General features: G+C 42.2%; 1 protein-coding gene and 1 long non-coding RNA gene across 2 annotated transcripts; both read right to left on the bottom strand.

Moving 5' to 3' along the window:
* Positions 1-20010: 20010 nt before the first annotated feature.
* On the bottom strand, positions 20011-51737 carry LOC137447234 (uncharacterized). The gene is made up of 4 exons (XR_010988830.1): positions 51406-51737; positions 28694-28833; positions 27824-27922; positions 20011-21284 (listed from the first exon to the last, which is right to left on the bottom strand). It is a non-coding gene; the product is annotated as an uncharacterized lncRNA (long non-coding RNA).
* A 3598-nt stretch (positions 51738-55335) lies between these two features.
* On the bottom strand, positions 55336-58210 carry CBLN1 (cerebellin 1 precursor). Its single transcript, XM_068150567.1, has 3 exons — positions 57769-58210; positions 57433-57552; positions 55336-56258 (listed from the first exon to the last, which is right to left on the bottom strand). The coding sequence occupies exons 1-3, from the start codon at positions 58033-58035 to the stop codon at positions 56061-56063; spliced, it is 585 nt and encodes a 194-aa protein (XP_068006668.1). The 5' UTR covers positions 58036-58210; the 3' UTR covers positions 55336-56060.
* Positions 58211-72089: the final 13879 nt, after the last annotated feature.

Genomic DNA, 72089 nt, shown 5'->3' with positions numbered 1-72089 from the left:
GGATCCATACCTTTCTCTTGTAGCATCTCTCTTCTTGACCAGCTGGTCTCTGTCTTCTCTACTCTACTGCCCATTTCCAGAGTCTCTCAGTTCTGTCTTCAGTCTCTTTGCATCGGATTTTCCCAGTTTGTGTCCCTAGAAGCCTTTTTATCCCTCTCTAATCAAATGCAATACCTTGTTCTGTGTGCCTGGAAATGGCTGAACTGCTCTGAAATTTTTTCTATTTTTTTTTTTTTTTTTAAACCTCTAACACTGTTATGCCATTAATTCCCAATATGTGATTTCACCAAAATAGTCTGTTCTTGTTACCATGAAAATTAGTGACAATATCTCTGGCCGTCACTGCTAGCTATCTTTTGCTGTGCTTTAAATATGTTCACATATATCACTGATAACAAAATATGGAAGTACATCCCAGTTTAAACAAAGTTTTGTAGATAGAGAGGAGCAACAAAGCTGGTGAGGGGTTTGGAGCACAAGCCCTCTGAGGAGAGGCTGAGGGAGCTGGGGTTGCTTAGCCTGGAGGAGGCTCAGGGGAGACCTTACTGCTGTCTACAACTGCCTGAAGGGAGGTTGTAGCCAGTTGGGGGTTGGTCTCTTCTCCCAGGCAACCAGCACCAGAACAAGGCGACATAGTGTCAAGCTGCACCAGGGGAGGTTTAGGCTGGATGTTAGGAAGAAGTTCTTCATAGAAAGAGTTATTGGCCATTGGAATGTGCTGCCCAGGGAGATGGTGGAGTCACCGTCACTGGAGGTGTTTAGGAAGAGACTGGATAGGGTGCTTGGTGCCATGGTTTACTTGATTAGATAGTGTTGGAGGATAGGTTGGACTTGATCTCAAATGTCTTTTCCAACCTGGTTTATTCTATTCTATAATTCTATACATTGATAGTATAGGAAGAATGTATAAGTGGAGGGCTTTTTATTACTACCAATACACCTTTTTTTCTTCAAAAACAGGAGAGGAGAAGTAAGTTCTTTGATGGTTATTCTACTTTTAATCAATTTGTAGCATCATGAATTAATGTAAGTAGAGTGAAGACTGAAGTTTCACTTTGACACTGTACATTAAGATTTAATGGCCTAGACTTATTTACACCTAAATGAGATTTTTAATGGTCTAATTAACAAAATGTATCAGTTTGCCTCTTTAAACTGAGCCACTCTGAGGTAGTATCTTTTAGTAATTTCAAATGTTTAATAAAAGATGAAAGTCTTCCATTATTTTAAGTGAGAACAGTTCCAACAATGTTTCATCTTAACTGCCTCAAAAATGAATTTTATATTCAGAATAAATTACAATTAAGATTAATTGCATTCAAATTTGAATTCAGAGATATTTGAACATTTTGGGTAGGGAAAAAAGATAAATAAATATTTACATATTGATAAACTCCTGTATGAGAAATTCTAGCTCCCAGGAACTGCTGTTTTCAAAAGAAGATCCTGCTTGTCCTAATGAAGTACAAGAGGTCTAGTCTGTGAAATGAGACTCATGGTCTTCTCAATACTGAGAAAAATCAGCCCTCTGTTTCTCTCAGCTTCTGAGTCAAATTTGATCTGTGGCAGATTAAGATGAGTTCTATGGGGTTTGTTTTGTTAGGAAGTCTATTTATGAAATACTTTTCACAGATTTTTTAAAACATTCTTTTCAGCTGTGTTAGCTAGAATTCGATTTACATCAGAATGAGTCTAATATGTCAATTATCTGAATTATATTTTGTCTGAAGACTTCCAGGTACTTTGTACAGACAAATTTTACCCTTGGTTTTTCAAGAGCAGGAAGCGGGGATATAGAATGATTCAGGACTCCCACAAGATCACAGAGAATACTGAGTGACAGACCTTCATCTTAGCTAATTCATAATATTGTGGCATAAGCTAACATTTCTGACATGCAATAGTAACTTATATAAGTGGCAAACTTCAGGTACAAGAGGACCCCATTGGTTTCCATGGAGCTGCTTGTATGAATCAAATTCAGCACTCACATAAGGTATTTGCAGGATTATGGCTTTACATATGGTGGAGAAGTGAGCTTTATATAACCTTTAAATAGATTCCAAATCCTTTGTGCTTCCCATTGTCCTGTGTTGCCTCTCTCTTAAACAGGGCATATCAGACAGGCAAGAGAACTGAGCAGACGACTGGAAGGGAGAAGGCTGTCTCCTATGAATTAAAAAATCTAAAGGCTGACCCCCCAAATCATAGGCTTCAATTTCAATAACTTCCATGGCTTTGATATCAATCCTGTGATTCTATTTTGGTTCATCTTCTGATTTTTGAACTCCTGGGGTTGACTACACTGACATCATCTCTAAATTTGGTGAGGAGAGAAAAAGGCAAGCATTGTTAGGGTGAAGGAGCCTGAACAGCAGCAGCTGCTGATCTCCTCAGTCAACAGAGTCTGTTTTATTACATGGTTTGAGATCAAAGGTTTCTCAACTATATTTTTAGTGCATTAAATAAAAGCTTATTTGTTTTTTGACTGAGGTGATTATACCTTTGGTGAGGTGCTGCCACTTGTTTTGCAATATAATAAAGACTGTTAATCTTATGATAGACACAGGGGGGCAAAATGAGCGTCACTCAAACCTATGTTATATTGCATTCACAGTCAGGATGTTGAAAAAACAGACCCCCATCTCTGAAGTTGTGATTATCCCTGCTTTAATGTGCATTGCATCAGTTATGAAAGATAAAAAATAAGTTACCTGATTCTCCTGCTAGGTCTAGGGAGCTATGCAATTTAAATAAATAATAACATAGAGCATAACAAGATCACCAAGATCAGAACAGAGGATACATCTGTTTATGAGCTCTATCTCAGGAGTATTTTTAGTCTCTATCCCTTAGAGAAAGGATTTGTGACAACAAATAGGGACACATTAAGGGAATTCACTGTCACCTAAATAACCCCTGCACTGCAGTCCATGAAGTACTGTAGACTGTAACTAGTCCTTCAGTTTACCATCAGTAGTAGGTCAGCGTTTTTTGTGACAGACTGTTGAATCCAGGGAGCTTGTGAACCCACTAACTGCAACCTGTTCTGAGACAGTTCTATAGAAAAACCTCACCACTGCAACAAATCTGTGTCTGTATGGCACAGAATCAGAGAGTGATGGGGGTTGGAAGGGACCTCTGGAGATCATCCAGTCCAACCTCCCTGATAATGTAGAGAAGCCTAGATCAGGTTTTGAAAGACTCCACAAAAGGAGACTCCACAGTCTCCCTGGGTAGCTCTGTCTCTTCATCCAGGTCATTGATGAATATGTTGAACAAGACTGGACCCAGTACTTACCCCTGGGGAACACCACTAGCCATGGGCCTCCAACTAGACTCTGCACTGTTGATCACAGCCCTCTGTGCTCTGTCATTTAACAAGTTCTCAGTCCACCTCACTGGCTGCTCATCTAACCCACACTTCCTAAGGCTACATATGAGGATGTTATGACAGACAGTGTCAACAGCTTTGTTGAAGCTGAGGCAGACAACATCCACTGCTCTCCCCTTGTCTACCCAGCTGGTCACACCAGTATAGAAGACTATCACATTGGTCAAGCATGATTTCTCCTTCATGAATCCATATTGATTATTCCTGATGATCTTTTCCTCCATATGTCTAGAGATGACCTCCAGAATGAGTTGTTCCATCACCTTTCCAGGAATGCAGAGGAGGCTGACTGGCCTGTAGTTTTCTGTGCCTTTGCCTTTTTGAAGACTCAAGTGACATAGGCTTTCCTCTAGTCCTCAGGAACCTCACCTGTTCTTTGACCTGTCAAAAATTATGGAGATCAGCTTGGCAATAACCTTAGCCAGCTCCTTCAGCACTTGTGGGTGCATCCTATCGGGGCCCATGGATCTTAGGGTGTCCATCTTGTCTAGGTGATCTTTAACCCAATCCTCCTCAACTAAGGGAAAGTCTTCCTTCCTCAGTACTTTCTCTTTTATGCCCAGGGACTGAAAGATGGTGCTAGCAGTAAAGAATGAAGCAAAGGTGGCATTAAGTAACTCCATATTCTCTGCATTCTCTGTCACCAGGTCACTCACCTCATTGAGCAGTGGGTCCCCATTTTGCCTGGAGTTCCTTCTTCTGCTGCTGTATTTGAAGAAGCCCTGCAATATCACATAGCGGTGAGCAAGTGCTGAGTGAGTACTAGAAGTCACTGAGCAGCAATTAGCACAGTGCTCTGTTTGTGTTTCTTACTCTGATAGGGAGAAGATGTTAGTACTGCAATTCTACTAGTAGCACCATCAAAGTTGGAAATAACCACTGCCTAACCCTGCACTGTGCTATGGAGACATATACCTGCTGACATGGGAACAGAAAGGGGAAATCCTGGCTCTCATTGGAGTCAGTAGGAATTTTTGTGATATTTCAGTTGGTTCAGGATTGCACACATGGGTTTTTTACTGGCTCAGAGTTTCCCACCTACGTATGGGTTCATCCCACAGGTGGTATCATCACAGCCTGTTCAACATAATTCTTATTCTTCGTCCAAATTGTTTTGCATCTGTTATAAACTGAAGAAGAAAAGATAAATCTCTGGCAATGTCTTGCCTGTTTAGATGGAAAGGTCTTTAGGAACAAGGACTTCTTTTTTACTGTCTGTTGCTATAGTGCCTGGCATAATAGGGTTCTGGGTCTTGGTTAGAGTCAATGCAGAATTCTCATTGTAGTGATAAATGTTCCTGAGGAAGCAGAAAAATACAACAGCTACTCTAATGCACTCATGCACCATAATAGCACAAAAACATTAGATACACAGACAATTCACATTATGTGTGGGATCACACCTTGATATGAAAAAAACTTCTTAGGTACTAAAAATAAGCCTTCTTGTAGCACAAATGATCTTGCAGTAACTCAAATGATTTTATAGACTCAAAAGCTCTCTTTCACATATATACAGCTGCCATGCATTCTAATGTGGCACTGAACTCAGGGAATGCAGCTAAGCAGGGGGTGAAATGCAAAAAATATTTAACAGTACAAAAGCTGCAAGACAGAATGGGAGCTAACAAATTGCACTGTGTTAATGTTGTGAAGTGGATTTAAATAAGTATAAAATTATCTGCTGAGGTGGAATTTGGCAAGTAGACCAAACTTAACATTCCCTCGTGTCATCCAAAATATGTCATTTCCATCCTCTCAGATGAAAGTATGCAGGAACTTTCCAGTAAGCTTTAGGAAATGCTGAGTTACCAAACCCAAAAGTATTTCTTAAGAAATTCTCTGGGTCTTTGGGACTTGTTTGGGTTTCTTTTTGGTTGTGGGATTTTGGGGGTTTTGGGGTTTGGTTGGTTGGGTTTTGTTTGTGCAGGTGTTTTTGGGTGTGTTTGGTTTGTTGGTTTTTTTTTTTCTGTCTCCGTTATTTATTGCTACGCAGCAGACATTTGTGGCCTTGCTCTGATTCCAGGGCACCCACCAGGCTTCCTGCAGCTCAACTGAGAGCTGAACCTGAAGCTTACATATCTTCTAGGTGTCTTTGCTACAGCTGGAAACACCGAATTTCTGTGGACACTCCTGCAGCATTGATTTATCTCTTCACAACAAAGAACTTGCATACCTTAGCTATTGCCCCAACACCTGGCCTGGGAAGGTGGGAAGCTGGAAACCATAGGAAAGTTGGCCCAGTAGCGACTCATTCTTTTACACCCCCAGCACTGGGCACTGTAAACACCAAGAATGCTGGTTAATGTGTGGATGCTCATATTTCTGAGGTTGTTAAATGAGAAATTAACAACCCCAGGAGCCCTGAGGCTCTCAGATCTGCTTTCAGAATGGAATGTTTCCCAGGTTCATCCAGGTTTTGTTCAGTTGGACTCATATTTCAGACAAAATAGCACCAAACTAATTTTGATTCAATTGAAAATCCACTGGAATCCTCTTTTTTATTCTCATTCAATACAGAAACGTGGATCTGAATTCAAGTGAAATGCCTCCAAGCACTGCCTGAGGAATTACTCAGCGCTCAGTCTTTGCACCAAGTGCTTCACACTGAATCGGTAGCGTTACTCCGGACTCATCTGCTTGGTGAGTTGCCATCTGAGATTGTCCAAGTTAGTTGTTCTCAGCCTGTGAGATGTGGCATATCCAGAGTGAGAGGCTGATAATGTTTGTTGCTTAATACTTGGTTGTGTATCATTTACACTGCAGCCATTAAATGTTTCTAAAACCTTCAGACATTCTGGTTTCTAACCACAAGTTTTACATTGCCATTATGTGTTAAAGCATATGTACAGTATGCTTAGTCATGGTGCGTGCAGAGTTCAAAGCTTTGTGACTCTGTTACACAGAATCTCCCTGTGCCTTCACAGCTGTAATCTTTCCTCCTGACAGAAACTTAGAAAATAGCTGTGGATGTTAAAGATGCTCCCTGGTACCCATGATGATGGTTTCTTGCATCAGAGTTAATAGCTGTGGAAGGACTGAGCATAACTGACTGGTGCTAAGAAATGTCATTCTGTTTGCATTAAATGATATTTGTCTTGTGCCAACGTGGAAAGAAATTAACACCACTTTAACAGTCTCTAATGTGGATGTAATTAGAATGAAGTTTGCACATGGTGTGGTAAATAAGAACAATGACAGCTCTCAAAATACATTCAGTAAGTACTCAAGAGATGCAATAATTCACCAGTAATCAGTTGTGATCACATTTTATTAGCAATCAGGAGGTATTTAATGTTTTTATGTATGTATAAATAAAGGCAAGGGTGGCCAAAGCTGTAGGTTGGCACCTTGTCCTATTTATGTCCTTTCATGAGGACTAGGTACGCTTGTCATGCAAAAACTGCTCTTGCAGGTCATTTGTAGGAAAGCTTGTCTGGGAATCTTGTATCATAGCACATCTTCCTCTGCAGTACCTGAGAATGAAAATGAATTTGACACTCGCATAAAAGCACTGAGTATTGAATACATGACGCTAGTTCTCTGGCTGTCGTAGGACTGCTCCTAAGTGGCATAGTATTTGCAGGATCAGGATTGGAGAAAACTTTGGCTGGGGTTAGAAACTTTTAGTTTCCAGAACCAGAAAATTCAGGAAAGGATAGTGAAGGCCTTATTTAAGCCAGTGCAATGAAATTTCCTCACCGACTGCTTTACAAAAATTAATTAATAAACAGTTAATCTGGGAATTATTACATCAGACTGTGCACAGGTACATAACAAAAAAAATGTTTCTGGCACCATCTTACAAGTGAGATGTCAATATTATGTAGTGATATGAGCACACTAGTGCCTAACAAGAGAGGAAAGGTGTATGCTAAGGGAAAGACAGAGGGGAAAAAAGAAGTTTGACATGATATTTGTTTAAAGGAAGAAATTCATCATATGGCTTCTTTAAATGAGGATAAAACTGCTCTCTCCAGCTGCATACAAATGGGAGAGCATCTCACATATTAAAAGGGAACTGGGACTTTCAAGTACCTCACTCAATATGCAGAAAATTGTACTGGATGTTGGCAGCATTTCTCCACAAAGAAGACAGCTGTGGGGGTCCTTTTATTAGGCAGTATATGAAAAATCCTAAAGTGAAGTTTTCCCAAGTAAATAGGCAAATATTCAACAAAACAATCAAGTGCTGTTTTTATTTTGCTATTCAGTACAGAGATTGTTACAGAAAACAAATCTCTTTTTAGGACTGTGGGAAGTACTCACGTATAAAAAATGGTGATTGGTATATAGATGTGCTGAGATAGTAATGTCTGTGTTCTCCAGAGCCTTTGAATCATCTGACAGTGCCAGTGTGCTGTTGAAGTAGAACAATATTTTCCTTTTCCATTCTGGAACATCCTGAACTTTCCAGAACAAGGGAGCTTCCCTTATAATTAAATTTGATGCCCTGTGAAACCACAATCCCTGTCCTTTCTAAAATCTCTGTCTAGTTCCATGTGTGAACTCTAACACACTGTATGTGTGAACTGTACCTATTGCCCTTATAGATAAACCCCTAGCAGAGAGACAAATCCTAAAGTCAAACAAATTCATAGATGGGATCAGTCCTGGAGCCTAGCACTAAATATAAACTTGTTTGGTTTAGATGCAAAGTGACTGTGTGGAAGTAGTTTGGCTCAGGGGCTGCTTCCTTCATGTCCCTTTCAGCTGATGCTGAAAAAACATAGGTGAGGGAAAAAAAAAAAAAGGCATTCTAAAGTATTCTTCACAGATTTTCTTTGGGTCTGTTCCAAGAACAGAGGGAGATGTTGGGGGAAAGGATAGTTTATACTGTTGAAAGTAATGGTTACCTGTTTCACAAAATATTTACGACCCTTGCATGAGCATCCGGGACACAAGAGAGTTAATATGTAAACAACAGAGTTAACTGGGATATTACAGAACACCAGCAACATATACAGTATAAATCTGACAGGTGACAGACATAAAAATCAGCTGGCAGCTCTTAATTTCCTTTTCCCTTGAAAAGGAGACTTCCTAGAGATGAAGTATGGCTCCAAGGAGCATCTGCACTTTTCCCATGCTTTACTTTTCACAGATTCAAGAAGAAGAAGGAATATTTCTTCCCTGAAACCTCATGTATTACCTGTGTTGTTTTTTCTTCTCTTAGTCACTTTCAATCAATCCCGAAGTTTCTTTGTTGTGTCTTTCTGTTTGCTTGCAGAGCTAGTTAGACACCAGTTACAATGCGGATGCCATTCCTGTTTAACTCTCTTTTTCCAGCCTTGATAACACATCTTAATCATAACGACTGTTATCACATGTAAAGCCAAAAGCATCACACAGAGATGCTATTATAGAGTTTAAAATTGTTGTTGTTTAATTAAAGGACTGATGAAATAGATATACTGAGGTTTCTGTAAATCTCTGCAATACATTGCATAGTGAAATGTGAGTTGTGACTGCAGCTAGTTTTCATCTGAAAATCCTTATGTAGTTTTGAAAATTTATCCCATTTTATCACTTTAATATATATATTGTTCCTCACTTTCTACAGTGAGAGAGACAAGAGGCTGAAGTCATCTTGCTTTACAAGGTTAACAGTATTGTTATTCCACTGGCTTGTCCTTACCTCTTGTGAAAGACAAACATCTCTCTTTGCCAGAAAGATCCTTTGAAGCTTACCCTATTCTCCCTAACTGACCAACTTTTGTCTCTTACCTCCATCAGCACTTAGTCAAGGGTTATTTGCCGGCTTATTTAACCAATACTGCATTTTCTGTCACATCTACCCTAACCTCTTTTACCATGTCTACACAAGACCCAGACCCTCATAGCTCATCAAGGTGCAAACTACAGTTGCTCTTCCCTGACTCACCTTCCTCTATTTATCTTCTATATCCACCAAGCTAACCAAGGTGAGACAATTTATTTTGACTCTCTTGACCGTTGTGCTACACTTCTGTGGGGTTTTCAGTGCCACCTGGGGCTTCTCAGTGGTATGATATTATAAATGTTTCATAAAGTAAATATAGAGAAGGTAGGGGAGCAGGTAGGAGTCAGGTTGCCCACAAACATTGAATAATGTGACTGGAGGAGGTGCTGGAAGTCACTGTAAGCTGAAATCTTATATTAACATCTCTATTCTATAATTACATGGTACACTCAATGGTTGTTAGCTTTGGCAGGCATTGCACAGTAAAGATGCATTAGAGTAATTATATTTCAATGACAGAAGATCATGAGTTAAAGATATTATGGATCCTGTTAGTACACACATCTGAAATTGTTTGGAGCTGATGTAGGAGGTGTATCCACATGGATTTTGATAGCACTGGTATTGTAATTAAAGCTGAGGAGGAGGGGGTTTGTACTTATTTCCTACTGCTGCCTGTGAATATTAATAAACTCCTGTAATCACCTGACCCTAGCAATAATCAGCTCTGCTAGATAGAGCAGGAGGGAAAATGTGAATTGCCCACTAAAATTTATTAGGAAAGCTGAGATGAGTACAGCCCAGTTGTGATAGAGAATAGAGGCTCTTGGAAGCCCTTGAGCCTGATCCCAGTGGAAGAGCAGAGTCTTTCCTCTAGCTTCTGCTTCATAGAGGACAAGGACATTTTTGGCACCATACAGATGACAGAAACACAGCTGATTTGGCACACAAATGAGCAAGAGAATTGCAGGTCTGCAGAGAGCTCAGATTTCTGAAGATAGCTGATACTCTCCCCCCTCCTCCCCCACTTGCCTTCATGCCTGCATAGGCTGTAAGGAGGAGAGATGACTCCAGGAGGGCAGAAATGTAGATCTGAGTTGAAGAGCTTCTCTAAGTCTGCAGACCCTAGGCAAACATTTGTTATTCTTTCTGAGGACTTCAGCATCACCCTCAAAAAGAAGGGAAATTATTATTTCATCAATTGCAAAGGTGGGATGAAAAGTACATGGGGAGCCCCCACATCTCTTATAGGCAAAAGCCCCAAGAGTTAAACTAAATAAAATTAAACTTCTAGCCCTAAGTCTTAGGTTGCCTGGCAATTGTCTCTTGCTGGCAGAGCAATCCTTTTCACCATTCTCTCTAATAGTGTAGTGACAGCTTTTGACACACCCAGAAAATTGGGTTCAAGGTAGAAATCTGAATGTGTCCTTTTAAAGATGGCAAGTAAAAGCCACAAAGAAAATGAAGATGACTCTGTATCCGTAGCACAACTAGATACCTCTGTTTTTCTTCCCATTAGGTCCTGGTCTTGTTTGTAATAGCATCAGCCTTCCTAATAGTTTCCTGATAAGATTCATATAGAGATGATGTTTTTGTCCTTCTAACATCTCGTTCATCTCTCCCTATCATAGTCTCCTCCCCAGTCATGAGGATGTACAGTCTTTGGAGTCTGTATGAAGGAGGGACAGTGTTTGCTTAAAAATGGTGTCTTCCTAATTGCTTTAGGGTTGGAGAGGCACTAATTCTCAGAGAAGGTGACAGAGCACGATGTTGCTCTGCACTGGTGTCTGGTTGCTGCTCTGCTGGAGATCCCTGAGCAACAATAGCACCAGTAGTCCTCTTTCTTCTTTCCTGACAGCACCACAGTACCTGTATCTTAATCAGTCAGTGTGAGACAGTGTCACAGGTTCTGAATGTTCCTCTAAGGAAAGCACAGCACAAATACCTCCCTGCTGCTTGTAGCTTAGGTTACCATTAGTAGACTGAGCTGCCTGATGTAACACTTAAATGCTCCAGAAAGGCTGAAATCTTAGAAGTGTTGGCACCAACGTGTTCAGACCAAGACACTCCACAGCCCCAGGGCAGGCAGTTTCTGTGCTCTCATAACTCTATGGGAGTCTGTCACCACTGTTACCCTGCTTAGTAACAGCACAGACAGGAGGCAGAGCTGCTGCTGGAGAGAGGTGAAAAAAGGAAAGGATCATTGTGGTGGTCATTCATGTAATATTAGTCACATATGTTACAGAGAATGAGGAATGTATGTATATTCTATATTAAAATATTGCATGCCTCTTGGGCTATCTGATTTGTAACTTTAGTGACTCTCATTATTGAAATCAGGAAGGATGAAGAGGCCTGCCCAAAAGAAATGGCAATATAAACAAGAGTTTTAGAGGAAACAATGGAATAGCTGAGTATAGGGAATAATTGTAGCTCCATCAAAGTTCTAGTGGTTTACTGTTCTCAGCAGTGAGCCTAGCATCAAAGGGAATCCTAAACCTGAAACCCCTGGAAAGAAGTGGGTTATCAGCAGATACAAACTGATTCATGTAGAGAACAAAGAGAACATTTTGTGAGCGGGAAAAGCCTGACTTTTCCCAACTCAGTGACAGCACTTTCTTCCCTGAACGTGGGAGCGGTTAAGACTGGGATTTTAGGCTCTTCACATTTTCCTCAAGGCCCTGAACCTTCAAGGTATGAATAAATAAGGCTTTTCTTTTTAAAACATCGTGTAAGTTACATCTGTTCCTAGGATCCTGCTGGGAGTGTTTTCACAGTCCATAAGCAAGTTAACAGAGGGGTCTGGTGAACCCTGTTCACTCATGGGCATTGAATATTTACAGGAGCTTTATGAAAGTTTTGATGTTTACATGTTTTACAAAATAAGGCATAACAATGATAAATTTGACTTTCTGTTTGTCAGTTAACACTTTATAGGCACTCTTGAGTCTGTATAGGGTTTCATTGTGTGTGGAAGAGAAGTAATTTGGAGCTACCCTGCTAGTAACAAACAGCACAGACAGGAGCCAGATATGCTGCTGACAAAATATCATTGTTGTGGTGGGCGATACCATTTTAGTTGTTATGTTATAGAGAATGAAAAGACTAGACTTGATCAGTGTAGAAATGCAAAGGAGTGATGATGGCTTTACACTAGCTGCTACAATGTGTCTGGGTCTATCCTTCTCCAAAGAGAATCTTCATGTGCAGAGAAAAGTATTTGGGGTGTTACTTTTGTCTCAGTTTTTCATGGAGGGTATTCCTTCTGTCCTGCTTTTGAACCAAAGGCATTTCACCCCCTCAGCTTAGGAGCATGCCCCTGGGTAGAGGTGCATGTTCCGTAGCAAGGTCCAGTGCTCAGGCAGATGACCTGTGTCTTCCTCTAGAAAATATATGACAACTTCAAGATGTCTGCTGCAAAACGTGGTACGCAAATGGATGCAGAAATCAGCGGCACTTTTTTCACAAGTACGAGGCCGTTCACCCATTGGAGCCATTGCAGGATCGAGACCTTGTTCAGAACAAAGATATTCAGTAAAACAGTAGCTTACATTTTAAATGTTTTAAATCCTATACAGATTGTAAATATTTTGGCAACGAGAAAGAATACCAAAATACTCAAGTCCTGCATATTCAGAGGCCTCAGCTTTAGTAAAATGCTGTGATTTTGTGAGGCCACCCTGTAATTCATTTCAGCTGCTCCAGAAGTAAAATGACAGTGGTGTTTCAGGGGCTGATTGCAGAGGTCATAACCTTCTGCACACAATATATTGAACAATTCCATCATTCCTGCCTTCAAAGTGAATTTAGACTGACATAGCAGAATAGAAAAAAATGCTTAATAAACTAAGGATTTTATTGCACACACAGAGAGTCTCATAGGTATGCATTCAGCAGAGTGGGCATGACTCTGTAATAGATACACTAAAAAAAGCAACCTGTTTGTATTAATATCCCCTTTCACCACACTGAGTAAAAAAAAGCCCTCTCCAGTTACTTTATTCTTTATCTTCATCAGCTTAACATTTGTTTGACTGTAGTATTACCTTAAGAAAGAAACCTTATTTTGCAAAGTGATAAATATGAAATTCAAGAGAACTAATCTTTTATGCATAGCAGTAGATTCAGAGCACAGAGCCAAGCAAGGGATTCAGGAGACACTGCCCTGGTAAGCACTGGCCTGCGTGCATGTCCTCTGGCGAGGAGAGAAACTTTCCGTTGCACTGCCCCTTCAGCCTCTTCAAGAGCAGTGAAGGCAAATGCTTAGAGGGCCAACTCATCAGCCCAGGTGCTGAATCAGCCCAAGAATTTTTAACTACAGGAGAAAAAGGAACACACTGGAGGATTTTCTCCTTGAGGAGAACTTCGCCCTGTTCTAATCAGAGGTGGAACTTTCTGAGGTATTCTGCACTTCTATAACATGTATCAGCAGTTCAGTGCAATAAAAAATGGAAATCATGGTCATGCACTTTTCACCTCACACATAAACATTAGTTAACCCTTTGATGTGATAAGATTTGTAAGGAAAATCTCTCAGACTTTCATTGCCTTGAAAAGATCCAAAGCAAAAGCATTTGATAAATCATGCCCAGTCTTCAGTACCCTCTCCTTTACAGCACTCCCTACATAAAAGAGAAGCTTGGGTCCCTGATCTCCAGATGAGCTCTAGGAGACTTAAGCCAGATCCTCCAGGATCCTTAAAATACTTGAGACCCTAGGTCCAACCAACCCTCTGTAATCTGGGATGAATGATGGGAAGCAAAGCCTTAAATCCAAGACCTTCATGCCTTAAATGTTAATCATAAACACAGCACTATCCTTCTGCTGTAGCAAAGTTTTTCACTGTAAATAATTCTTCATTGCTGACACTTGTTTGCTGATTGCTAATTGCTTTTGCTTTGCAGTCTCAGTGTTGCACTATCATGTTGTACAGTCACTGGTACCTTACCTTACAGCCATAGGTTGTCAGTCATAGTTTTACTTCTTGTTGTTGTGTTACTGTCAGACTCTAAAACTGGTTATGAAACCCTTAAAATGTGAAATTTTGGTCTTGTTCAATTTTCAGATAACTCTGCTGCAGGAATGTACCAGAGATGTTTATTTAAAAACCAGTTGTGAATTACACTGAGGAATCTTCAGTAAACCATGACAATTAATAATGAGAGGATGTTTGCCTGGAGGACTTCTTCCTAATGAGGTTTGGTCTTAGGCAGTCATTCTGCTTGGAAGTCAGATACCTTGTTTCTTGAGATTTTTATTTTTCTCCCTATCTAAGCAGGGCTTTCTGTAAGATTTTGTTAATAACAAACCACAGTGTCACTAATGATTGCACATAACGGGAAAAAGCACGGCCGTGAACATACTCGGGGGGAAAAAAAGAATTTTATGTACAATTGCAATGACTAATATTTATTTATAAACAAAATATCTTAACAAGATAGCACAGTTGTTTTGGAAGTAGACATAAGCAAGTGCTTAAAAAGAGACTATGGGCAGCTCTTTAGTGGAAAATATGATGATCCACATCTCTTCAGAGAAGCGTTTCTGCTTTGAAGTGCATCTCTTTATAATGTTGCATTCTTGAGAAGGACCTGTTCTCAAATGACCTAAATGAACTCTCTCACTTTTTTATCTGTGACATTTGCATTACTTCACTCTCATAAACTCTTCCAACCCCTCTCATTCCATAATTCTGTGGTGATGCAATTTTCCAACATGCTATTTTGGACACTCTGTTATACAGAGTTGTATGTAATAGCAGTAGAGGTATTTGCATATATACCAGTGGAGGCATACAAGATGCATACAAAGAAGAAGAAAATATGTAAGGCATGATGATGTACAGCTTGTTGTGTTTGAGGAAAATGGTGTGGTCCTCCTAATGTTTGTTGAAAGCCCTGGCATCCTATTATCACAAGCCTGTATGCAAATTTCACATCTTTTAAGAGTGGTGTATGCAAAGAGTGGTCTGGAGAGTGACTTACTGAATGCTTCTTGGATTCTGCAATATCTGAGTCATGGGATAGGAAATTCACAACACTGTAGGATTCTGCTGTGGACAAATCCCCACTGATACAAAAAAGTAGCCAGAATGCACAAAACATATGCACCATGGTTTTGAATGACCATATTCAGGATGAAGTCTTCCTCTCTAGATGAGATAGTTCATTAGGTGTTCATTCCCACACTGGGCAGAACTCTCCTTAAAGTAACACAAAAAGGAAGAATAATATTGTCAGACCCCTAAATTAGTAAAGCTCTCCCCTTAACTAAAGGTGCCCCAACCCCTTACTGCAGCAAGCAGAATGTCTTCAAGTTATAGAGATGCACAATGGGAAAATCTGTCCCTTTGCCTCAGCTGCACATCTGATAGCCCTTAGGCAGAAGACAGGTTTGAAAGGCGTCTAACCAGTAGCTGCACACTGTGCCTGGTTCTTCAGGTAGTGCAAGATGCAGCAGCCAAGTTAAAAAAAAAAGGCATTACTCCTTGCCTCCGGCAACATCTGCTTGTGTGACAAAGTGAAAGCTCAGTAGTTCCGCACTTCAAAAACTAGTTTGATGTCTGACTTAGACTCAAAGCGCTCAGTAACTCCATGCTTTGCACTTACCTAACTGTTTTAATCTCTCGCAGCACAAGCAACTTGATAATGTAATAATCAAACAAAAGATTGACAGAGGATGTAGCAAGCTTAACACATCCTTCTGATTCTGCTACTGTGGAGTGATAGATACTTCAAGAAGAAAAGAATTCCCCTAGTGGCTTCATTGTTTTCCAGGCATCTTTCCAGATGAAGTTTTCCAATTGTAAAATCATTACAAAGTGGAGATGCAATCTCTTTAAGAGCTAACTTGAACACCCAGTCTAATCTAAGGCACTGTAACGCAGTAATGAATCCTACAGGCAAAACAAGCCTTCTTGTGACTGGCTCTATAAGCTGAAAAAGAAAACCAGGAGAAAATATTGCATTAGAGTTATGCCAGAATGTTATTTTTCACTGATGTGTAATTTGGGGTGCTACAAAACCAAGGCCTCTCCAAAAGCTAGAGCCCAAACTCAAAAAGTCCTTGAACTTCTTGACATGTGAGCTCTCACCTGTATTGTATTTTTGAAAATGGAATAGCAGCACTGAGAATATTGGTGTTTGGTTATCTCTGATATTCAAATCTCCAACCGGATTCAGATTTTACCTCTCACTGGCAGCTGCAGTGTTTTCTGCTTCCATTCCTTCCAAGACTGTTGTGGGGCACGACAAACAGTTGCGCGATGAAAGAAGCTGTGGGTACAGCTAATTAAGAAGGTAATTTCCCAGTCATACTGCAGCTACATCAGGCACTCTTACGAGCAACAAAATAACACATAAACATACCTCCACCAGAGAGGTACTGAGAAACCAGGCTGATATTGCCCCCTCTGAGATGGCTTACCAGCAGTGTGAAAATAGAACAAAATCAAACCTATCCAACAAGAAAACTCAAAACTTGCTACTAGGGCAGGAAATGAGAGAGAAAGAAAAAAATAAATCTTAGTCCAAAAAAAAGGAGAAAATTTCATTTGCAGCGTGGCAGAGAACAAATTGATAGCTAAGTTATAGATTTACAGAGAGTGTTCAGCAAACAGAAGAATGTAAATATTGAGAATTAGAGACATGTGAAAGAAACATTATCCGTTCACATCCTTCTTAGGAAAAGAAGCCATTGCAATCAGTTAGGCTGCAATTTTGTTATTGGCTTCAAACTATTTGTAAGGTTTCTTTTCATGTAATAATGCATCTTACCTTTAACTATAAGCTAAAAGCAGAGTTTGTGTAGTTTAGAAAACAAAAGTTAAGAGTTGTCTTGTTGGAGTTGGAGCAAACCCAACAGTCATAACAAACCACAGTGACAGTTCAGGGCAACACATCATCTTTTTCTTTTCATTTAATTTTAAACTGTGATCAAATTAACATGAAAAAAATTAGTTTCTAGTTTACTATTGACTCAAATGTACTAAAATTATTTGCTCTCTTGAAATAATTTCTACTCTCTTCAAAACAGGGACGATCCAGTGCCCTGCAGTAAACCTAAAGCAAACATGCAGCAACTCTGTTTGGCAGCTCCACCTAACTGCTTTCCGGCAAGGTAGCAATCTCTGGAAAAGGTCCACTGTTTAGGTACTAAAATTATACTACAGGAACATCAAGTTCTTGAGTAGAATGTGTGTAGTGTGAAAGCATTTTCAGAAGGTTTGATAAAAATGACATTTGTGTTTTAGGTTTGGGGATGGGTTGGTTGGTTTGGGGTGGTTGTTGGAGGGGGGGTTGCAAATTACAAGAATTAAGGGTCAAGGAAAGAGAAAAAAGTCAATAGACTCACACCTGGTGAGGCCACATCTGGAATATTGTGCCCAGTTCTGGGCCCCTCAGTTCAAGAAGGACAGGGAACTTCTTGAAAGAGTCCAGCACAGAGCCATAAAAACCATTAAGGCATCTTCCTTATGAGGAGAGAATGAGGGAGCTGGGGCTCTTGGAGGAGACTAAGGGGTGACCTTAGTGGTGTTTATAAAACATGTAAAGGGTGAGTGCCAAGAAGATGGATTCAGACTCTTCTCAGAGATACCAAGTGACAAGACAAGGGGCAATGGGTGGAAGTTGAGGCACAGGAAGTTCTATGTAAACACAGGCAAACGTTTTTTTTCACAGTGAGGGTGAGGAATGCTGGAACAGGCTGCCCAGGGGGGTTGTGGAGTCTCCCTCTCTGGAGATATTCAAAACCTGTCTGGATGTGTTCTTGTGTGATCTGGTATAAGTGATCCTGCTCTGGCAGGGGGGCTGGACTAGATGATCTTTCAAGGTCCCTTCCAGCCTTTAACATTCTGTGATTCTGTGACCATAACCACTCCCAGAAAAACTTTGTGGGAAATTGTGTTGGCTGAAATAACTCAAAGTAAGCAATGAGACAAGGAAGGATTAATGGTGCTAGTGAGCCATTGTGTTAGCTACAACCATGTAAGGGTCTGTCTACCTCAGTATCTTTTTGTATAGTAGTCTCTCTGGTGTCCCAACTAGCCTGCCATCTGACAATGGCTATCCCTCAGAGATCACTTTTTGGTCTTGTCCAAGTTGCTGTTATTTCCTTCTGGTTTAGGCAGTAAATGTTACACTGCTAGGAACAACACATCTCCTCTCCTAATACTGCAGCAGTTATTATTAGGAAAGGGCATTTTAAAAAAATTAAATACATCTTTCTATGGATAGTTTATACATTTGCCTTTCATATGTGCACTCATGTATTACTCATTGTACTAACAATTTATATGGTGTTTTATATGTTCTGTTTTATATAGCAGGTAGATACTACATGTGTACCACATGGTATATTTACTATTTTATATGGACTTTGTATAGCTTGATAGATAGATAAGGACACCATGAAAGCCATAGATGCTTTTTGGGTGAGCGGCGAGAGGAGGAGAGGTGATATTTCTCCGATTTTAAGTGGAGTCAGTCTCTGTGGGCACAGGCTATGGCTGTTGCCAGGAGTGAGTGCCAGAGATCTGGAGTGTTTGACACAGCATAAGCACTGCCAAAGAGTCCAACAAGCAAGCCCATGCTGCTCACACAGGCTTTCATTGTGGGTGGATGTTTCTGAGGTGTATTTGTTTTGGTTTAGGCACATCTTCTCCTTGACTTCCCAGCATCTGCAGTCAGCATATGGAATCCAGGTGCAGTGCCCTTGCAAAAGCATCCAGCACTAGCCCCGTGGCTCCTGATGCACAGGGAAGGGAATGACCAGGCATCTCCCTGATTAGCACACAATCACATTCCCATGCTGTATGACCCACTGCAGCCAGAGCAGCCACCTCTCCTCCAAAGGGAGCACAGCTCTAGCCCTGCAAGGCAGCCTTGCACCCTGGCTGCTTCGCTTGCACAGAACAGGACATGGCTAATAAGGAGCAGACGTTTGATGCTGCAAAATTTTCCATCTGTTCTCAGGATTTATAATTGCATGCAACTCACTGTGCACCTTCAGTGATCCATAATTGGTAGGCATTTGCTCATTAATCATTCAGGTGCTGTGGGTGGCTCCATGCACAACTGCACAAGTTATGGCCAAATTTACATATCCTTGCCGTGGTTTATATCATTTACCACAAGCAATTATATTTTTTGAACTGTGGTTGGTTCTGAGGACATTTGCAGTTACTGTAGCTCAGGGGTTTTTTGTATCATGAAGTGCCACAAGATGGCGCTGATTCCGAGGCACCTCTGCCTGGCGGGCCTCCTGCTGCCCAGGCATTGCCCTTGCCCATTGCAGCAGGTGCAATTTGGGCTACTTTGGTAATTTTTAACAAACTAGCTGGTGGCTCCAGCAGCACACCGCTTTTCAGGGTTTGTTTTGTTTTAAGCAGTGGCTATGAAATGCTATGATTCTGTGACAATGATACAAATGTCCTAGCTGCTGGGTTATTTTTCAGGGCCTGAGCCAAACCATACAAACACTACCCGAAGACCAAACTGCAGGAAGTCCACCATGAACTGACGTTTGTTTCTCATTGCTAAACTGGATGAAGCAGTATTCTGTTAGTGGGGAACTTCTGCTGTGGCTGCTTCCTTCTGGAGACTCTTCCTGCTACCACCCTGGTAAGTCCAAAATAATTACTCACTTTGCAATGTTTCTAATTCATATCCTGGCCTTAGACACTCATCTCTTGACTCTACAGGTATTCCCTGTTGGTTCACCATAAAACACCAAACTGTGTCTTTTAGAGGCTGGCTGTACCACCTTCCAGTGGCTCATTTCATTGATGAGTTACAATAACTGCTTTCGAATCACTTTGTGGTGGCCAGTGGTATTCAGTTTCACCCATAGATAATAAAAAAGCCTAACAAACACAGTATACTATTTCATTCCTTTATTAAGTGATTTATTACATTGCAAGCTCTTTAACTGCATCAGAAAAGTTTCTGGATAAAACCAATTAACTGTCATTGGAGTTTAACACTCTGCTCTTACAGAGATTGCTTCTCAGTAAATCCCTATGTTACAGAACCTGCCTGACACTGAAACAATGGTCTTTTCATTTAACAGACTTCTAGTCAGTTAACATTCTTCTTTTGCCTGGAAACTGAGTTTGTTCCAATTACCAAATGAAAAAAAAAACCAAACCAAAAACCTCTTTTAATTGCCCTTCTCTTGTATGAAAAGGTACATGTGGGCAACCTGCTGAAATACTACAACTCCAGCATTTCTGTATAGAGAGGGCAAATCCTGGATTTGAATCAAGCTGTTAGTCAAGAGAAAATACAGAAGTAAAGAATACAGGCAGTACAAACACAGAGCAGATGTTTACATTTAAACATATGCCATTCAGATGTTAAAAAGTGATTCAGACACCAACATATCAAAGGCATATTACTGACATATGGTGTCTGACATGCTTCCACAAATGAACACATACACTGGCTTTGATGACAGCCATGCAAACTATCTTTCCACGTGAAGGGTTTATCCAGGGAACAGTCAGATCTGTGCCTGTAAAAGAACACATATTTTGGATTTCTGGGAGGAAAGAGTACAGACCATGGTGTGACCAGACAGTATGTCAGTTCAGGAGAACATGCATCAAATCCTTGTTGCCAATTAAACCCAGAGTAAGACTTTAAAATGTGTAAGACCCAGCAAGCAGATCTGCTGGGAAGTAACATTCAGCTGGCCAGTGGTCTTGCACAGTATTGCATTACAGCTCCTGGAAGCACTTCTCCTTTTGGGATAGTAACCCCCATCTCCAAAAGAGAGTAGAGTGCCCTCTAAAACAGCCAGACAGGGACAAATTTCAGCCAGCCACATCAGATTGTTGGTTTTTTTTAACTCTGCAATGAAGATTTGCCCAGGTTCCTGTAATCCTTGAGCGTCAGTAGGAGTACAAAACCCAAGCAGAGTCTTCTATCAGTTGTTATGAAATGGTCTTCATTTGCTAGAACTGTTTCATACCATGTTGTTCACCTCACAAAGGCATCCCCAGGATCAGCCAGAGCACAATGAGGGCTCCTGCTGAGCTGTTCTGCCAGAGGCAGGCAAGTGGAGACAGACAGACACAATGGGCTGCTCCCAGGGCTCATCTCAAAACTGATGGCTAGATCTCCTTGACATATGGCTGGCGGGTCCAGGACACGGGAGGTTACTCTGTGGCTGTAGGAGAAATAGGTGTTGAAGCTCATTGGTATTGTGGGGATTGGCTAGGCCAGCAAGGGGCTATGTGCCAAGGTACTCAAATACCATCTAGACACAAGTGTGTTTCAGTGGAAAAAAGTATCATTTAACATGCTGGAAAAGCTCTGAGGACCAAAATTAGAGGTACTGTTGTGAAGGCTCCTGAGGGCCCCCCAGGGTCAGATGTAAGGTTAAGGGAACCTTTAAGATTTCAGCTTTAGCATTCAGTGCCTAGACTTTGTTTGTTTCTTTCTAGAGAGTTGTCAGAGGGTAACTGTTCAGAGCAGAGACTGTAATAGCAAGAATACAATAAGCAAAGGCCACACAGTACCAGCTGAGGAAGGTCAGGCTGATGAGAGAGAGAGAGAGACTTACTTTAATGTGCCTGGTTATGTAAATAAAGGGAGGGGGCGGAGAAAATTACATTTGCTTAAATTAGCCCTATTGTCCTCACTTCCCCAAACAGCTTCAGCTCCAACTCTGAATTCCAGTTCATGAGCACTACCTCATTCATGTGTCCTAAAGATTCTTCTCAAATGACTAACACATTTATCATCAGAATATTTTTGAGTCCAGCAGTTAATTAATACCTTTAAACACCATTCGACTCAGGAGGATTTCCCATGAATGAGGAGACATTCTAAAGTGCTGTTTCTTCTCTGGTCTAAATTAGAGCCTAATGGGGTACACACTCTTGTCCCACTGATGCCTGGACTCAGCTTTGAGCTCGTAGCTGGCTCACAGCCTGTCACTTCAGAGCACAGAGAGCAAGCTGTCCTCCCTCCCTGGAGACAAGAGTACATCTGTTCCTCAGCCCATGGTCCTGAAGACAGGCAGCATGCTAACTGGTGTAGCATAAACATGCCAAGTGAGGTAGGCTTGCCTTAAGTTGCAGGTTTGCTAGCAAGAGAGGTCTGCCTTGGAGTTTTCTGTATTTCAAGCCCCAAGCTTTCTGCTCTTAAATAAAAATACTGTTAGTGTTTATAGAATTTCCACAGTTTATTTTATCAGCCTCTCCTGTGTGTTCTCTCTGGTATAGAAAGAGGGGAAAAAAAAGAAAAAGCCCTATATTGTCTTCTAGTCACTAGTTGGTCCTCCTTTAAGGACCTTGTAAGACATTTTTTGTGTATTGTTTCCCTGCATATGTGGGTAGCTTTACTACTTCATCCCCCTCAGGACCACTTAACAACATCAGCAAAGCAATTAAGTGTAGTTTTCAGGAAAATGCCAGAGGCATTACACTGTCTGGATGGGAGTCTCAACCCAATTATTTTCAGCTAGTTGTGAACTGTGGAAAGTGGACTTTACTTCATTATAACTTCAGTTCCCACTGATTAAAAGTCTAGTGTGTTACAGACGGTAAGGAAAAATGAAACAATTAAACTTTCCATCAATAAAATTGCTGCATATTCTTCAACAAAAGGGTTTACTTCTCTCCAGAGAAGTGATTAAAATGAACTGATTGAACTATAATTTGATTGACTGAAGAGCTGCAATCCATTGCACTAAAGCTTAAATTCCATCTTATTGCTCTATTTAACTCTGAATATAAAATATCACTGGCGGTCTCACAAACCCCTTATGCAGTCATCCAGCTGCAATGGCTTGCTGCTCACAGGCTGTGGTAGGTTCTGTATTTTCTGTGCTGTGTGCCTGATTCACAATGGATCGACTCTGAAAAAGACACCTAAGACATTACATTAATGCAGCTTTAAAAAAATTAGAGAAGGCTTGTTATATTATCAGGTATCCTGTAGCTAATACATAATCACCTCTGCATTCTAAACTCAGCCACAAGGAAGGTTAACCCAAAACTACAGAGAATAACTGACAGGGTCTATACAGCTGTTGCAGCAAAAATTAGCATATTCTCCTGACAAAAAAAATGCAGCCATGATGCACCTTCCTACTGCAGAGCTGTCTTCAGCAAGGTGTGAGGTTGCCAGATGCACAGGTTTGTATGCATGCATATGTATGACTCTCTCCTTCCAGGAGTTACTAAGAGGCACTTTTGGTCAGGGCTTGTGTAGAAGCTAGGCTGGCTGTCAATCAGGGTGCTGGGATTCCAGTCCAAAGAGAGTTTCTATGGACTTGGGGCAAGCTTTTAAGGCTTGCTTAGTCTGTGAGGCCTTCATCCCCATTGATGAAAATGTGTGCTGCCAGTCAGGGATGCCTATTGCACAGTAGGGTCTAATGAAAGCCAGTTAAGAAACAGCTGCTCGGCTTCTGTCAATAGGCTACTGTGATGTTTTGAAATAGAAAATACCTAGAATATTGCTCCCCCTCTGAAAATTTAATTGAAGTGGTATTTCCTATTATAAGGTTGCCCTTCTGTCATGTGACAGCTGCCTTCTCTCTTCCCACCTTGTATTTTGAAATAAAATACAGCATGTGACTTACAGCTACACTACAGTTAAGAGTAAGAATATATCATCGTGTTAACTTGCAGCAAGAACACGTTACACTGGTAAGTGAAAGAAATCCATCTGGCTAAGCATGCAGGGAAAGATGAGCAACAGCTAGCTTATATTACTTAATGCACTTCCTCTGACAGACACCTCAAACTCCAAATGAAGTCCACAGAAGTTTTTCCATTGACATCATCAAAACCCAGGACATGTACTCCTTGAGCTGCAATATTTACTACTGAGCTGTTGCTGTTGAGTTTTGCACTGCTGGCTGTGACTGATCTGCAAGGCTGGCTTCCTGGCTAATTCATGCCATAGACATGATTTGCATCAGCTCCAGCCCTTGGACACTGCCAATCCCAGTTTTGCAGGGATTTCTGACCATGGCTAGGGGTTACTAGTTCACTATGTTCTTCAATCTTATTGTTTAACATTAGGGCATACCTCATTTCCTCATACTTGTTAACCAAAAAGCTACCAAGGCTGTACCAGAGCAACCGAGGTGATATCAATCTGATAAAATGCTGCCTCCAGCAAATTTGAAGGAACACCTTTGCCAAATTACATTTGGCACTTAATGATAGCCTTGTGTTATTGGCCTTTTATTTCCTCTTTCATTTTGATTACAAACTACAGCAAACATTATTCTCTCCCCCCCCCACTGTAGGTATGTAACTCTGGATAAAGAGACGCAGCAGTAACAGTAGCATTTTAAAGGAAGACAAGGGCAAATCTAGACGCATAAATCTGCAGGTGTCTCTGGAGGCTGCAGGATGTTTGCTATGTTCCCTAAGCCTGGCTTTATGTACACACACCAGAGGCATGTAGCGCCCCAAACAGCTTAAATGACTGCTTAATGCCTATTTAATCTTTCAGCTCTTGCACAGCCAGATAACTGATTTTCTCAATTATACCCACACCTTTTCATAAAAGCTGCAGAAGGTGGTGGTGTGTTTGAAGTAATTTACATCTTATTTTCTTGCAGGACAAGCCCCAAGTGAGAAACTAGCCTCAAGACTCCTGTAATTCCTGACTGAGAAAGCGGTAGAGATCTTACAGGCCGCTTATTCTTCTCTCACAGTGTTCCTACACCCATAGCAGCAACAGAGCCTGGGAAAAGGGTTTGGGGTGTTTTTTTGTCACAAGAGATCTGGGGAGCATGCAAACAAGAGCAGGGCAGGGTCTTTCTCCAAGCCTAGCCTGTGCAGGTACATCGAGGAGGAACAGGCACCATGTGATCCAAGCAGTTGCTTAATGTGGTTCCCCAGAAAAATATCAGAGACTGTAAGGACAGCACAGGAACTTGCCAGCAGTTCCACTAGACCATGTGGGACTGGAGCATCAGGGGCAAAGTGAAGAATGATTCAAGCTGCATCAGTTTTCTGTATCTGTGGGTTTCATGGCAGATGCACAGGAATAGCCATTCACAACCACCAAAAAGAACACCCCTTCGCTGTATTTGCTGCAACTCACACAAGTGACTTTTCATTTCTCTGTCCTTACCCTGCTAGGAAGAAGCATCAGAATTTTCTGGTTTTCAACAGCAAGTTGATTTAAAAAAATCTCTAATTACAAAAACATATTAAAATGTATTAGCCAGCAGATTTCTGTTTGAAAAACACAGCACTTCAGCTACAGAGATACCACGATTCTCTGTTGTTGGGGTTTTCTTACTGCACTTTTCTTCATTAGTTTAGCTATTTAAAGTAATGATTTCTTAAAGGCACAGTGTTATCTGCTTGTTCTACACTGTTGAAAGCCCAGCAAAACATCAGCAAACACTTGAATACCCTCTTCCTAGCAACCAAGGTCTAGCATCAGAAAAGCAGCATATTTCCCTTTTGTTTTCTGCACCTTGTATTAAGCCAAAATTCTGGTTTGCAACCCTTTGGGCCATTCAGTAACCATCAGATCCCTGGAATACAGTTTTAGGTGAAAGTCTAGGCCAGTGACCAAGCCCCTCTTTATTTTCTAAAAAAAATTAACAACTGAATTGATCTTTTATCTACAAACACCACACGAGCAACAGGAGTGCTCTCAGCTTTAACATTACAGGAAAACCATCTATCAAGCTATTCAAAAGAGCTTTGGGCCGAAATCCCACACTGGGTACCTCCAAATCAGTTTTGGAATGTCTCTGTCACCACTACTTATGTGTAAGACTACAGACAGAGGAGCAGATTTTCCTAACTCTGTGTATGCCTACTTCCACTGACAATAAATTAACTTTAGGCACTAACCTTCTTTAATAGCCTGCTGCATGAATTAACTCTTCAAATTACCAGCTGCATTTTAAGAAGTGCAATTCCAACTGCAGTGAGTACAAAGCACAGATAGCGAGTATTCCCACGGGACTTAGCTGTCTTTAAAGGCTGTGATAGTGCTGGCGTTTTTTGCTGCAGCAACAGGCTTTTCAGATCTCTTTAAGCATTTGTAGGATGCTGGGGAGCAAAGAAATCCAACCAAATCAGAAAATATATACACTAATCAGAAGACTCTCTTTCTCTACACCCCTTCTTTTCTTACATATGGGTAGGTTTTCTTCTCTCTTTTTTTTTTCCTTCCTTCTCTGAGGTACATGGTCTCCCTGATAACTCTTTCAGAAAAATACAGAGGAGTAGCTGGGAAATCTGTCTTGCATAAAGATGAAAGATAGCTAAGTGATAGGATGTGTCCTTCTCGATGCTTACAGTGTGGTCAAAGAGCCAGCTCCTGTCTCTTTTCCCAAAAGACTTCACAGACAACTGTCCAGAGAAGTACGCTGTCTCCCCAACAGTTCTGCCAACAGCAGGACGCACTGCAGCACCCTGGACTGCTGCTGCTGTGTCATTTTGTTGCCTCTGAGGTCAGCTGAGTGTATTAAATTAACACTGTTCCCAGGCAAAGTAAAATGTCTGCCAACAGAATGGTGTAGCATAATAATGGGGTATGAGGGGTAGATACATGCCTAAATATTAAATGGTTGGCAGGAGTGGGGAGCACTGATGTGATTCTGGCTTATACAACAATGTCAAATGTATATTATCACACAGATCTCCCAGCAGATTATCTGTCTGCTCACTGCCACTTAACATTTTCAAAGCCTATCTCAGTATTTTTGCATTTGTTTCACCCTTAATAATTTATTTATGAGTTTAGGATTATTAACAATTTGAAGCTTTATTATAAACTGTCCTGGGGGAATCTCACCTGCCTCATCCTATTAAATTATTATTCCCAAATATCTAATTTACATTTAATAATACATCAATTGAACAGCAATAAAATAATAATGAATTAACAAACCCCATCTTCCTAGAAATACTAGTAGCTTAAACATGTAAGCAAATGCAATGCACAGTCTGCAGGTCAGCTGTCAAATCTCTCTGAGAATATCTGTCAGAATCAGTTAGTATTTAGAATATGAAAATAAGCAATGAAAATACTTAATCACTATGGTCTTCAACTAATTCTTGTGATAACTGTGAACCATACCAACCCTCAATCTTGTAAGGCAGAGCAGGGAGATAACCAAGTGTTCTATGTAAGTATGAAGGCCATCTCACAATACTGTAAATGCCTAACAGACTCCATGTTTCCATGAAATAAAATGGCAAGAGAACTTTGCTTTGGGGAAATACTTATTTTTTCCACTTACCTTGATCTCTTAAACTAAAATGCTTTATTTTTCTACACATACAGTTAAAATACTTAGTTTTTGTAACTGACTTCAACTACTGCCTAAGAACATTAAAATGGCACAGTTCTGCATTGGGTGTTCTGTTTTAACAAAGTATCATCCCCAAGGACAAGCTGTGGCAAATGTTTCCACACAGACAGAATTATTTCACCCTGGCCCTCATCCTAGTCCAACCTACAGTTCCCTAGCACGGTTCGTCACCACTTCCATGTGTATTTCCTGGGTTCACACAAAGCCCACATGGAGGAAGGGGAAGCACAAGAGTCAAAATTTCCATTCTGGATTTCTTGTCATCATTTCACCAAATTCTTATTATGTACTTACCTCAACAGGTCAAATGTTATCAGGGCCTGAAAAAGAGCCTTAGATGTAAAAGATGACCATGTTGTCAGTAGCAGGTTTCTCTGTCCCAGTTGCTAAGAATCACTTACCTCTGTTCTTGAAAATGATCCCTCTGAAGTCGGTGGAACTGCCTCAGCCCTTCAATTCAATGAGATTTATATGAAGGCTTTGAATGCCCATCTGTGGAACTGAAGCCAAAAGACAGTGATATCCTTCTATGCTATTTTTAATGTTCATTGATTCTCCTCTTTTCCATCCACATTTGTCCTTCATAACTGCTCATGTCCACTACCTGGCTATCTCCATTACATAAGCAAGGATTATCAGGCCAGCTGTCCTCAGGCATGCAACATGGGTTCAGGCCAACATCACAACCCCATATGAAACATTAATGCTTGGGATGTTTGTAAGTCCACTGAGATGTGCTACTCAAACCCTAGCATGGGGAGGTTTCAGCTGAACATTTTAAAAGCTGGAAAGAGCTAGAGGTTACACTAGCATTACACCGCACTGAAGAGCACATCTCAATCACACTTGTCAGGATATCACTCCCACTCACTGGCTCTCAGTTCCCTCTGGCACACAGCACTTTGGCAGTCCATGCTGTGGTCCCACGGAGGTGCTACTGCACTACAACCTGGATGAGCTAGACTCATCCAAGGTATGAGCAATTCAGAAACATGCAAGCACTTCCCTGCATATGTTCCCATCCTTGACATGGCTTTCTACAGTAAAGGACTCATCAAGTCAAGAATCAAGGATGTCTCCTATGTTCCTCCTGAGCAGATCCAAATACATTCCTTTTGGGGGCACTCTAATGAGGAAATGGTGATTACTTTAACACGGCACTTGCCCACAGCTTTGAGAGATAGTTCTAGTTTTAGGGCTACCTGCTCACCAGATTCTCCATTTCCTTTCATTTCACCACACTCAAGTTTTAAAAGAAAAACACCACTCACCTCTCTTTTTAAAAAGATTTCCACTATAGACAAGTTTCATTGCCCTCATTCAGTCAAACTACTTGCTGACTTGAACAGATACTTTTATTGAGTAAGAAAGAATAAAGTCCTCATTTTCTGAGCCTTCTTTGTAATGGATCCTGTGAAAATGAGAATAAATAACATACACCAATTCACCTTTAGTGAGCATAAAAACAATCCCCCAGAGAGCCAGCCATCAGCTTGTCTCCAGTGAGAGCTGTATAACCTCTTCTGTAAACATAACAATGAATAATGATCAGTTTCTTACTTCTCTCTTACTCTCTTGTGTGACAGACCCTTAATTATGGCTATTACATTATTAATTGCTTCAGAGGATTCTATATGCCTAAAGCTGCTTTCTCTTCTGGGCATCTAAGAGAGCATTACAAGTCTGCTTAGGAAAGCTCCTCAGAAACATCTGCTGATATTCATCCCAACTAAGGCATGCTCTGTTCTAGACAGAATCACATAGCTTCAGCTGTTTGCCTCCTACTCCTGCATGGTAAGGCATTCTGCAAGAATTGCTACTTCACTGAAAAGGAAAGATTTCCACCTGAAAACACAGAGAAAAAGAAAGACTACCTCTCATTAAGTTCAGAAAACTCTTCAGATTTCTGTTTTCTTACCCAGATTTCTAGATTCTGTAAAAAGTTCACCCCTCCTTAATAAACTCCTGACCGCTGAGGCTCGTGCCACAAGCATGCCAAAGCAGAATCACAAATTGTGACTACGTAACAGAAAAATGAACTAGAAACCACCTACTCTGACACTGTACCACCAACATCTATTACTGCACCACAAGCAGAGCTGTAACATTTTAATTTTGTATGTATAGCATTTATGGGCATCCTTCAGGGATAAATATAACTCAACAAGCTTCCACAGTCAGCTAGGATGGATGTCAACACAGGCACCCCAAGGAGGGAACAACAGGGCAGATTCAGGTTTGCACCAAGCAATGAATGATTCATAAACTCTTTATGTGTAGCTAACACAAATCAATCCTTACACAGTAATTATTAGAAAATTAATGTAGGTGCCTCCCAAGAGAACACTTATCTTTGGCAGGTGTGTAGGTGCAAGCTAAAGTGAAGTATATACAATAGGTGATGATACCTATTATGATGATAATGTATTTGGTTTAAACTTGTTTTGGACTATATAGCACCTTACTGATAGCCAACATCTTACAACATTACCTATGTGGAAAGTAATGCCTGGCAATTTAGCAATTCTTAATAAAGCTCTGTGCTTCAAAGTATTACTGTTGACGCTGCTCTTGATTTTGATTCAGCACTGTGGCTCATGCATGTTTCCCCAGATCCTTCAGGATTTGCAAATACAAATCCCTAGTTTATGAGCCTGTAAAAAAAATTAAAACCTGCACATGCAGCACTGCCCTTGTCTGTCCCCAGTCTGTCTATGAAAACAGCGTTAGTTCAAGATGTGTGTGTGTGCTGTAAACAAGGGCTCCAAAATGAACATTGCATCGCCCACAAGCACATTACACTACCCCAGAAGCGCACTGTCAAGGTGTACCATTAAGCCTCTATGCTGTGCCACGCAGAAAAAGAATTTTCATGTGAATCACATCTGTAAAGATTAGGTTCTTCAGAACTTCACAACCACATGGTGATGAAGCAGAATGAAGCAGATTTAAAACACCTCTTTGCCAAAACTTAAGGCTGTTCCATACCTGTATAATAATGAGTGCAGAATCACTCTAAAGCATGACTGCACTTCAAACAGCTTATGTTGCACAGCCCAACTGCCAAGAGCTGTCTCAAGCAATCATGAAATACAAAGCCAGAGTGCTTAGTTATATCCTTAGACAACAGTAACACTTCTTTGTGAACACTTCCCCTTCTGTGCAGCTCTGACATCATGTCAGCTACTCTGAGAACCATGTTCCTCAGCTGTGGAAGCTTAGCAGCTTTTCACTAATTTAGTTAACCGTGGGGATTGCTATAATTGATTCTGAGTTCACAAGAGTATGCTGCAAAAGGACATTCAAACTATTTATGATTCTTGTTCCAGTTTAAACCCTGTATACAATTTCTGATGAAGTTTTATGACTCCAAGATTCTACAGCCTCAACAAAAGACTGCTAAACCCTCTCTGATTTGCCACCCCAAAAAAGCAAAACAAAACCAAAACACTTTTGCTGCCCAAGTACATACCTAATGAAAGAGACAATTCAGAAACCTATGGGAACATGCTTTATTGATTCATTTGCAAGTCACTAAAGCCCGTTGCCTATGCTCCCTCCAATAAGACTAACCACATAGTGTTTCTTGTGTACTGAATTACAGGAAAAGGCAATGACCCCAGATCTGTTCTGCTGAAATCCAGTGAGACTAAACATACCCAGTAAATGTAAAACACAGTATGCCACTAAGTTAATGACAAATGTGTGTAGGAGACAGAGAGACTTACATTTCCTCTTTATTATCCCTTCAGTTGGGCCACTGCTTTCTCTGTAATTTATTTACCCAGGACAGTTGGGCTCAGATGCATACCTGTTTTTTCAGGGAAGCACTTGTTTTTCTCAATTTTGCTGATGGATTAAATAAATCAGGAGGAGGCCAACCTGTATGTGTGAGGTCATACCATGAACTGTAATCTACACTGCAGCTGATGCCTGAATCCATTCAGGTTCAAGACCTAATCTGGCATAAACCTGGTGTGTAGCTGTACTGCACTGTATATTTTATAAACAGACCTTTCCATAATCTCCTGTGCTGCTTATGAAAACAGTAACAAGTAGTAACAGTAGAGCCTGCACTGCACAAGATTTCCTATTAAATTCCACTAATGCATTTCAGCCATGACCTGTAATATTTTGGGTAACCTAGTAAGGCTGAATGCCCCATAAGAGACTGGGATGATATACTGTCTACATGCAACATAAGAAGTAGTACAAGACAGAACTTAGGTACCAAGTATCACCTAACACTAAGAACAAGTGTATTTTAAAAAGACAAAGATGTAAGAAAATACAGCAAGAAAAAACACATTATCAAGAATAGGAAAACACAAAAAATAAGAAATTATCACCATTTCAACATCCAGTTCCAACTCAAAACTTATTGTACCTGCTTATCCTGCTTAAGGGAGTATGCCATACTGAGATTTAATATCATGCTTTAGGGTAGCTACAGTTACTAGAAATTATTCCAGTCCCAGTACCTTGAAGTATGGTATTTTCTCAGATACATCCAGGTTTTTCCAGAAACCCAGTCTTCTGACTTCTACCTTAGGACACAATAGTTTTAGACCACTTGTCGTTTCACTTGTGGCTTGAATAAAATTCCTTGTAGAGAACGGCTTCAGAAAGCAGCCTCTGATCTCAGGTAGCTGTTACTTGGCTAAATAAGGTAACAAGCAATTGAGTGGTGTATAAAGGAATTGAAAGATTTTTTAACACTCTTTAATATTTTCCCTAATTCTAGAATAAGCCAAAACCCCAGCAGAAAAATCCCTTTTCTTTTAGAATTGTCTCTCAGCAGGGTAGCACGCGCTGCCAAGTTATCGCTTTGTGCCATATACCATATGTTCAAAGCCAGCATTCAACATGCTAAGAAGTGACACTGAATCCCACAATCAGAAATAAAAATGAAAGTTTCAAAAAAGATTTCAGAATTTAGAGGAATATAAATAGCTGCTTTGAAGATGGAAAGCATTTTACAGATTTACATTTTAGTCTGTTCTGAATGGATAAACAGACAGACAAAAATCTGCTTTGTAAAGGAACAACAAGCCTTCCAGTTTAGCATGTTCCATAGTTAGATTTTAATAAGTACTAGGAGCCACAAAAAGAATTATTTATACTCACTGTACCAAAAATTTGTTTCCTTTCTATTTATTACTTGAGCTCTTGAAAAAGCATCACAGTTTATAACCTTAACTAATAACTACCTCAATTAGTATAATCCACAAGCTTTCTGCAAATGTACCTTCCCACCATTATTCACATTAGCATCTTTCCCACTACAAGGATCCAAAACCACTGGGGCACTCTCATTGTTTAGTCAAGAGAGGCAGAAGGGTTATTGAAGGTTTTCTTTTCTTCAGGAAGACACAACTAATGTTGCCAAAGTATTCGTACACACTTTCAATAAAAAATGTTGAGAAAAGGGCCATGAAAAGAAAATTAATTGGAAAGATTCATTCTCGAACACTGCTTCCTGTCACTTCACTCCTAATGACTGAAGTGTTTTTATAGTTTTCTCTGTTCTTCCCTGGTGCTGTGTAATTTAATTTCCAGATCTCCCGAGAGCGCTGTGACAAACCTCCAGGGTGTTTCCAGGATGTAAAGGTCAGAGCTGAAGAAGATGAGGATGGGCTTGCAGAAGACAAGTCTCAGAATCTCCTGCTTCAAATCTGTCACTGACACAGAAACCAGAGACCGTAAAGCACAATGGGTAGTCTCTTAAAGGAATACCAACTCTGTTGGGAACCTCTTACAAGATCCTAGAGTAACTGCCAGCAGAATCCAAATGACATTCCTTAAATCAAAGGAAGATGACAGCTTTCCCAGAAATCCTCTGCATGGTAATAAAGTAGGCTTCCAAATTTCTTGAACAAAAATCTTATACTGAGAAGCTCAAACAGCTTGTGTTTAAACAAGTGCTTGGTATTTAGGGAGATCTTCCTGTGCTAAATTCCTGGACTCCTTCCTATGCCATCCTCCAAAGACATCTTTCCCCAACCAGCTCCTTCATTGCCCTGACACAAGCCTCCAAATTCCTGAAAAGATACTCCTGTTCTGGTCTAGCCATTACATGACCTTCTCTATGCTGGCTGGTTCATTACTGTTGAAGAAGTGCCAGCCAATCTCTGCCTTAGGGTTCCCCAGCAACCTTAATTTCTTTTTTATTGGTTAATTAACATAATCACTTCCTAAGAACAACAGTAATACTAGTTAGTGGAACAGGTGTTATAACAAGTAAAAAGTCTATAAAGCGAAAAATCAATATCCCAGCAGATATACATAGAAGATGCACCATTCAACATCACAAATTCACTTTTGGGGACCCAAAAGAATTCTCTGCTACTTCTGGATGATGTGCTTCAGTTTTACCTTATTTGTTTTTCTCTGTTTAACCAAGTTCTTCCATAGTATAGACATAATCACCATTATGCTCCTCTCTGCAGTAGACATGCAAATACATAAACATTGTAAGGTTCTTTCTATAATGTTATGCTCCTATTTACTATCTGTATTTTATGTCTCATGGGTTTCTAAACATTTAAATTTATGTCACTGCTGTCACGTATTTGCAAGCAGAGACAGTTTTACGAGCACTAAAAAAGCTGCAATGCACAGCCACTAAATACTAATGACATAAATGGTTTCCACTAATGGTCTCGATTTTTATTACAATGCAAAACTTCAATATATTGCAATTATCACTGCTCTCAGAGTGAACCATATACACTGTATAATGCCAGCTTCCATCTCTATAGCATAAAATGGCAGTATTTGTTGCATATAGTTCAGCCCTGTCCTGCAGATGACTCCATGCTCGAGTCTCCCACTGTAGCTAAAATTCACTTTATTTACCGACTCTTACTGTTAACTAATACCCTCAATTGTCAGATATGCCAATGCATTAGACATTTTTCAAAGCCTACTGCACTAATAGCATGTAAGCTTAGCACATGTCTTCTTGTACCTGTCAACAAGCCAGTAACTTCGCAAAGGTAAAGCGTGTCAAAAGAAGAAATTATCTTCCTGTGCTTCTGTGTTAAAATACCTTTAGTGAGTGATTTTTCTAAAACATTGCAATACAAAAGTGCACTCAACAATGCTTATTCTCTTCTAATCCAGTTTCTGGTTTCTCTTTTTAATGTTAAGTTTTAAACTCTTCACTCATAATTACAACAGTTGCATTTTCCTTCAGCTCTCAGTGAGACAAAAACTTGCTCTTAGGACTACGAGACAGTAGAATGTCAATGCTGTCCATAAAACTGGATGAAATAAAATGTATATGGCAAAATCCTTCATATATGAAGTGAGGTTAATTTAATTTGATCTATGCATTTTACTTGCCAGAAACTTTCAGGAAAAAAAGAAAAAAGGTAAATTAAGCACTCAGATTGTCTAATTTCTGTTGATCTCACATAAAATAAGCCCAGTTATACTGCCTTCCATTGACTTCAACTACAAATAACCTCCAGAAAGATGGAAGGGTGTTTTTTTTTTTAAACAAGGAGGCATTTTTCCAATTTCCATGCACCTGAGTAGTCATTTACACAAAGAAAACACTGGAGACAAAGTAGGTGTCAGACTTGGTAGCATTTTACATACATTTTCTGACACAAGGCAGACAACAGAAACGTGCACACGAAATATTTCCCTTCAAGTGCTGACTAGTGAGAACAGCAAAAACTGGAAGACACAAATTTAATTATTATAGAGTTACCAAATACTGCTTGTCCTTAAAAACACAATGCAATTGGCACCCTTAACTTCAGCATGGGAATCCACTCTATGTGATAGCAGTGTTTTCTTTAGATCTTCTCACTCAGCTTGCATAAGTCTAAGCCTACCTGACTAAAGAGAATGAATGATGTAAAATACTCAGAATGATAATACTTATAGCTTACAACTGGGAATACTGATATGGCATTCCATATTTTCTCATCTTCCTTTCTCTGTCAATAATCTTGAATGTGACAAGTGCTTTCTAATATCATCTAAACCCACTTCAGTGTTCTGATATTTAGACTGAATAGGTTGTATCAGATCCCTGTCTCTGTTCTACAGTTGTAATAATAAAATATTCCAAATGAAAATTAAGTATCTCACATTCTGAAATTAAACTGCCTCCTCAAAAGAACAAATTCATTAGTTGAAATACCTGTAAGAAAACACAGCTTTTCTAAACAAGCAATATATTCTAGGTAATTTTCTCAACCAGAATTTAGAACAATAGCTTATTTATTTTTGCAATTCAAAACGTTGGGGTGGGTTTCATTTTTAACACCCCCCTACTCATCCTAAAGCACAGAATAAATCAGACTGACTGGCCAGCCTGATCTAGTGTAGGGTGTCCCTGCCCATGGCAGGGGGGTTGGAACTATATCTTCCTTTTGGTCCCTGTCAACCCTGACTATGATACTATGACTTCACTTCGCCCAAAAATGAAATATTTGGGGGACATGAAAAGCATTTAATTTTTAAATCATTGTCCTTGTTCTTGAGGAAGCTGTTGGGTAACTATAACCCATTTGGAGGAGTATTTTTGGACCTACTGAAATGCCATCTTTGACAACCTGTATCATTCACTGACATTCTTTCTTTCTGCTTAACAATCACATTTTACCAAAGGAGGAAATGAGCTTTTTCGAATAAGACCTTTGACAAAATCTGCAGCACATCAACTTGAAAGAAAATACTGACTTTATCCAAGTTTTTAAGTATAATGCACCCAATAAAAAGGTAACAACAGGTCACAGGTCTACTAATGGTAAATTAACAAACCCCAGATTCGTTTTTTTGTGGTTGCTTTTTGGGTTTTTTGCATTGATCCCCCTCCCCATCCTTCCCCCCTCAACCAGGGGTTCACAAGTTCATAACTACCTACACTGCAAAGTCAAATGTCATTGTGGTAAGAGAGAGCACTTTGGTGAGGTCCCTAATTTAGAGAAGTAGTTGCCCTAGCAATGTTGTAATGCCAATGAGACAACGTGAGACTTCTGCAGAGGCCAAGTCTCCAAATTAGAATGCTCCCAAGCTCCTAATCCAAGCTTCTTAATACCCAAATTAGACAGTCTGAATCAAGCCCAGAATCTAAACTATCCTCCCTTCAAAATCCTGAGTGAAGGGGGTTTGTGAAGAAAGATTTCTATTTCAGCCTATAAAGTGTATGTTCACTAAAGGCACTGACAGAGAACAAAAGTAACAGCAGAGCCACCACCTACAATCAGAATTACAAAGACTATTACATACATTTGCACAGCAGTATGTCTGGTGGGTTTCTGAACTCATAGATTTGACTGCTATCTGTGGACACATTTCCCATCCTGTTGCTCAAGCCTCTTCCACAATGAAAAAGACTGAATTATTGTGGAATATTTCTCTAGCTGGTTACACACAGTGAAACCACACTCCAATATAAAAACCAAAAACATTTCTGTACTCTTCAATGGCAGTCAATCAAGCCCCAAACTAAAAGCCTCCATTACCTGCTTGAAATATTTTGCTATAGATAGGTTTTGCTTTCACATGTAAAGAAACTATTTTAAAAAGCATTCTAGGAAGAATGACTTTCCATATCAGCATTCTCTTCAAAGGGAATGAGGTGGATTATTTACACCTAGGACTGTGGGGTTTTAAGGTGTTTCTTCTTACAACATTGCAATAAAACACTGTAATATCTGGAAGTTTTTAGACTTTTGTCTTGTAACCATGCAGATGAATAGCTTCAACCTTTGAAAGAAACTGCAGTATGAATGTCTATTTTATTCCAGAGTTGAGTCTGAACAGACTATTAATAGAATACTGATAAATGCTACAATAGCTATTCTTTTTCCTCCCCTTCTGCTTTTATGCCATTGCCAATACCTATCCTTCCCCTGGTGCTGTCAGCTGATGCCTGTCTCATAACTCTCAGGGTAACAGCATTAAAAGAAAAAGAAATTAAGTTCAAATAAAACTGCCAGGTGGAAGTCAACATTATGAGATTATGGACAGAAATGTTTTCTGAAGAAAGCACATATATGCAGAGTTACCACTAATGACCTAAAAAGAACTTACATGTTAAAACTATTACTCTAATATTATATAGCAGAATGGTAAAAGATAGTAAAGCTGATCTTTTATCTCTTTTTTCTTTATTTTAAGTAGCTCTGGGGTTTTAATGCCAAGTAATAACTGTCAATATGCCAGAGGGACAGATGTCATCCAGAAGGACCTGGACAAGCTGGAGAGGTGGGCCCAGGTGAACTTCATGAGATTCAAAAAGAGCAAATGAAGTGCCCTGCACCTGGGTCAGAACAATCCTCACTATCAATACAGGCTGGGGAATGAGGGATGAGAAAGCAGCCCTGCAGAAAAGGACTTAGGGATACTGATGGACGAGAAGCTGGACATGAGCAGACAGTGTGTGCTTGCAGCCCAGAAGGTAAATCACATCCTGGGCTGCATCAAAAGAAGTGTGGTCAGCAGATTGAAAGAGGTGATTCTGCCACTTTAGTCTGCTCTGGTGAGACCTCACCTGAAATACTGTGCCCAGCTTTGGAGCCCTCAGTACAGGAAGAACATGGACCTAATGGAGCGGGTCTAGAGGTGGGCCACAAAAATGATCATGGGGCTGGAGCACCTCTGCTGTGAAGACTGGTGGAGAGAGCTGCGGTTGTTCAGCCTGGAGAAGAGAAAGCTCTGGGGAAACCTTCCAGTACCTGAAGGAGGCCTGTAGTGATAGGATGAGGGGCAATGGCTTCAAACTAGAGAAGAGTAGGATGTTGGGATTGGATGTCAGGAACAAGTTCTTTACTGTGAGGGTGGTGGAACACTGGAACGGGTTAGCCAGGGAGGTGGCTGGGGCCCATCCCTGGAGATATTCAGGGTAAGGCTTGACAGGGCTCTGGGCAGCCTGATCTAGTTGAGGACGCCCACTTACTGCAGAGGGGCTTGGACTAGAGGACTTTTGGAGGTCCCTTCCAACCCAGACCATTCTATGATTCTAACTTCATCTTCTCTATACATTTCCTGAGGACTGTGTTTGAAGCACCATACATTGCACCACATTCACAGAAAATCAACAAGTGCTATGAAATCTTTGTGAAACATTCATGTGGCTAGTAGGACATTTAACTAGGGCTTTTCAAACTCCCTAGGCACTTGTACGACTCTCTTGTTTGTGTTCGGTCTTGTGTAGGAAATCTGAAAAGATAAGGAGCTGCAACTGTCAGTCCTGTGAGAAAAAATAAATTACTGAGATTATGGAGAAGAATGAGCAATATAAATACTGCACAATAATTAGGAATGAATCCAAAAAGTAATTGCAAGTCATGCTAGTAAGAAGTATGATACCAACAGCTTTAAACTGCCTGTACAGAATTGTCTAGGTCCCTTTGTGAAGCAAATGTGTAAAGCTGTGTTAACATATGACAGAAAAATTGTCCATGCTATAATTTATGTCCAGTATCTTAAAAACACAGTAAGATGCTGTATTCAGATTGCAGCACCAGCTAGCTCCAACAAAACCAACCATCTTCTTAACTGGCTGTTTCCAGGAAGCCAAATAATGAAGTGCCCCAGAAAACAAATACATTAGTTGCTCCCCAAAGCAATGTCTTCAGTGAATTAGAGGAAACAGCTATGTCCCAGAGAAGCTTATAAGGCTAGAACTGACATTTACTTGCTTTGAAATGTTGTGCTTTCTATAGCTCCCAGCCAATCAGGGTCAGAGCAAAAGTAACACATGTAAAAGACACTAAGAGAAACAAAAATAGCTTTTTCTCATGAATACCTAAAGCAACCTGGGCAAGACTAGAAAACCTAGATGTCTCTCCAATCTTAATGCAATCTAGCAACCTTTTGTTCAAGAGGCTCCAGCATGTCCATGGTTAAATGTAACAGTTCCACTTAAGATGATGGTGGCAGTATTGTGGAAACATGCAAGTATATATCCTGGGAATAGTTAATGTTTGTTCTAACATTTCCAGCTAACATGGCTGGAAACCTCTGCCTTGGTGAAGAGAACCTTATAAAAATATTGTAATAAAACTATCATGAAAACTGAATGTAGTGTGTGTGAAGAGGGATAGGCAAGCAAATAAAGCAAGCATGTGGCAATTTTCAGCTTTCAGAAAAGCTGAGTCAGCTGTGGCTGCCAGCTGGAAGCCTGGACTGCAACAGACAGAGGATGTCCTGCATGTCTGCCCACCAAAAAGAAATATGATTATTGGGACTTTCAGTGCAAACAACAAAGTATTAGATCCTATAACTCAATATATTAAAACAATCATAAGATCAAAAAAACCCAAAACATACTTAGCAAGGCTAATGGCTGAATGTCAGTGATTGTAAAAAGTACAGAAAATTAGAAGGATGCAGCAGTCATGGTGAAACAGGTATCAAAAAAAGAAAGAGGATCCAAGTAGATCTGGAAAGGCAGGTAGAACTGACAAATGGCACAGAGAACAGGAGGTGATGGAAAAGGAGGACTGGCAGTTAAGATACAGAAGAAATAAAAAGAAAGTGGAACATTTATCAAGAGACTTCATGAGGTGATTTGTAAATCTATCTTGACAATTTTAAAAAGCAAGAATTTATCAACTATTTTCTTTGTGTGCTCATCCATAGGTTTAGAAACTACATTTGAGAGATTATATCATATGCATATTAGTCTTCCAACATACTAATAATTTTTTTTAACCTTTCCTGAATAATGAGAGGAACTCTAAACTGAGAGCCAAGCTTGTATCTTTTTACATTCCATATTACCTTTACAGTCTGTGTTCACATCTAACAGTTTACCTGCTATAGCCAGGCTTCATCTGTTATCTTCTTCACCTTTTCCTTTTCTATTTACCTTAAGTCCCAAGTATCTGAGATGTCTAACTACAGAAATGAATATTAGAATAGATTTAAAGATGTCTGTACAATAAAGGTTGAGCTGCATATTTCTTCATCTAACTGTGCATTAAATTAATTACATGCACCAGTAAAGCAGAGTGGAATTGTCAGATGCATGACCACCACTTGCAATGTCTCTTCTAGTAACAGAGGTGCTGCTCAAAAACATAAAACCTAACTAGCTGGCATAAACTAAGTTTGCATAAGAAGTTATGACCTAACCAAAGTTTGAACAGTGCATAGCCTCTGAGTACTCCAGCCCCAGTACGACATTTTGAGTTTAAGTTTAGATTTTTATTGCCCTTGGGATGCTGAGATAAACTTTTCAGTCCCACTGATACAACTCCATGAAGAGACTGTATTAAATTCTGCTGCTTGTGAAAGAGTGTGCCTGCCTTCTATTCATTATGAGGCACGCAAGCCACGTAATGAAGCTGTGCTGGTTTTATTCTTACACACAATGTGCACCTTATTATGGTTAGCAGAATTCTGCAAGAGCAGTTCCTATTAGCAGGTGGTATTACACAGGAGCTGAGAATTACACTGGGATCTATGGGCTTGAAAGTACAGACCTGACACACACCAGGGCCTATCAGGGAATGGTCACAGATTTTTTTTCTTTACTTCTCTGGAGTGGGACAGGTATCTTATCTCAAACATCCCTGCTTCCACAGAAGAACATTTAGAAGCAACTCAAACACAAATGAATCAGCTTACTGAGACAACATTGCGAAAACAAAACAGTAAAATTTGCATCTGAGATTTGGAAAAAAAAACCAACACACCAAACCAAGAAATTATTTGTATTGGTAAGGAAAAAGTCTTGAACACACTAATATTAGTAACATGTGTAAGTCCCAGGTGCCTAACAGCAAAAGAAACAAGTAGACCCAAATAGAACTCTGACTCATGAACAAACCAAAGTGTTAACAAAACTAAAAATCCTTTCTTTTGTCCAAGGTTTCTTTGTCACATCACAGTCTGCTCTGAAGTGAAAACGGTTTAGTTAACTGAGGACAGGGAAACAGCCACTTTTCTCCTCCATGTCAGAAGGAAAGCTTCACCCACTGCATCTCTTGTTTAGCCATGTAACTGGAAGAATCATTCCTCATTTCAAATGTAATAATTCATAAGGCTGAATAGGCCTTAGGCAGAAGATTTAAGTTGTATTATGCAATGAAGCAGATTCCTACACACGAGAACAAATGCAATTCACCATTTGCCTCAAGAAAATCTCAAAGAAACTTACTCAAAGTTAGTCTGATTACAATAACCTGAAAACAGTCTTTGGGGCAAAATAATGGTAACTATGCCTACGACAAAGAAACTAAAAGCAGTGTATCTCTTGGTTCAATTTGTCATTATCTTATTGATTGTCTCTCATCAAGATCTCATTCAGTTCTGCTTTTATTTCAAGTGAAAGATTGAAAGCCTTCAAGGCATTGTACCCAGGATGCAAGTTGAGGTCCACACTGGTGGCAGAAACAGTTCCATTTTGGAGGAAATGGACAGATTATTCAGATCTTCACCCTGCTAATAGCAGCTGCAGCTGGTATGAAATGCAGTGTTAACAGAGTAGAGCATGCAACACACTGTCGATGTAGTACTCTAGAGCACTGTTTGCTTGACAAAGGGGTATGGGAAGGAAACCTTATGGTTTTAATCACATTCATTATAGGGAAAAAACATTTGTGATCTAACCTCTTACAGAGTAAGTTTAAAGGAGAATTTGCCATTCTGATCACTCATTCTTGAGATTTACATTTTGTGGATTATTTTTTTCTTATTTAAAGGTAGAGCAAAATTTGATGAGAAAGCTGAGAGGTTGTTAAACACTGTCTCAGCAATACAAGCAAACTGACAATTCTTCTCTGACCCCCTTTATCTAGAGGAAAGTTTGTGATTGTGTTCTCTTTCTGCATACAACGTAAATGAAATATGCTTAACTTTCCTTTCCTCCAGCTCCTCATCTATTCTGTTTGAATTGGCTTAGAAGGGCTTCTCTTAGGCTTGTTTGGGGGCCTTCCTCCATCTTTTGGCTTCACTTTGAGAACTTTGCAAAGCTGTGTTTTTTCCAGAATACTCTGCAATTTGTGGTCCTGGTCTTGGCCCTTCCTCTTCTTCTACAGCACTCTGAAGTTTATTTTTATACCTTTTATAAGGCTTTTGATTTTATTGGGTTTTGGGTTGGGTTTTTTGGTAACTTTTACTTTCTTTATGCTTTTATAGATATTGATAACATTAAGTTGCACAGAAATAAAGCTCATCATAATTGAAACTCACATCCACTTTCTTCTAGTTTTTGCAAGGGGTTGTGACTCCCTATGAGTTTATTTTAAAATTTCTTTTAATCCTCCCACTGGGCTGATGTTTCCTTTCAGAAAAAGAGGACAGCCAGAAGAAATGACATATCATGAAGGAAAAGAGGGGAAAAAGTCCTGAGTCATGAAAGCAAAGAAGAAATACAAGTGAAATAGAACTGAGAGGATTAAATGCCACAAACCAGATGGGACTTCTGTTCATCCAAGTAGGATGGAGATGTAATTGAAAGGAAATATAGGACTGACTACATAAGAACTAGGTAGATCAGGGAGGAAGAATTTGACCAGGATAGAGCTGAACTAGAAGATGTCTCGCCTTTTAGCTCTATTCATTATCCACCCAGTGTCTTCTGTTTCCCGTAACAACTGGGAGCCCTTCTGACAAACTCTCTCTGGCCACAGTCAATATTGACACTTAAAAGGAAAGCCTCCAGGACAGAAGCTGCTCTGAAGTCATACAAGCACTACCAGGGTGTAGTTATGGACACGCACTGTCCTTCCAAGGGTGGGAAAAACACCTGCACTCCAAGGAACATGGGTCAGTTCTTGTTCCCACATCAGCGAGACACATGAAGAGCTGTACCTATGGTTTGCAAGTTGACATATTTTGTAGGCACTTCCCTCCTTTCCTGGTACTCAGAAAATCTGATTGTTTTGGAGGTTAAAAAAAAACACACACTGCAGCTGTCTCTCAGTAATCAGAACACTTAATACAGCTATCAATAACCAACCACTGTCCTGGATCACAGACCACAGCCTGCTTGTCTCACCTTTGTACAGCCTGGCTGACTCTCTGAAGACCTTTATGCCAATTAGGGAAACATTCCCCACCCAGTTCATTAACCTTCTTTCTACTACTACACACCATTTTGCAAAAGTCCTGTTTACAGTAACTGAATGCACGCTGCACTCATGAGGAGAGTTAAAGAGTTAAATCAGTTACAGAATACACTGCTGCCCTACTGTAGTGTGAGGTAATAGCATTTAAAACAGCCCTGTGCCAACTGAAGAAGTTGAAAAGGGCACTATTTTCTGCAATTACTCCTAAGGAATGTATAATTGAACTAAAAGGAAAAAAAAAAAGCAGCTATGATGTTTTAATATTCATCTTTATGAACTGGTTGTTGAAAAGTAAATCCCTCTGAGCATCATGGCTGTACTTTAAAAATAAGTCCCGCAATAAAAAATATTTCCTATGGATAACTGATGAATTTTCTATGAGTTGTAGAGAAACCAAAAACAAACAAGCAAAAACAACCCAAAGACACAAAACTGAATTTTAACACCGCCCTCCCACCCCCCCCCCAAAAAAAAACAACAACAAAAACACACACAAAAAAGCAACCACCAACCACAAACCAACAAAAAAACCACAAACCCCAAGGTATGACAAGTGTGCCATTTAGGTGATATATGATAGTAATTGACATCCTAACAATAGGAGACTATAAAGATACCCTGAAATTATTTTCTTTGCTATTCCTTCCTCCTCTGTTTCTTCAGTGAGCCAGATTTGCCAGCAAGGCAATTTAATCTTCTGAGGATAAAGAAAGTCTTCTTGTCTAAGAAAAATAAAAATTTCTGCTGGTCAAGGACAGAAAGCCCAAGAGCAGGAATTATCTACTGACAGTGAGCTATGTTTTTTTATCTCTAGGAACGGAAGCAGCAGTATTCTGGAAGAAATAACATTGATTTAGCTAGAATGTAAGGAAGACATCTTCTGCTTGATGTATGTTGCTTTCTGGACAAGGGTAGGACAATAGCTTGTATTCCCTGAACAAAATACCTCCTACTGAGTTTACACTATCATTTAGTGAGAAGTATTTTATTCCCTTGTAACATTAAGCCCTGAATGATGAGAGGCTTCATGATCAGTCATGAACCTGGATGTGTGCTTAGTTAGGGAGCTACCAATTGGGTAATTATTTTAGGCTCTTATGCCATGTGTAACTGGGAGAGGGAAGAGTCATTGTCCTATGCTGTACAGGTAGTAAAGTAAGCCAGCCAAAGAAACAGGTGCAATTTACAATCCAGAGAAAACTTCTTTCCCTATTTTTATTACTGTATCTCACAACTCAGCATACGCCAGCCATGGTCAATAAAGTAATTTTCAATGAAGAAACTTATTAGTCAAAGGAACTTGCTAACTTGGCCTTAAACATAAATATAGAACAAATCTTCACATCTATCTTCCTCACAAACACACAAATTTGCCATCTTGTCAAGATCCACCTTAGAACTAGCCAACTGTTGACTGTGATTCCTTCTAAAAGCACGATCCCGTTTTTAAAGGCCACTTTTATCGACTGGACTAACCCTCATACTTCTATTATCTGGCCTGAAGGCATACATGGCTGGTAAGCTTATGCTTAGGTGTTTTAAGAACTTGTTGCTTTAAACTGGATGAACATATTTTTCACTTCAAGCACATTAAGTGTTTTGCAACACTTCTCAGAGTAACTCTCTCTATATATATGTATCAGGATCTATCTCCAGCATTTCCTGAAGAACCAGTAAGAGATGCGTGTAGCCAATACTTAAGCCAGAATTAACACTACTGGTTTCCAGCAAAGATACTAACAGGGTTCTTCTAGACAAGAAAAAAAAAAAAACAGTTAGAAAAGCACAGCATGAAAAGCCTGTAAAAGTATTGGAGAAAACTGGAAAAGGCTACCAAGCAAAGGAATTATTTTAAGTTAATCTCACAGATGACAGGAAGTAGATACAAAACCCAAACCAACACAGAAAACAAGGTCTCCTCCTGACTGACAAGGCTGAAGTATTCTTCTTTATGAGAGAAATGACTGAACTGGTGTAGTGGTTTGAGCCTTAACTGGGAGTTAAAAGCCCAGATGGGGGAAAGGCTGAGAATCTCTCCCACACTCCCCCCTCCAAACAGAGAGGGGAAAAAAAGGGTAAGGAGCAAATCCACTAAAAAATAATCTGGAGTCGGCTTGGAAGTAGAGAGGTGAAAAATTTTCTTTAAACAATATATATATAACAATAAAAGGAAAGGTTCACAAGGGCAAGGAACAAGGATGGATGGGAGGGGGACAGAAAAGAATAATACAAAACCAGTCTTTCTCTGAGGAGGCGCGGAGGCAGCAGGGAGAAGGATCAGGTCCAACCTCGTGGCTGAGGAGCAGGAGGGCAGCTGCAGTAGCTCTCATCCAGCAGAAGCAGGAGCCAAAAGGAGATCCAACAGCTATGATGTCCTGCATTTTATACCCTAGCTGGGCAGGGAGCGGGGAGTGGAACAGACTCAGCTTCCCAGGGGAAAATGCCCTGCAGGGAGGGTAAAGTACCCACAAGCCCTCCACCCTGCTTTGTTGTTTTTGTTTCCAGAAAAGGGCGTTAACCCACCACAACTGGTTAAAACTAAAAAACTGCACAATTTGTAGAAGAAACTCAGCAGATGAGCATAAGAAGGAATGTATGAAAAATGTCTCATGATATAAAGGACTATACCTCTAAAGCACACTACCGATGCTGCGAGCAAAGTGAAGCTGCTGTAGCAAAGGGTTGAAAACTCTCCTATGAGTGGGCATGAGTGGCCAGACCTTATCTTACTTGCTCTGAAGTGGTTAGTACTTCATACTGTGTAACAGTCCCTTTGCTTCAAGCTTGCAGAAACACTGCTGCTGTACAGATGCAGAAAGAAGTGTCTTGCATTCTTCCTCTGACCCCCAGTATAGAGGCAGGGTTAGCAGCAACCTGGCCACTGCGTGACAGGAGGGAAATGTCTATAAACTGCAGGGAAAAAAACAATGAGCAAAAAGCATCTGTGTCAGACAGAAAATCACTCAGCTGCACCATGTACAACAGCCTTTGTGCAGAAGTATTCATTAGACAGTGGTGCAGACACAGTAAGACAGAAACAGAGTATGGTATGATATGCTGTCACCATTAAGGTAGGATGTGTCAGATATATTCAGAAAATAGAAAATATATTCACACAACCTAAAATTAAGAGAATACGGGTGAAGCCAAACTGAATAAACCACCCTCCCCTTCTTGGAACATGCCAACACTAATAGCATTCATCAGACCAGCTCCTAATTCTACCAATTTAGAAACAATGTTGGGTTTGCAACATCTCCCAGCTTTGCTCAAAACACATTACAACAAGGGAAACATTAAAAACATGTCTAAACATTAAACAAGAATTATCATTCTGGAGGTGATGTGTGGTTATACAGGACTCATTCATCTTCCAGCTGCTGCAGCATAACCAAAGCACTTTTATTAGCATAAAGCAGTCATGACCAAACCTGCAGGTATTGACTAGTTGACCTAAAGAACCTCAGCATCAGTCTGCCTGGTTTCAGAGGAGCAGATAATACCTCACACTGTGACCATCTCAGCCATAAAAAGACACAAAAATGTGTAGAAACAAAAATTATATTTCTGTCCTCAATATTGTGTGCACTTAAATAGTTTCATTTTAAAACAGCTCCAGACCAATTCAACTATTCCCTTTCCCAGATAGGACAGGTATTCAGGCCATCAGAATCATCTAAAAGACTGCTGCTAGACAGAGAGGTGTTCTAACATTTCAAGATAAAATAGTAATGAATGTTATTCAAACCAATACCTTACTTGGCATGTTATGTTTCAGTGTTTTAAACTTGTTTTTCTTCTTTTTCTGCATCTTTAATAAAAGATGAGTATTTTAACTAGGAAAAACTTGTAACAGAACTAGAAAGGATTATACACTTGTACTGGTTTGGACAGGGATGGAATTCATTTTCTTCACAGTAGCTAGTATGTGGCTGTGTTTTGGATTTGTGATGCAAAACAATGTTGATAATTCATGCATGTTTTAGTTACTACTGAGCAGCTCCTAGGGAGTCAAGGCTTCTTCTCACATCACCCCACTGGCAAGTAGGCAGGGGGTGCACAAGAAGCTGGAAGGGGACACAGCCAGGACTGCGGACCCCAACTGGCCAAAGGGATATTCCACACCATTTGATGTCACACCCAGCATATAAGGCTGGGGGAAGAAGGAAGGGAAGGACATTTGGTATCATGGCATTTGTCTTCCCAAGTCATCGTTACATGGGATGGAGCTCTGCCTTCCTGGAGGTGGCTGAACAAGCTGCCTGCTGATGAGAAGCAATGAACAAATTCCTTGTTTTACTTTGCATGTACACGCAGCTTTTGCTTTGTCTATTAAACCGTCTTTATCCCAACCCATGAGTATTCTCACTTTCACTCTTCTGATTCTCTCGCCCATCACACCAGAGAGGGAGCAGGCAGCTGCAGAGTCACCGGCTGGGGTTAAGCCACAACAGCACCCAAAGCCCTGCACTGAGGGAACTTAACATAACCATCAATATGTAATAGTGGAAAGCTTTGCCCTTGTGACATTCCAGATATTTTCAGAAAACAATCCCAGGCATCTTAACTTTTGAACACTTGCATCCTTCTACTCTGTGTTTGCCATCAAAACTGTATCTCCTCAGCTTTTTATGGGCAAAAGAAATCAGTCGTGTTCTGCATGGCCAGAGGACAAATGAAAATAGAACAGCAGAAGAAATACAGATGTGTTTCTTGCAAAGTTCTAGTTATCCCAACAATCCTTGTCTCATGCAAGTATATCTACTGCTTCTGATGATTAAGGTAGTAAGACTGGAATGTATTTCTGTAATCAGGTTTCCTGGATTCTGCTGTAAGATCCCATGGGCAAAATAAGTTGCAAAAATTTGCACTGCACACAGCTACACAAATTTACATCAGCAGAAAAATCTCATTTAAGGACCCACTGGAATTCAAAACCACATCTTGAAAACAGCCCTGGCACTTCTACTTGAATGAAAGATCCTCCTCTTCCCACTACAGAGAGAAACTGATTTTTCTCTGAATGTATCAAAATCCATTCTAGTCAATGAAGTCTTTCCACAACGTGTGTTAGAAAAAACAAACATGACCTTTGCAAGTCAAAATGTTATGCTCAAATAGTGATCCAAGTCTCAGAGACGTCTTAGCTCAGTCTGGGAAAACAATTCAATTCTGCACGTGTTCCAAGATGGGCAATTTTTCATGTAAATGTTAAAGTCAATGCAAAACTGGTAAGTTTATGCATATTATGGCTGGTAAATTACTAGCAGGGCTCTTGACTAGTTTAATCAAGCCACAGAAGGGATCTGGAAGTACTGCAGGGAAGCCAGTGAGTATCTCTGCTCAATACATCACTGCAAGAAGTTGGCCACATGACAAACTAACAGAAATATTAATTCAGGTAGCCATGTACATATGTAATAACTGCTGAGCCTCATCTCACTAGACTGGATAGAACTGCCATTCAAAAGAGGTGCTTCAAAACTAGAGGCTGTGGCTGCAGTCCTCTGGGTTGTAAGAACAATTGAGCCTTTGGAAAGGCTTTTCAGTGACTCGAACAGTGAGATTAATCACTGAGAATGGAGACCACAAAGGAACAATATAACCAGATTAAAAAGAGAGACATTAGAAGCTCCTCTTTTCCCACACCTCAACCAAATTGTAGGGAAATTCAGCTCTACTGACAGCTGGGAAATACAAAACCATGTACAGAAATAAAGCCATTCAGGAGGGAGTTATGGATTCATGCCAGTCAGGAATTCTAAAACATGACTCAATATGTGCCCAAGAACTTGGGGAGAATCAAAGTTGCCACAAAAACTGACCCATGAAATTTCAACCAGATTTTACAAATTATGAAATGAAGAATAGTGCCACATGCATAGAAAAGAACAGAATGCCTCTCTGTTCTTTCAATGGAAATAGTATTTATCAGTCTGACCAATATACCCCAGTGTTTTACATGACATTTTGAAGGGAAAATAATGATAAATTGAGCAATATGATACATTCACAATTTTTCTTTAAGACTCAGCATCTCTGTTTGATGAGAAAGAGAAATGTAGACCTGCTCTGGTGACAGCAACACCAAAACCAGCTATCATGCAGTTAGTGGCAGAGGGTTCCCATTAGCAGGAAAGGTTCAGCATTGTGTTAATTTTCACTACAACATGTGTATTTTAAAAAAGGTTATTTACTATTGACAAAAAATGGGAAACATTATCAGTATAGATGCAGCTCAAGGAGGATGGCCCTGACTTGAATGACTTTGAAGCCCAAGACATCAAAACCACATTAATTAGCAGGAAGTGCAACAATGACAAAAATTTTCACTAGAAGCTGGGTGACTACTAATTGCAAACAAAGCAGGAGTTTTCCTGTAATAGACAGTCCTTGAATAAGTGTTGTATAGACAAGACAAAATTAAAATAGGACTACTGCCTGGCCAGAGACACCCAGCATTATCAATACTTTGGACTGGAAATATGACTGAAATTGATGCACTGATATTTATTCTAACATACTGTACAAAACACAAATTACTAATATGAATCACAAGTAGTCACATCATCTGTCTTTATTTTGCTCAAACTCTACTCATGTCTCTTCCTCAGGTCTTATGCCTCTTATCTCAGTAGATTTTCAGTCTTCCCCAGCCAGAATTACTCTCCAAAATACAGCAGGGAGGCACAAAAGCGAAGGCATGAGGGTAAGATTCAAATATGTATGACCTGCTACACTACAATAAAGCACAAATTAAAAGCTCACTAATACCAAAAGTGATAGGAGCAGCATTTTGTGAGGAAGACTCATGATACTAAACTCATTTTTCCCAGTGATCAAGGCAGAAGAGGCAGGAGACCCTTGGGAAAGTTTTTTTTTAAGTCTAGGGGCCTATGCAATGCTAGAACCATGTTCCAACAGCTTCACATCTTCCTCCTAAAGGAAAATTCCCCAAACAAGGCTTTTCAGGATCCCAGACATCTCCTGACTTCAGAACAGCAACTGTCTCATTTTAGAAGCCCAAAACTGTAAGAAACTAAACGCAACTGGGTGAAACTTCAAATGGTTCACTACTACATTCCCCCCACCAACACAGAAGGACAAATGGCATAATCTTCCTCATTTGTCCAACAGAAGGCTCAAAGCTGCCAAGGGGGAGAGGGAGAAAGCTCTGCAAACAGATGTGCACAGCTGTTTACATTATAATTACCATTGCTACTGACTGAGCACCACTGGAGCACAGGCATCCTATTGCACTGTATCCCAGAAAGCCTGGAAAGTGCTAGTGTTAAATGGAAGAAATGTACCCAATTCAGACATTCCCAGTGCAGGCAACAAAGTCTCAAGTCCACACTGGGTTTCCAGTGACAGTGTTGAAAGCAGGGAGAACAAGGCCCCGAGACACAGGGACATTATTGCTAGCCTTGCCAGAACCCTCCTCTCCCATAGCAAGGCACACAGCTTGTCTCACTGTCCATAAAAACACAAGGCACACAGGTTTCACTCTCCGTAAAAATACAAGGCCTCTCCTCTTTCAACGTGAGGCCTTCTGGCAGCTCTCACTTGGCAGAGAATACACACCACGCCTCCCTCACTGACCCTGACCAAGAGGAGACAAGGAAACCAGCTCTGTGAGCCCCTCCACCCTGGGACATCTACATTGCAGGGGTTCCCACAGAGCATCAGCCTTTCCTTTTTCCCCTTGCACATGCTACTGGAAGGATCCTCTGCAAAACGCTCCAATTACTCCCCTCCCAGACCACCTTTCCGTTTATGGGGTACTTTCCAGACAGTCACAGAGGTCACCCTCTGGAACACAAGGCACTGATGAGGCACAGTTTTAAATACACATGCTACTTCTGAGTTGCCCTCCTCTCCCTGCCTCTGAAATCCCACCTGGTGCCTGGCCCACACAGTCTTGCTCTGCTCCTTCTTACCTGTTGCAGCCCTTCAACCCTGCTCCAGCCAAAGGCTCTCCAGCACTTGCCAGTCTTCGTCTCCCTGCCTCCCAGAAAGGATCAGGGCAGAGGGGCAGGCAAGGCGCGCTCTGCCAGGGGCAGCACTGCCACTGCCGTCCAAGATCCTGCAGCTGACTGAGCTGCTTTCGCTGACCCGGGAGGAAGGCGCAGCTCTCCCCTCAGCTCGGCAGCAGTTCTGTCTCCGAGCCGAGCCTGCCGCCGCGCAGCCGCTGGCGGAGCTGGAGGAGCCGGCTGCTCGGCCATGCACGAAGCCCTGCCTCTCCTGGCTCCTCGGAAACGGCCTCTTCCAAGCCAACTTACTGGGCTTCGAGCTGCACCATAGGGATAAAAGAAGGGAAATGATGTTTTGCAATGTGAAGCCTGCATTAACTATTCCCAGAGTTAATCGAATTTGACTTCTCTTCTTTTGGACTGCACTCGCTGTTTTCTGATGTAGTTATTCATCTTTACATTCACATCACTTGGGCAGGAGCAAGTTGGTTTCTTTCTCCCTTTACACCCTCTCACCCCCACATTACACCCCCTCCTTAAAAACCTAACAATTAAAATTGTGCATTTTTTCCCTTTAATTCCCCTACACTGTGTAATTATATTCACATTAGAAATCAATCAACTCCAGTCATTACCATTAGTGATATGCTCATAAACCAAACACTAGTCATGCTAATGAACTGAATGAAACATAATTTCTTGTTGTGTAAACTGATGCTCAATGCTAATCAGCAATAAATTCAATCAGACATTACTTACATCAACTGAAAAACACATTAAATCTGGTTGAAGAGCAGTAGCTGCTCACATCTGGGAGAAGCAGAGAATCGGGCCCAGGAGCCCACTCAGCAGTGCCACGTGTGCAAGGGCTGAGGACGAGGCCGCTGGAGCCCTGAGGGGATGCAGCCTTCCCACGAGGGACGCCTCGCTGGTGGGGAGCTGGCCAGGAGCCTACAGGCTGCAGCCTCACGCTGTGCCAGGCCTGCAAGTGGAGGCCGAGGTCACAGCCTCACCAGTCCCTTATCCACCCCTACCTCCACACAGCCGGGCTGGTGGTGCCCGCAGCCGGACCTCGCTACCACCTCGTAGGCCGCGGCCGGCTCCGCCGCTCCAAATGGTGGCTGCGGCCTACAGTCATGCAGCTGCTTCAGTACCTGGGTGAGCCTGTCCTAGAGAGGGCACAGCTGGCCCCAGAGCACTTAACCGCACCGCGCAGGCAGCCGCTCGCAGGCAGGTCTCCCGCTCGCAGCACATTCTCCTGGAAGGTGCCAGAGGCACTGCGGGCAGCAAGGCCCAGCAGCGCGCCCTGAGGAAAATGGCGTCGCCTGCACAGGTGTGAGCCGCGCGCCCCCACCCTTTCCGCTCCGGTGTCAGGGGCAGCCCCATCCTTCATCAGGAGAGCAGCTGTGGGTGAGCTCCCAGCGCTGCCGTGCAAGGCTCCCGCTGAGACAAAACGCTGCTTCTGAGTTTCCCTGCCTTATGTATGGCATAAAAGCCTTCAGAGGACGTGAAGGTGGCTGCAAATTCGAGTGCGACTGGCTGCTCCGGTCCTATCCGCCTTGTTGGGGCAGTGCTGGCCTCGGGGCGTCCCATCACTGCCCAGGGACAGCCGGATTCGCGGGGGTGGGGGGTGTGTGCACGGTATCAGTGGCTCCCCTCTAGCTGACCGCCCTGCTCTCCAACCCGAACCGCGGCCTTCCCACCCGGGAGAAGTCCTTTCCTCGAGAGGACCGTCAGGTGGAGACAGGGTTATTTTTTTAGATACATGCCGTCCGAAGTAAATCACCCGCTAAGACACCACCGCTACCCTCCCCTCCCCCGCGTCTCCCCACCCTACCCCACCCGGCTCCTCGGACGACCGCTTCGCCTCCAGATACTGCGGCGAGGGAATCTTCGGGCGGAACCGGGAAGCAGTGCGACTCGTCCGCTCCACCGTGAAGCCTGTGCGTGAACGGGGCCAGAGGTTGAACCGCTCCCCCCTGCAGGGGACCCCGACAAGGGTTCCGCGACCTGTCAGGGTAAATGAGTGCCATGGGTGTCTTCCGTGCGGTGGCGGTTTTTACCTCCAAAGTGGGAACAGTGCAACACTTTACCCTCTCCAGGTCGCCTCGCTGCTCTGCGTCGCAACCCCTCGGTGAGCCCGGGGGAAGCGCTGCCCGGACAGAGCATAGGCTTAGATAACCCCCGGTGCGGAAGAGTTCCCTACGCGGGCACGAAACAGCCGGGATTTTTCCTGGGAGCCACAGCGGCGTTTTGTAATAGCCACAAACCAGTGATTTGCTGCGATTAGGGTAATATAATTTCCAGCTGCACAATATTAATGAGACTCTCACAACCAGGGGAAAACTTTCAGCGGATGGTGACGGGTTTATTTGCTTCGCGTTAAGGGAGAGGGGGGAAAAAAAAAACAAACCAAAAAAGGCATCAGCATGATCAGCCCCCACACCTGCGGCCCTACCGGGGGCACCCCGCGCCCGCCCCGTGCGGGAGTCGCCTCATGGCTCCTTACGCGGACCGGGCACAGGGCCACCGCCATATCGCTTGCAACAAGGTAATTTTTGTTTCCCCTTCTTTTTCTTTGCTCGCTTTTTCCCCTTGTCACGATGATGTGAGGCAGGAAGCCCCCACTCAGCTTGCCAGTACCTGTCGCTTTGGTTGCGCGTTCCCGGGCGGAGGGGCGCTGGGCCGCGGTGTTGCAGCCAGACGTGAGCCGCCGGGCCAGGCCTCGCCAGCGCAACGGGCAGGGAGCGGTTAAAGGCTTCAGGGGAAAGTAATAAAGTGTCTCATATCGAGAGGAGCGCGCAGCCGGAGGATCCGGTATCTGGGGTGTCTTGGGCAGCTTATAACTCCAAGTGAAAACAAACCGACTGCTTTCCGTTATTAACTCTTCTCCATAGATTTCAATTGTTTGGTCGTACGGCTCCTGGTGAGCGGCTGCAGGTGCCGAAGCTCCCCGTGAACGCCCGGTGAGCTGCTGGCGGGGGCCGGCCCGCGCCCTTCTCTGCTGCGAGGCGCGATTCACGATATGAGCCAGTCGGCAGCCGCGGAGGAAAGACGTTCCGGGCCCGCAATGCCAGATGAGCAGGTCCTGATGCATAGCTGATATGCTCCGTCTGGAAGCGACCACCTTCGACTTGCCCGAGCCGGCCCCGTTCCCCTCCGCGGGGCGAGGTGCGGCGCAGCCGGGCGGGGCCGCGCAAAGGCCGCCCTGGTCAGAGATCCCCTCCCGCCACGCCGGGCTGTTTCCAGGGCAGAACCCGAGAATAAAGCGAAAAACGTTGCTTATTGTGCTCCCATCAACAGTCCCTTGGAGCTCATGACATTCCTTGCCTGGAGCTGGGGACTGGCGCGACCCCACCGCAGCCGGCGCCGCGCCGCGGCACGCACAGAGCCCACGGGGGACGTTTCACCGGTTTATTTCACATTAAAGTTTAGATACAATCAAAATCCTCATACGCACCTTTTAATAAAAGTAGTAATATTCTAGAATACTGCAAAATTATAGCATTTACATCTTTTAAAGGCTGTAAACAAAATAATACTAGCAAATAAATAATACTGGCATCAAAGTATACATGGTAAGGTATTTTTAGACGGCCGTATAAAATGCGATCTGGTGTATAGAATATCATACAGATAAATCCTATAAATAAGCGGAGATAAGTCGTCGGGAAACTTCCTAGCGACGGGTCCACCTGGGTGCCGGCTCTGTCCGCGGGGCTTTGCTTTGCCGCGGAGACCTGCACAGGGCACGCAGGAGCGGGAGGTGCGCAGGGCTGGGCGGCTGCGGGTCATCCCCCGCTTCCTTTCGACCTCACCGCTGCAGCCGCAGGACCCCACCAAGCCACCTCCCCCCACCTGCCTCGATTGAGGAACCTTATTTCTGGTTAAGAAAAATAAAATTCCCGTTTAAACTTTATTGAATTAAAGCAAAAATTAATTTTCAATATTCACACATATATTACAGAGTAATAGTAAAAGTTCAATATACTTCCTGGCATTTAGTTGGGCCACATTGTACAAGAGCAAAACAAGCATCAAAACATTTAGCAGCCTTAAATGTCACAATCACTCAGAATTACATAGAAATATTGAAATACTCTAGTCAGCCTTGGCTGTGAATAGTTCTTCATGTAGAAATTTTTCCTTTGCCAGCCAGTACAGAGCTAGAATTGCATTTTCCCTTACATCATGGCATCCATGTTTTCAAAAATACTTTCCTCTTTTTTTTAAAGTCAAACTCAGAGAAAGAGTCAAGATTAACATGTTTTAAAAACAAAACTACAAAATATGTTGTAAAGGACAATGGAAAAAAACTAAAGTCTACTGGGAGGCAGAAACCATGGGGAACCAATGGCAGATTACACCAGTGACACTGAGATGGGAACTAATTTTGTGGGAGAAGAGAGAAGAATAAAAATGGTGGTTATAGGGTCTCCTGCCTGTTGGCTGCAACACAACAAAAATAAGTAGTAACTCTTCAAAGCAGATGTATGCAAACCTAAGCAGGATTTAGCTTCTTTAATATTTGTATGTAAAAAGTCTGCTATCCACAACTCTTTAAACCCAGCTATGACTTCGGAATTGTAAGAGATCTCTCCTTTTTCTTGGATGAAAGACATTTAAAGCGGGAACACTAGAAATCCAGAGAATGTTGAATACTTCCAGCCTCCCATCAAGTTTCCTCTCTCCAGTTTTAGATAAGCTCTGTCTCCTTTCTCCATCTGAATCAGGACTCCATTGCTAGCAGCTTCTCGGGTCACATCTTGGTCTCCTGCAAAGGCAGAAATCACTGGCCACCCATTTAGCATCAAACTCACCTAAAGAGCAAGATAAAACAAAGCCCTCCGTCAATTAAAGTCAGACAAGGACACCACCAGGGCTCACCTAGCAGGTGAAATGTTTAGTTAAGAGAGGGCTTCTTTTGACAGCTGAAAGTCCAGCCCCATAAAAATGAAATATCAATCCAAACCCAGCTAAGGCATGTACTCTGAAGGAAGCAGCTTTTCACCGCTGTTTTAGACAGACAACCACATCAAAACACTCAGTGCATATAAAACAGGACATTGATCCTATTTTGAAGAATTTCAATAGGGTGCCTGTGTTTTCAGGCAATGAAAAGAGGTCTGCTCATACTTATTGAAGGATGGCTTTATGTGAAACCTCAGAGACAGCAAGTAGCAGAGCCACAGCCGCTGGAGTCGGCGCGTTTGAAGTGTATTCAAGAGGTAGTTTTCCTTTGTTAGGCAGCAAAGACAATATGCCACAACAGAGTCAATAAGCTCTGCTCAGCTCACACTAATGATCCCAGGACTGCACATCCAACATTAATAATACACTACCTGCCTAATCCAGATGTGTGAAACAGTTTATGCCAGAATGGTGTCACATAGCTGTACACTTACCTCTGCAATGTGCATTGCTACAGAGACACAATTCCTGTCTAGGTTATGCTACCTGGCTTCAGGACGGTAATATATTATTCCTGTGTAGTGGTGTGTATGCATTGAACATATACAAGGCCCGGATAGGGTACATGAATACATGCTCTCAGCACTATATTCACTATCGTATCCATGCCATTGGCACCTCCCGGCACACCAAATCCCTGTGAGACTTTCTGCCACCAAAGGGCGGGTGAGGAGCCCACTGGGGGTCGCGGCTCCCCCGAGCTCTCTGTTGGAATGATCTCCGCGGCGCTCCGCGTCTCGGGACAGCCCGGCGTCTCGGGCAGGTTGGGAGGCGACGGCTCTTACCTCCCGTCCCTGGACGACTCCTGCGGGTAAGGGCCAGGCGGAAGCCTGGTAGGACTGTGTGGCCCTTCGGGACCCTCCCTCTGGTGCGGAAGCGCCCGGAGATCGGCGCTCCCGACAGCGGCTCGTGGGCCTGCCCCCGCCCCGCCGCCCGCCGGGTTCCCGTCCCCACCGGGCCGCGGACACGGTCCGCTCCCTCCCACGGTGCCCGCGGAGCAAAGCGACGGCGCTTGTGCCTGACCTGGATGGTTTGCCTGTTGTACACTTTCACCACGTGAAAATTGAAACTGTAAATCCCTTTCCTAGGCGCGATAAAAGTGCTCCGCTCCGAGTCGAAGTTGCTGCCGATATTCACTAGTACCTGGAAGGGAAGGGCACCATCAGAACCTCTGTGGGGGCCGCCGTCGCCACCCAGCTCCAATGCCCCGCGGCCGCGACTGGCCCCCAGCGCCCCCTTTTCCCGCGGGCAGGGCCCTGCGGGGCGGCGCAGCCCTGGCCCGGCCCGGCCCCACCACCTCCCCCAGCAACTTCTGTCCTGACGCGGCGGCGCGCCCGGAGCCCCGCCGTCACTTCACACCTGGTCGAAGTAGATGATCATGGTGCGGTTGCTCATCTCGGAGGGCTCGTGGTTGGTGCTGCGGATAGCGGAGAAGGCGACCTTGGCGCTGCCGGAGCGCACAGAGATGCCGAGCGCTGTACCGGTGGGGTCGGAGGTGGGGTTGGAGTCGCACACCACGAGGCACTTCCCCTCCAGCACGATGGGCTCTGTCTCGTTCTGCCCGCACGCCAGCCACGCCGCGCCCAGCAGAAGCCCCAGCCCCAGCGCCAGCCCCGTGCCCCACATGGCGCCGCGTTCCCTTTGCTCCGCGCCGCTCCGCGCCGGGCGGCACGTCCGTGCTCCGCTCCGCTCCGCTCGCTCCTTGCCCCGCCGCTGCTCTCAGAGCGGGGCCAAGCGCGCCCCGCCGGGTGGAAAGCGGCCGCGAGGAGGCAGGGGAGCGCCGGCACACATAGCGCGGTAAGGGGCGGGGTAGCGCGGTAAGGGGCGGGGTGGCGCGGAGCGCTGCGCTGCGGAGCCGAGCGGTGCGGAGCCGCCCGCCGCGCCGCGCGGAGCTGAACAAGGGTGCAGGAGGCGGCGGCGCTGCCGGGGCTGCCGGCGAGCACAAAGACGGAGCGGGGCGGGGCCCCGCCTCCCCACCGGCCCTGCGCTGGCGTCAGCGCCCCGCGCCCGCCCACGTCGCGCGCGGCCCAACCGGCGCCCGGCGCTCTCCGTCGCCGCCAATGGCCGCGCAGTCCGTCTCCTGCCACCTGACGCCGCGGCTTTTGTTAGGCGGCGCGGGAGCAGGTGCCCAGCAGCCGCCCGCGCCGCACCGCGCAGCACCGTACCGCGCAGCACCGCACCGCGCAGGTAGGAGCTCCGGGGCGCGGCGGGGAGCTCGAGGCAGGAGAATCCCCGCGGAGCTGGTCGAGGACCGGGGTGCCGGCCACAGCCTGGCTATGGGCGTAGGGGACGGAACGAGGCCGCCGCTCTCCGCTTTCCTCCTGGGCGAGGAACGCTGAGAGGAAATGTGCTGCGGCGTGGCAAAGGCCTGCTGCTGTGTTCGAGCAGAAGTAGCATCACCGGGTGTGCTCCGAGTCGCGGGCAGGTCCGCTTCCCCGCGCCCTCCCCACCGGAGATCGCACCGAGGGATGGGATGCAGAGGGTCTCCCTTCACGGGGTTGTCCCATCTCCACTGCCTTCTTCAGCCGCCTCGTTCGCGTCCCGGCGAGGTACAAAATACAGCGCCTTCGGCAACGCTTCCCGAGCAAGAAACTGAGAGCACAGTAGAGACTTTTCGGGCCGTCAGAGCACCCGGCTGTGAGGGCAGGTCACTCCCCTTGATGCCCGCCCCGCCAGTGTTCGTGCCCGCGGATGGCTCCAGCCGGGAGCCCGCTTTTAGGGCCCTTGGTACGACGTAAAGAACAAAGATTTCTGTGTCCTGGTGGGCATCTAAGCAATGTTCATTCCGGATGGTGCTGTCAAAAAAACAGCACCATCGGATGGGATTGCAAAACCGGATGGGATTGCACAAAGAGATTTACCAATGAACCATTAGAAACAAACCACTGGGAAATTATTTTCTAACTGGCAGATCGGTTTGCAAAATTAAACTTACATTCAGAGATCAAACCTCACATGGAGTTTGTGGCATCCTGTCTGGGAAACTGAACAGCATCCAAAACTGGGTTCCAGTGCAAATCATTATGAACTTTGGTAAAGGCTTTAAATTATTTTACTGTGCTTCTCCGCCTGTGTGATTCGTAAGGTTTTACCCAGAACATTGATCTATCTTCTACAAATAAAACTTGATTGATGTTACTGCCCAGCCAAGTAAACCGCGTGTTTGCGAAGTGTCGGTTTGCGGGTGGGTTGGGACTGGCTGGCTCCGAGGGGACGGGAGGGACATCCAACCAATGGCGTCATACCCGGGCAAGAGCAGGACAATCCGCGCTTTACCGGAGGCATTCAGCAGTGAAATACTCTGGAAATCAACGTGGTGGCAAAATGATTATACAGGAAGGAAAGTGTTCAGGAAGAGATTGGAGAGGTAGCAAAACAGAAACAAAACCTCTCCTGAGAAATAGAGAATTGGATAAACGCGAGTGGGTGGAGCCGCAACCTGTTAGGTGTGCTAATTTTACTTCAAGACATAAGCTTACGATTTATAATGTATTATTACTGCTGACCTTCTTAACAGGATCAGAAACTTTTAAAAAATTAATATTTCTAAAATATTTCTAAAGGGTACTAATAAGGCTAACAGAAATGAAAATCAGCAAAAATGAGCAGTTGGGATCCTTGTAAGTATTGGTGAAAGGACAGGAGGAAATGGAAACTGAAGGAGCACAGCTCTGCATGTTTTGAGTGCTTCTTCCAACATATGTGGTTCTTTTTTATGTAAAAATATTCATATATTTCTCTTTCAAGACATTCCTCGTGTATGACAGAAGTCAATTCTCATGTGCTGTTGAACATTGCAACTTGCTGATTTGAATCCATTTGAAACCTGATTTGAATTAGATTTGCCTTCTGAGCTGGAAGTTGCCCTTGATTGTTCTGACTCCCCCGGGAGAAGGCAGGGTTGGCTTCCCTCCCCCTGCCACCCTCACTGCTCTGAGGGACAGAGTTAAAATAAAGAACAGAACAGATGGGCCTGGAAAGATGAACAAGTTGTTTTTACCAGAAACCCTATTCCTCACCTAGGAGATGTGCAGGCAGGTGAGGGAAAGTTTCCTGTGCCAGACACCATCGTTGCCACAGATTATCAGTGTTGCACACTTGACTGGCACTGTAGCACCCAGCTTCTGCAGTTCTGTCATTATTAAAATAGCACCAGCCATGCAAATTAGACAATACTTCATTAAATGTCACACGCAGTGCTAGGCAGTTATGTTTTTTTCTGTATTGACAACAGTCTCTGACTAGTACTGAGAACAAAGAGGAGGTGCTCAGCAGGAGGCTGTAGGCACTGATACATAAGAATGTGGTGCAATTAGTGATGTGTGGCAAGCAAGAAGTGCAGATTTGCAAATCCAGATGTTTACAGAGGGCTAGGAATGACATTACCCTGCCTTGTTAATGAATGTCATTCACTGGGATACAACAAAGCAATTGTCATTCGGATACACTGGGAATAGTGTCAAGGTATTAACAAACTCTTAATTTCTAATGTCTAAGTTGTAGATATTAGACTGAAATTAAGACATTTGTCTTTGTTTGATGTTTGCATTTAAGAAACACATCTGCAGATATGGAGAAAATTTGTGAATTGTCCATTGCATGAAAGCTAGACATGTCCTTGGTGTCGACAGATTGACCACAGACTATCACTTTGTAGAACTCCCCTAATGTTTCATCCATGGTTAATGAGAAAAAAAGACAAAACAACAACACGAACACACACACAAAACCCCCTTGGAAATATTCTGGAGGTAAAGAAAGCTTAATGGAATGTTACAGGTCTCTGAAGGCCTGCTTCAGGACTGGTTACTATCCTGTTCAGACCATGAGAAGGCTGCTTATTTTGTTCAGAAAAAAAAATAATATGGAGGAGGGTTTGTTTCTTACAGAAGCAAGTTTAAAGCTCAGAGGTACTGAAGCCAAAATAGAGTTTAGTCACAAAGCAGTTTAAATCATGAGCAGCAGCAATATTACCTGCCCTGCACTTATATTGCCAGTGAGCCTTAATGCTGTTTTAGGAAAATCCATCCTTAGAAACTCAGTCTCAGTAGAATTTAACTTCAGCTTCATTTATGAAGAAAGTCTCTAAGGGGGGCAAGCATAAACTTCTCTGAAAACAAGTACAGAGAAATGTACTGGAAACCTTTTATTTTTCCTTTGAGAGAATAATTTGTCAAGAGTTTAGGCAGCTGTGTATAAACCCACCTTTTCACAGACTAGTTGCCTTTTGATTTAATCCTTCTTGAATAAAAAAAGCAAGATCTGGGCCATAACTGGATAGCTTATATGAAAATACAGTTTGTTCACTGCTATATTAGTTTATGAAGTATAAACAGCAAAAAGCAATTCAGGAATTTATTCATGCCCATATAGACTTCAGATATTTGTCTTCTCAAGCATCTGCTGGGATTCTGTACAGTGTGAAGATGTGAGAAAATGAGATTTAGAGCAAAACAGCTCTTGCTGATCTGTACTGTGCACTACCTACAACCATCTGATTTGCTGTTCTAAGATAAGTTTGCATGTATTTATGGTGATTTGCTTGTGGTGTCACCTTCAGCTTCCACAGCAAGCAATTAAGGTACCTCAAAGAGCAGACTGAGTTTAGTGAGAGAGTGCACAGCAGGAGCAGATGAACCGTTAAGGTGCCATCCAGCCAAAATTATCTGTAACTATTCTGCACCCTGTAGAATAAGAAGGGCCACAGAGACATGCCTGCCAGCACAGGTTGTACACAGCAGAGAAAAGGCAGAAACAGACTGGTTCTGGTGCCAGGGGAGAACACCACCAGGCCAAGGAAATTCTCTCATGATCATTTGTGGTTGCAGGAGAAAGATGGCATCCCTGGGGGTGTTTAAGAGCAGGCTGGATGAGGCTCTGTCCAGCCTGATCTAGTGTGGGGTGTCCCTGCCCATGGCAGGGGGGTTGGAACTAGATGATCCTTGTGGTCCCTTCCAACCCTGAATGAAACTATGAAACTATGAAACTATGAAACTATGAAACTATGAAAGTAAAGCTTCATCAGTAGCATGGACACCTAAAGAGTGCATATGCTTTCCCAGGTGTGCACCTGAGAATAACTGCCAGGTGATAGTTTCTGTGTTCATATCCAAATGCTCTGTAATTTTATTTGATCAAATGAAACCAGATTGCTTCCAAAAATTAATCATGTACTCTTTCCTACAGAAAAAATAGTTCTGATTTTTACTTTAAGCTCTTGCTTCTGGCCAGAAAAATACAAACCAAAAGAGTTAGCCCTGTACCTTCCTGGGTTTTTTCAAAAAGATTGTAATAAAACATTGAAATAAAAATTCACCTTTTGCAGTCTGCAATTGTGCAATCCTCAGTCTCAGAAGCAGGAATTTTTGCTAAGAGGTATTTGCAGGCAGTCAAAGGGGACTGAAGTGGGGATTGCAGCAGTAAATGAATATAAAATGTCTACCTCGGCAGGATACTTGAAAACATAATCCTTGAGATCACTATTAAACAGTCTAGTTTATACAACCATAATTGTCCATCTGTAGGTATAGTGCTGTCAAGCTTTCCTTTTTCCTTTTTTAAGAATTAACATTGGATGTCAGTCTCACCTTAAGAGGTGTCTGCTTTTACAGCTAGGTCTTTGTTGTTGTATTTAATTATAACATGTCAGTTAATTCATTACTTGGATGGGATATTAGCAGGTTTTCTTTCAGGTACAAAAAATTCCTAAGTGAGCAATGATGCCAAGGGCAGGAGCTTGATTTGTTTTTCTTATCATAGACTTCTGTCAAAACAAGTGCATTGTTACAAATAAATAACTCAAACTGGAAATTAGTCAACATTCAGATGGGTAATTATATTTTAACAGGGCAAAATCCCAACCCAGGCTGCCAGAGAACACTCAGCTAAAGCCAGCATGGGTTGGAACAGCATGTGTGCTTGCTGTAATTGTAAATGTGGCCACCTTGGTCATCCTCCCTCTTCTGACTTAAAAGAATTAAGACTAAAGCTGTCCAAATATTAACTGAAACTCCTAATAATTAGGACCTATCTGGGGCTGTTAGTTTGCTTTATTTTGTACCACAGTATTCATACATTTGTGGATTCTATTTATACTCAGAATTAAGAGCTCTGCTTGAACAGGTAATCCAATCTCCTCTGTGTAATTTAGCCATTTTTTCTCCCTGCCCCTTAGTTTTGGCTGAGTTTCAGGATGTACAATGAAACTGTAATATTTAAACCAATCTCATTCAATATATTTTATCTGAAAGGCTAAACCAAGCCACCCTACAGATGCTGGGTGGAATTCTGATTGGGTTTTGTTGGTGGTTTGTGGTTTTCTTTAATTACTTAAGCAGGAAGCACCGGAGGTGCTAAGGGGAACTTCTTTGTGTGCATCATTCCCTCTAGTGGCTGCTATCCTCAAAGAAAAGTAGCAACATTTCATTGCTTCTGTATTAAGTACAAAGTTATGGGCATAGGATGGAAGCAAGCTAGCCAGGAAGGAGACAAGTAAATACAGACTAAGGTACCAGAAAATTCAAATTTCATGTGAGCCATATCAAAGTAGTACAAGAGCCATGGATTTGACAATATTTTTGTGAAAAATGCAATGTGTTCTTGAATGATGAGAGTAATTGTGATTATTCACGTATAAGCCCAGCTCCTCAGCCACTTTCTAGTTTCTCATACTGATCCTGGTATGGTTTTTTCCCATGTTCCCAATGCTTGCTTGGAGTTAGAAAATACATGAATAGCAGCCTATAAAACAGCTGCTCCTTGTATTTGTACATTTTTCTCTTATCTGCTGCGTGCTTTCTCCCTTTTGTCTGTTCTTTTCAGCAGCAGCAAAATCACATCCAAGTCCCCATCTTCATTGCTTACTGCTCTGCTGTTCCTGCCCTGGGATTAACACCCGTCATACAACCCAGCACTCCTTCCCAAACTGCTATCAAAGTGATGAGTCAAAACCATGGCTGTTAGGAGGATAAGATGGCTGAGAATGGCACTGCAAAAACTCAGCTACCCCTAGGTAGAAAACAAGGCTGCAGGGATCCAGCCAGTACATGGAGTATTTCTTAAAGACTTATTCCTTGTCTGCATGCAGCAGTGAGTGGTCACACACAGTGAAGTCCCTGCACTTGTGTTACATTTTTGGGCAGCTTTTGTAGAGGTTGAACACCTCAAACAGAAGGGGTAGGCTGCAAAAAACAAGCTACCAAAAAAACCCCAACACCCAAACAAACAACAAAACCAAACCCCAAACAAACAGAGGAGAGAAAATATGCTGGAATCTCACATGGATGCCAAAATGGGGGAGTTTTCAATCCCTTCAGCTGGAGACAGCTCTATTCCTTGCTGCTGATTCTCACCCCTTTGCTTGCTTCCATTTCTACTAGTTTTATAGCAGAGTTACACTCTCCAGCCAGACTAATTTATTCTGGTTTTGAACAGAATGGTCTAGGTCCTTGTAATCTACAGTAGCTGTAAGATTTCCTTAACACTAATCATTCACTGTTCTAGCAGTGTATAACAGAGGCTATTAGACACCTCCCCCTTTTCACTGTGCATACTGAACATGTGGTACCCATAACTGTTACAGGGCAATCCTAGGGTGCCTCCCAAGGCATGCTTCCATCAGAAATCAAAATCTGACAGGACAATGCTGACTATCAGATCTGGAGGGTTAGATTGTAACCATATGTTACCAGCAATTAAAATCTGGTATTAGTATTTCATTAAGGGCTCCTCCTTCTAACTAATTTATTATTCAGTTAGAAGTAGCTATAGCCTTCCCAGCAGAATTTAGACTAACTTGTGGTTAAAGAATAAATCTTTAAAATAATGTATTACTTACAAGGTCTTTGAACTTGGACAATTTCACTGCATTTACTTCTCTCTAGGTTTGGATAGGAAAATGATTGCTAGTTATGTGTATTTTCAGCAAAAAAAGTAAAATAGTAAATTCCATCAAACACTGACTGCAGCTATTTTTTATCATAAAATTTTACAAATTCCCCACCAGTGAGCTCATTAGTGTAAATGATAGAGTCTTACCTCAGGTTTAAAGTCAGCAGTTTTCCTTAGCTACCAAGCAGCCTGTTTTCTTTTGTGACATGGTAATGGAGGACTTTACTCCAGAGAGCAGGGAAAATATTCCTCTCTGTTCTTGCAGGCCATTCAAGTAGGGCTGATAAAAACCAGGCAGACTGTGGGATTTCAGTGCCATCAGTATCCTCCTGGAAGCCTTTTCTAAAAGGAGTAGAGCCTTTGCAGGGGAGAGAAGGGCACATTGCGTCACAGGCCTGTTGTGAGGGACAGACAGGCCCTTCAAAGAAAACAACAGGCTCTTCCTATTCTCCATCTCTGTTTTACCCTTCAAAATCTTTGTGACTTAAAAGCATCACACGTTAGAATCTTAGGATAGCATCAGTGTTGCTCAGCAGACATTGGGATATCAATAGAGCTGTGAGGCTGTGGAGCCATGCTGGCAGTAGGCATAGACAGTGGAGGTCTCCTCACTTTTCAGGAGCACTTGGCAGAGGTAGTGGGAAGAGGAACAGGGTTATGCTCTTAAAGACATTGGCAACTACACATAAAATAACACATTTAATTTGAAAATGATGATTTCAGATTACTCCAGTGGCAGAAAGGAGGGAAAGGGAGAGGAAAACCCTGAGCACCAACCAAATTCTCATGACTCTCAGCTGGCAACAACTAGCCTAGTAACTGTAGGGTAAACCTGTAAGCATACGAACACTGTTCCATGCTGCTTATTGACCTCTACTTTTTATGTACAGTGATCTCTTGCATTCTTCACAGTATATCAAAATAATGAACACAGTCAAGGGTTAAAGCTGGACTGTTCATAGGGCTTGTCATGTTTGGGGTAGCTGTTCAGAGAGATGGAGGTCATTATGCCCATTGCTCATATATTGCTTCTAAAATTGTGATACAGCCAATTTCTGTCTTCTAAATACTCTGAGTATTTTAAAGATGTTGTTTGTGGTTCTGAACAAGAGCTGTATCCTCCAGTACTCATTCAGGCAGAATCTTGCTTGGCTCCTGGCAGCACTGGGGAGCCTAGCTGATACGGCACCCAGAGCTCCCAGGGGCCTGAGCGGGTGCCCAGCTTGTCAGGCCCCAGGCAGGGGCTAGCGGGCTCCAGCAGCTCTGCTCCAGCCTCAGCAGAGGCAAGCTGCAAGGCAGTTTGCTTGAGTGACATGAGGTAAAATACGATAGCTGCAGACTAGAGAGCCTTTTCTGGTGCAACATGAGCAGTCTCCAGCAGTGCAACAAACAAAATAACAAACAAGGGGATGTGGAGACAGATTTTGTAAGTTAGAGTTAATAAAGGCAAGAGAAGCATACCTCTTTGTGTCATAAACTCAGCAAAAAATTCTGAAGGAAGCCTTCTGTCTCTTAGTCAAGTGCAATCTAGTCTACAAAAGAACAAACCAAAAACACTACCTGAAAAGCAGTAAAATACCTTACTTTGGGGTGGAGAGAATATATCTCATAGAAAAAAAAAATGTCTTCAGTTCACTCATTGGAGTAAGATTGTTTCAGTATTATTCAGCCATAAAAGAAAGTGTCATAGTTAATTTGGCTTGGTTCAACTGCAGATTGCTGATTTTGCCTTGTGTTTCCTCTGTGTGGGCAGGTCCTCCCTGCAATTGTATCCTTTGGAGTGATGATTCTTTGTAAAGCTCCATCCAAAGCCTATCAGGCTGAGAGTCCATTTTTCCTTCCATCTTATCTCATCCTTTGATTTACCTCATCGTCTCTGGATTTGGGTGTTTTATGTAGTTTCCAGAATTACATTTGTACTACAACATAAGGAAAATGCTAAAGAGAACTGACTGAGGAGCAGGATTTTAGATTTGTTTTCAGGCTCACAAAACATGGGGAAGTGCCTGTGTGTTGCTGTAAGCTCTGGGCTTGCTGCTAGAAGGCTCAGGGGAGTGGAAAAGAGATAATTTTTTTTAATTATTTACTGAGCATCACAAGGATGGTGATGCTCACCACCCTGCAGAGGGTGACTGGGATATGTAGGTAATTCTGCTCTTCTCCAGGAAACTGCTGGTGTATGTGAACTTCAGAGGAGAAACTAATTGTACTTCATGTAGTAGTGGCTACTACTTGGGCCAAACTGTCATTTACACTGCAGTAATTTTTGCATATATGTTAAATACCAGAGAGGTGGAAAGGACTGGTGATGATGATGTACAACCTGGTTCTATACTGCCTCCACATGTACATTCTGAAAAAAAATATCCAAGTTAAGCCTATCACAAATACCATATTTTATTACACATTCCTTCCTCTTACTATACCCACAAGCAGATTGGCCATCAGTGCTGCCAGCAGCTTGTGACAAACTGCTGTTTCAGTAATTACTGAAGGTTTGTATTACATTTGCGATGCTGTTCACCAGAGGGGTTCAAACCTAGAAAGACAGGCATCATAATTTTTCTTTTGAAGCTGAGACCCAAGCCTGTGACTGGCTCAGCAGAGGCACCAAATGTACTGTATTTACTGAATGTTATGGAGGAGAACAATGAGATCTAGGATGGTAACAGCAGTGGTTCAAAGGGAGCTGGACAGGACCAGATAGGGAATCAAGTCAGGTATTAGCCAGCCACCAGGATGAACATATTTATAACAAAGATCATTTGAGGGTCAGAATCAAGACTGCGTTGTTTGCAGTCCATATATTTGCAATTACCCACACTTCACCGCCATTGTTATGCACATCTTTCATGTACAAAAATGCTGGTGTGTTTACCAAGATTATAATAAAACACATGTTTTTCTTTTTTCACTTGGTGACTTTTTTCTTCTTTCAGAGTTTTCAAGGAATTTGGACTACATAAAATATTTACCTGTGGAGAAGCTTAGCTGCATTCAATGACTCTGCATTACACCATTTTCTTACAGGGTCAGCAAAATTCTGAAAGGCTAGAGTGTACAAATTTTGTTGGCATTGCATTTGCATGTTGCCTTTCCTTTATCTGCAGAAACTCACCTCACTTCTCTAAGCATTGGCAGTAAAGTGCTGTAGTCTCTTTGACAGTTTACAATTAATTGCACACAATCTGTTTAGGCTTCAAGATGCACCTTTCATAAATGATGATATATTCCAACAGGCAGTCCAACTGGCTGCTTTGCATATTGCATATATTTTTCATATTTCCTAGACAGGACATATGCAAAATCATTTTACTGTGGCACAAACACAGGAGAGATGATTTGGAAGAAGGGCCAGAGGCCAGAGGTTCTGTTTCTGATTCTTCCACTCACTTGCTGCAGACTGTAGGTAAGTCATCTAATATTTCTTTGTCTTTCTTCTGCATCTGCACAAGGTTGTTTATTCTTCTGAGCCCTGGAATTCAGTGAATGAAATTCTAATTTGTTATTATTAATATATTCCAGTAAATGGCTGCAGTGCTTTAGCATTCCTTTGAAGTCAGTCAAAGAAGTATTAAAGAACTAGTGAATTGGAAGAAATGGCAGTTCAGTCCATCTGATATGCCTGCACCGAAATGTTACTTGTGGGAAGACCTCTTCCAAACAAGAAACTGATAAAGTTGATGTGCTAAATGGATCCTGGAGTGTTGAGAAGTTGCTTCTCTTTTCACTCATTGATTGTGTAAACAGTGGCATGAGTCATGTGGCCCAAATAACTACAAGCAACTGTTACAACATAAAGCATTTAAATGTCCCAGTAAATCCCTTCTATTGGCATCACGTTTATCACTATTCTTACAGCTAGCTCCTATCTACATTCAATACTCTTTCCATCCTCCCACCCTGTCTTACTGTTTTGAATTATGGGCAATTCTTGGAAAAGTGACATACACTTTAATTATACATTTAATATGATAATTGAATCAAACTACTTTGTTTCAAAAAAGAAAAGCTATTCTTACTTGCTGGCAGGCTGCTTGTTTGTTATCCTAGCATTGTCAGTCACATCAGGAAAGCCATCTTAGCCATAAAATAGCTATTGTAGAGAAAGTATTGGTGGTTCTGTGTGGGGCTCTTTAGTAGTGATTGTGTGCAGCTTTTAGTAATTTTGAGAGTCACCCAAGCATCATTGATGCAAACCGTTTGCAGTGACATGCAGAGATGCCTGTACAGTATTTTTACATGCAAACTAAAATCCGACATTTTGATAGTAACATGTAAATTAGCCTTGAGGCTTGCAAGGCAATGCTCATCAAGTGTAGAACATTTAATTACAAGACCACTGAGCACGAGTGAGGTTCTATAAGCTTTTCATCCCTACAACAGAAAGGTTCTCCCACTGAACTGACAATTTGAATCTTCTCATCAGATGTGGAGTGAATCCACTGCTCTCTCAGCAGGCCAAACTGTCATTTAAGGGACTGCTGTCTTTCAGGACCCTATTTGGTAAAGTACTTCATGAAGCTATGCATGCTGGAGATACCTTGTTGAATCCTTTCTGTGATGAACTAAGAACTGCAGGCACTAGGTACAACATACAATCGGGGAGTTTCATCTAAGGTAGAAAAGCTCATTCTGAGTTCTACCTTACAAAATAAAATCATACTGCACTTCAGGAGCAATGCAATGTGCACTGTCTTCATATATTCATGCAGAACTGGTTGCTTCTGATGTTTGTGTACAGGAGCACAGGCACCTCCAGCCATTCTGTGTTCTACACTGAATTGGTGTAGTCTCCGTCCACCTGTTCGTGGAAATACGGATTAGAGTGTAGCCCTAGCGCAAGCTAAATTATTATTTGTCTCAACCTTACTTTTAGATGCTTCTGAAAAGATAGTGAATGTTTTATTTTGAGGTCTAGGTACCTAGGTCAGACTGGGTACCTATTTCCTAAATCCTGGACTCTGATATTCATAAGGTGTCAGCTGGTGTCATGTCAGCATGATTTCTGCCATGAAACAAGGAAGGCACACCACAAGACAGATTAAATACATGGACATAAGCCATCCAAGACCATTCAGAGCTATGTAACTGCCTGCTCTCTACAAATAGCTTACAGTTCTCCTGTTAGGGCTTCCAGTCGGGGTCTGCTAACAAAGCAGAGGACTAGTAAGTGAGTGAGAAGATGCACAGAAAACTCACTTGTTCATGGTCTTTCTCCAAGACTGACCACACATAACATATAATGACCAACCATCCTCCAACTGCTGCTTTCTCTGATTTACTTTCCCCTGCCTGTGACATGCTCTTGACCAGTTCAGAGCCCAGTGACTATTGTTCACAGATTTTGGGGGCTTGTGAGCCAGGCCCACACCCCTGAACCAGAGTTCCAAAAGAAACAGGACTGCAGCAAAGGTAGGGGAAAGGGATAACTCAGAGTCTGAACTGCTAGTTTCCAACACTCAGAACAACTGTAGACTGCATCCTGGTCTGCATCAAAAGCAGCATGGCCAGGAGATCAAGAGGTGAAATTGCCATTCTAACTCTGTTCTGGTGAGACCTCACCTGGAGTACTCTGCTCTGGGGCCCTCAACACAGGAAGGACATGGACCTGATGGAGAAGGTCCAGAGGAGGGCCACAAAAATTATTAGAGGGGTGAAACATCTCTCCTGGGAAGACAGGCTGAGAATTGGGGTTGTCTAGCCTGGAGAAGGCTCTGGGGAAATCTTATAGCAGCTTTCCAGTACCTGAAGGAGGTCTACAAGAAAGCTGGGGAAGGACTGTTTACAAAGGTCTGTAGCAATAGGGTAAGAGACTATGCTTTTAAACTAGAGAAGAATAGATTTAGATTGGACATTGGAAAAGTTCTTTACTATGAGAGTGGTGAGACACTGGAACAGTTTGTCCAGGGAGGTGGTGGAGGCTCCATCCCTGGAGACATTCAAGGCCAGGCTTCATGGGGCTTTGAGCAACCTAACCTAATTGGGGATGTCCCTGTTTACTGCAAGGGGGTTGGAGTAGATCACCTTTAAAGGTCCCTTCTAACTCAGTGCATTCTATGACTGCTGTGCAGGGATGCTGGCAGCTGGTTACCTAAATACTGTATATTTTGTGAGATTCTCTCCTAACATATTTTGGTTCTGGCTATATACACTGTTCACCAGTGCAACACTCAATGAATGCACGTGTGGGTGAGTAACTTCACAAGCTAAGTGACAAAGCTAAAACAAGGGCATATGTGGAAATCGCAAAGTATCTCATTCAGGTAAATTCTGTGGCAAACATTTACAGCTTACTGAGTTTTGCCTAGTCTGATAATGAATGTTTTACTTTCATATATATTTCCTTAAAGTCACAAAACTTGGAGCTAAATAAATAACTAGAAAATCTGGCCTTTGTTTAAAGAAAAAAAAGTGTAGAAAGTTTCTCTCCAGATTTTTAAGTCTCTATCTTTGATGAGCTGTACTAATGCAAAATAAAGCAAACCAAACTAAAATCAACAAAAATCCCCAGAAAGATAAATGGGGAGAGAAACAAATACTGTTGTGAAAGAGTAAACTGCCTAACAGTGTAGGCTTGCTCAAAATTTTAAGGGCCTCCTCATTTTTGAGTTGTGAAGCTGACAAAATTAGCATGTCAGGAGGAAAAAGTTTACAATAATTTGATTACAAGAATTGCTCAAAATTAATTAACTTCCTGATTACAAGAAACAAATATAAAATCAATTAGCCATTTCAAAATCCAAACCCAATAATGTTTTCAAGTATGCTTGAGAGAGAAGAAAATACCT

Source organism: Melanerpes formicivorus, unplaced genomic scaffold, assembly GCF_026170545.1.
Source record: "Melanerpes formicivorus ecotype bairdi unplaced genomic scaffold, bMelFor1.0.p_v2 SCAF_20, whole genome shotgun sequence".
NCBI classification, from domain to species: Eukaryota; Metazoa; Chordata; class Aves; order Piciformes; family Picidae; genus Melanerpes; species Melanerpes formicivorus.
This window is presented reverse-complemented; position numbering and strand designations above follow the sequence as displayed.

What these genes read in the sequence shown, in the direction of transcription:
- CBLN1 (XM_068150567.1), bottom strand. Translation starts at nt 58,035, where the DNA reads ATGTGGGGCACGGGGCTGGCGCTGGGGCTGGGGCTTCTGCTGGGCGCG. An exon ending in TGATCATCTACTTCGACCAG is followed by an intron (nt 57,553 to 57,768) that starts GTGTGAAGTGAC and finishes CTTCCCTTCCAG; the next exon opens with GTACTAGTGAATATCGGCAG. An exon ending in ACAACAGGCAAACCATCCAG is followed by an intron (nt 56,259 to 57,432) that starts GTCAGGCACAAG and finishes CTTGCTCTTTAG; the next exon opens with GTGAGTTTGATGCTAAATGG.